General features: G+C 41.4%; 1 protein-coding gene across 2 annotated transcripts; it reads right to left on the reverse strand.

The window, feature by feature from the left end:
• Positions 1 to 23,009: 23,009 nt before the first annotated feature.
• TMEM212 (transmembrane protein 212) lies at positions 23,010 to 55,701 on the reverse strand. Of its 2 annotated transcripts, none has more exons than XM_070946185.1 (4): positions 55,537 to 55,701; positions 38,465 to 38,524; positions 35,361 to 35,684; positions 23,010 to 23,096 (listed from the first exon to the last, which is right to left on the reverse strand). In XM_070946185.1, exons 1-4 carry the CDS (start codon positions 55,699 to 55,701, stop codon positions 23,010 to 23,012), a joined length of 636 nt encoding a protein of 211 aa, XP_070802286.1. The 2 variants fall into 2 exon arrangements, with proteins under 2 accessions (XP_070802286.1, XP_070802287.1); XM_070946186.1 differs by lacking the exon at positions 23,010 to 23,096 and adding an exon at positions 25,566 to 25,615.
• Between the last annotated feature and the right edge of the window lie 16,388 nt (positions 55,702 to 72,089).

Raw genomic sequence — 72,089 nt, forward strand, 5'->3', positions numbered from 1 at the left:
AGTCGTGTCCAACCCATCGCGACCCTGTGGACAACTTTCATCAACTTGGGGTCTCCTAAATGAAAGACAATTCCAGGAATCAGGATCCAAAGAAGATATACCATAAATATTGGGTAATGTTTGGGTGGCAGCTATGAATTTTATCTAGCTTTCAATGTGGGGATTTATTTTGAGGTGGCCTCCCTGGAACCTTTTTTTTTTTTTAAATTTGATTTATATGCCACCCTTCTCCGGAGACTCAGGGCGGCTTACAATGCGTTAAGCAATAGCCTTCATACTTTTGTATATTTATATAAAGTCAGCTTATTGCCCTCACAAACTGGGTCCTCATTTAACCTATCTTAGAAAGGATGGAAGGCTGAGTCAACCTTGAGCCTTGGTGAAATTCGAACCTGCAGTAATTGCAGGCAGCTGAATGATAATAACAGGCTATTAGTCTGCTGCACCACCAGGAAAACTGTCCTTTGTTGACAATGAAATTTGCAAATACTGTGAGCTCATCTTCCCTTTTTTGCATCTTGCTAGCCTGTGTTCTTCATACGAGGCACTCTAAGAGGCAGCTGCTCTCTTGTTGGCTGGATGATGCATAGTTATTTGTGGCAGAAATTAATGAGTGGATGGTTTATAGAGCAATATCACAGCTCTTCACATAAGCCTCAAGGACAAGTCATGGACTATGTTAGCATGAGTCTCTGTAAAGGCAAAGGATAACAGTCTGGCTGTTGGGAAAACAAAAACTCATTATTATTTGAATTAAATCTCTCACACAGTTGGATAAAAAAGAAAACATCTAACTAACCAAATATCCATGTTTAAGTGACACACACCAGCAGCCAATTAAGGTCCTGTAATATACAATGCTTGCTGACAGAAAGCAGGACTGCTTCACCAAGACAAGAGGTCTTCCATATCTAAACTCAGTTAATCATAATCATAACCTTAATCATAGATTTATTTGTCAAGCATATATAAGATAACAGGTAAAAGTATAAACGTAATTTGAATACATGAAAAGAGTAAGTAAAAAGGAATCTTAGGACAGGGACGGTAGGCACGCTGGTGCACTTATACATGCCCCTTACAGACCTCTTAGGAATGGGGTGAGGTCAACAGTAAACAGTTTAAGGTTAACGTTTTGGGGGTTTGGGGAAAAAAAACTACAGAGTCAGGTAGTGCATTCTAGGCATTGACCACTCTGTTACTAAAGTCATATTTTCTGCAAATGAGTTTGGAGCGGTTTACCTTGAGTTTGTATGTATTGTTTGCTCGTGTGGTTGATGCTGAAGTACTCATTGACAGGAAGGACATTGTGGCAGATAATTTTATGTTCTATGCTTAGGTCAGACTAAAGTCAGCGTAGTTCTAAGTTGTCTAAGCCCAAAATCTGGAGTCTGGTGGCATAAAGTATTTTATTGCAGTTAGAGGAATGGAAGAAAGGTAAAGGTAAAAGATAAAAGGAAATATAAAATATATTTAATATATATTTTATAAATATATATTTTTTATTTTTTATAAATATAAAAAAGATAAAAGTAAAGATTTCCCCTGTGTCTGACTCTAGGGGGGGGGGCGATCCTCATCTTAGTTTCTTGGCTGAGGGAGACGGCGTTGTCTGAAGACATTTCTGTGGTCATGTGGCTAGCATGACTATATGCCAAGGAGCATGGAATACTGTTACCTTCCCACCAAACTGGTACCTATTTATCTACTTATATTTCCATGATTTCGAACTGCTAGGTAGGCAAGTGCTGGGACAAGGAAGAGGAGCTCAACCTGTCACATAGTGCTGGGTCTCGAACCTGGACTCTAGCTGACAAGTTCAGCACCTTTAACCACTAAGCCATCGCATCCCCTGCTGATGGCCTGAATGGGAGAATCCAGTGGTCCAGAAAATACTAAGATTGGGAACAATACTCTTTGCAAATCTTTCACTAAACACTCTGGCAAATAATGAGGTTAGATTATTGCACCACAGTTTTCCAGAAGAAGGAAAAATTCCAAAAGAAGAACTCTATCTGAGGGGAACCTTCTTGATGCTTTACTTTCCCTTGGGATTAAACAGAAGTCTGGGAAGCCAAGAAGGATAAAGATGGCTGGCAAGATCATGGTGGAATGAAAGACAGGATAGTCACCCAGATCTCTTGACTGCCTTTGTAACTAAGTAAGTTCAAAACCTCCACTTTCACTGCAATTCCCTTCTTCAAATGCATTTTCCCCCATGAAACCAAGTAAGAACTTGTAGGAAACAATGTTAGGGAATTTCTCTAGTGGTGATTTGCAGTTATTCCATCTCTGAAGCTAAGCAGGTCCAGATCCAGAAGATAATTTCATCAGGAGACTCTTTGGAAGTCCTATCAAGAATGATCTTAGTCAAGAAATCCAAGATGCATTTATGAAGGAAAGATACTATTTTCATTTTAAAGGAAGGAGTATTAGTTATGTTCACTACCTTGAGTCATTTATAAGAATAACAAAGGTGGGATTAAAAAAAAAATAAGTGTGAGCTGGTTGCCAAGCACTCAGATCACAAATAGGTTGCTATGAGGATGGTACAATGGCTGGAACTTTAAGGAATGGTCATAAGTCTCCTTTTCTAGCACTATCATAAGTTTGAATGCTTGCTGAATGGTCAGTAAGTAAGGACTACTTGTCCTTACTTACCCTAGAAGCTCATGCTCCATTCTGTCCTTCCATCTTCTAGTAGGTACTCTTTCCATATTTGACCAGGCTGCATGAGCTCCAATACTGCATTCAGTTTTGGTCGCCACGATATAGAAAAGATGTGGAGACTAGAAAGAGTGCAGAGAAGAGCAACAAAGTTGATTAGGGGCCTGGAAGCTAAAACGTATGAAGAATGGTTGCTGGAACTGGGTATGTGTAGTTTAATGAAAAGAAGGACTAGGGGTGACCATGATAGTAGTGTTCCTATATCTCAGGGGCTGCCACAAAGAAAAGGGAGTCAAGCTATTCTCCAAAGCACGTGAGGGTAGAACAAGAAGCAATGGGTGGAAACTAATCAAGGAAAGAAGCATCTTAGAACTAAGGAGAAATTTCCTGATAGTTAGAACAATTAATCAGTGGAACAATTTGCCTCCAGAAGTTGTGAATGCTCCAACACTGGAAGTTTTTAAGAAGATGTTGGATAGCCATTTGCCTGAAGTGGTGTGAGGTTTCCTGCCTAAGCAGGAGGTTGGACTAGAAGACCTCCAAGGTCCCTTCCAAGTCTGTTATTCTATTCTAAGCATGTTCCCCTCTGCCCACAGTTCTGCAAAGATTCCATTTCACTGTCTTTACTTTTTTATGATGCTTGATAGAAATATTGCTATTGCCTAGAGAGTATCAATTCTTTCATTATACGAAGTTACCGAAGACCTACAAAGGAAGGCAAGGATGAAAGAACCACCTGTTTCCTATAGCTTTGATGATTGTAGCATCAGAGTTATGATGGTATCATCAGAAGGAAGAAAGGGAAGATGGCATGGTAGTGTCAAAGGAGGTAATGAGAGAAGGCTGGGAATGAATCAGAAGTGGGTTTCAGCAGGATCTGACCAGTTCTGAGAACCGGTTGTGGAAATTTTGAGTAGTTTGGAGAACTGGTAAATACCACCTCTGACTGGCCCTGCCACCATCTATTCTCTGCCTCCCAAGTCCCAGCTGATCGGGAGGAAATGGGGATTTTGCAGTAACCTTCCCCTGGATTGGGGAGGGAATGGAGATTTTACAGTATCCTTCCCCTGGAGTGGGGTGAATCTGGAGATTTTGCAGTATCCTTCCCCTGCCATGCCCACCAAGCCTGCCACACCCACAAGCCATGCCACGCCCACTAAGCCACACCCACAGAACCAGTAGTAAAAAAATTTGAAACTCACCACTGGAATGAATAATCCTTTAAAAAAAAAAAGTCAGGTGCTGCTAGATCAGTCCACCCCGAAGTCACCCACTGAGACTTGCTTTCTCAGCATGGCTGAGTAAGGCAAGGGGTAGAGGGATGACCAGTCAGGTCTTATGGTGGCTGTAATCCAGATTTAGCATCAGCCTTTCCAGATTGTTAATGTACTTCAATCTGGAATGGAATTTCTGAAGTTGGTTTAAGAAACAGCTGATAGCAGCATGAAAGACCAGTGGTTTAGAGTGCAATGTAGAATTCTCATTACTTTTACAACAGAGAAAGCTGCATCAAGAACCTGGAGGAACTATTTTTAGAATGTCAAGTACAAATCCCAGAATCTGGGGAGAAGCTGAGTCAGTAATAAGGAAAGAGCCAACAGTCAATAAAAATACTTCTTCCACCCAGAATTAGCTCTGGAACTGATTAACCCAAAGATGTCATTTCTTTAGGAGAGCTGGGTCAACTTACTTCTCATTCTGTTCCAGGTTACAATGAAATTACTCTTCAGTTGTCTGTAGTTGATTTTTTTTTTTTTTCGTTAGAACCAATTCCCAATAACTTCCGGGTCTATAGTCTGATGCTTCCCTGACGAAGATTTTGCAAGTAAAATTGTGTTTGTTTCCAAACTGTTGTGTTATTTTAAGTAATGGGCTAATCTTAAAGCAAAAACATTGGCTTGGCTGCCATCTGTATTCTAAAGCAGAACATTGTGTTTGTTTATATGTGTTAACTTTTGAAATAGGCTCTCCGATTTCATGTTGCAAATTGGCAAATAAGAAGTTTTAAAGACTTCCTTTTCCCCATAAAGGCAGATTGATGTCGAAAGGCACCGTGCCAGCTTTTATATTGCTCCGGTGCCACCGTCGTGAGTCACAGGAAGCAATCCAACAGGATGCTAAACCAATATTAGTTGGGAAATTATCCCTTGGTCAATCATACTGCTTGACTTCAAACAACCCCCACAGGGCAAAGTCTCTTAATTAATTTTCCATAATTAAGACATTTAAAAGTGTTCTAATTCCATATCTGTTTATGTAACTTATAGCAAGCAAAGCCTTGGGGCGGAAGGAAGAAGATTAATTCTAACTGGGGTCCAATTAATTTGCAGCTTCAAAAACAAAAATGTTAAGCGAAGGGTCACACACAGGGTAAAATTGCACAGCATACACAAGGACCTTTCCTACCATTTAGTCTTTTTTTTCCCCCTGAGCGCCCACCAGCATGTTTTGTTTTCTTACTGTATATTGATCCTGACATTAGCAGGGACAAAATGGCGCTACTTTGTGGTCTTTGGCTTATTAAAGCATGCTTTCAACTAAGTATACAGGTCACCAAAAAGATCTTTTAGCAGCTCACAAGAATGCATAAAATCAACATTAACAAACTGTTTAAAAGGCATTTATTTTTAGGGTCTTTAAGGCCAAAAAACAGAGGTTAGGTTCTTTAACTTACCAAGAACTGAGTAGCTACACGAATCCTTCAAACCACAGCTTGCGTATTTGTGTTTTAAGATGACTGGTAAAGTGACCGGTAATTCTTTAGGATTTTTCATTTTAATAGAATAGAATTCTTTATTGGCCAAGTGTGATTGGACACACAAGGAATTTGTCTTCGGTGCATAAGCGCTCAGTGTGCATAAAAGATATAAATGATAGATCATAATCATAGTCATCATAAATACATTCATCCTGAATCATAAGATACAACACTTAGTGATAGTCATAGGATACTAAATAAGCAATCAAAATCATACTAGGAAACTATAAATCGTAAAGATACAAGCAACAAGGTTATAGTCATAAGTAGAAAAGGAGATAGGTAATAGGAAGGATGAGAAGAAGAATAGTAATACAGTCTTAGTAAATAGTTTGACAGTGTTGTGGGAATTAGTTGTTTAGCAGAGTGATGGCATGTGGGAAAAAACTGTCCTTGTGTCTAGTTGTTCTGGTATGCAATGCTCTAAAACAGGGGTGTCAAACTCAAGGCATGGGGGCCGGATCCAGCCCGTGGGGTGCTTAGATCTGGGTGGAACCACCCTGGAAACAGCAAAGGACCAGCCCATGGTGCCTCTGCCAGTGAGAACAGAGCTTGAGAGGGCCACCTGCAACCCTCCCGAGCTCTGTTTTCACTGGTAGAGGGATGCAGGAGGCTATCGGGAGCTCGGGAGCCTGTTTTCACTGGCAAAGCGCTCTGGCCACCACAGGTGCCCCTGACATGACTGACATTGAGCTGGCCACACGGACCCTGGCCATGCCCACCCCAGCTCACCAAGGTCAAACACAACTCTAATGCAGCCCTGAATGAAATCGAGTTTGACACCCTTGTTCTATAACATCGTTTTGAGGGTAGAGGTTGAAATAATTTAAGTCTTGCTTTCAGAGTGAGGTAGGAAGTTATCAAAACCAGAAAGCTCAAAACTAGGAATGAAATCTGGACTCAGGATCGGGAGTGGAATTCTAACTCCATTCTGCCTCTAAGCAAAATTGCAGATAAAAAGTTACACTTAAAGAGATAACCTGAGGGCTTAGCATGACCCCGATATGCTGCTTTAAAGACAGTTGAAAGTACATTCGCTTTTCTTTTTCAAGGGCCTAATTTGGCATTAGATAATGGCAGGTCTCTGAATGATTTGCAATATAATTGCAAGAGTATTTGTTTCCCCTTTAATCTTTGCAACAACAACAAAAAAGGAATTCTCTCAATCAGCAAGTTTTGGATCAGCTTCCTTTGCCCTGAGAAAGTTTACCATTACTGATTAAGGAAAGAAGCTAAATTTCTCCTGAATTCTACTTTTTTGGATCCTTTCACTTCCCCTCATCTGTATAACTCAAGTGATTTTTAAACTTCACCTGTTTTCTTGTAATCCTTTCTGCTTACCTACAAATGTTCAAAGTACCCAATGTAAACCTTGCTGTCAAACTCAGAATGCATGTAGTTTGTCCTCAGAGCTTTTTTTAAAAAAAGTTTAAACCAAGGGCCTCGCGAATGTTGTCCTTCATTATTCAAAACCACTTATCAGGAAGTCCTTTTTATCCACTGTAGATAAAACATTTTCAGTCAATGTTGTGACTGGGTAATAGGTTCGTATGTGCTCTTTTACCCAATTTTGGGTACTTTACGTAGATTTGGGAAGCACTAGTTTAAACTGATCCCAAAATGCAGAGGGAAATTTTGAAGGAAATAAAAATAATGTTTTGGAAATATGTGAAAAGGGATACATATGGATATTTCAGCAAAATGCAAAACAAATATATGAAATAATTTGTGATGGAACTAAGATGAGGGGATTTTTAGAGTTTTAGAGAATTGTATAGGAATGATAGTGATGTGTCAAAAGGGTGGGTTGAAACAAATGATGTTATGTTCTCTTGGAAATTCACCATTTATGTGCAGACCTGAGAACCCTCTGAATGATACTTTCTCAGGGGTGGGCAAATGTGGCTCAGCTGGCTCAGGAATTCTGGGAGTTGAAGTCCACAGGTTGTAAAAGAGCCACATTTGCTCATCCCTGTATTATATGGAACTGTCTTCTAAATCACTAATATTTTGACAGAATAACAGAATTGGGAGGGACCTTGGAGGTCTTGTAGTCCAACCCTCTGCTCAAACAGGAAACCTTATATACCATTTCAGTCAAATGATTGTCCAATCTCTTCTTTAAAACCTCCAGTGTTGAAGCATCCACAACTTCTGGAGGCAAACTGTTCAGGTGATTTTCTTGATTATAATTGTCAATTATCCTGCTTTTTCTCTGCCAGATCTCATTCAGTTTGATTGAGCATTTACTTTCAAAGTTGAAAAACAGAATTTTGGTGAGCTTCATCAGACAAAGGTTGCATTGTCTCATTTTTTCAGTTCCAAAGGGCCAAACGTAGCCTTTCAGAATTTTTTATCAGAGACAAAACATGCTTTCTGACCTCATAATGGAAACTCCAGCCCCCTTCATTCTTGCACATGGCATCAGTGGTGGGATTCAAGATTTTTTACTACCGGTTCTATGGGCATGGCTTGGTGGGTGTGGCAGGAGAAGGATACTGTAAAATCTCCATTCCCTCCCCACTCCAGGAGAAGGTTACTGCAAAATCCCCAGTTCCTCCTGATCAGCTGGGACTCAGGAGGCAGAGAATAGATGGGGGTGGGGCCAGTCAGAGGTGATATTCACGGTTCTCCGAACTATTCAAAATTTCCACTACCAGTTTTCCAGAACTGGTCAGAACCTGCCGAATACTACCTCGGCGTGGCATCATAACTAGAGTAGAAGCATGGCAGGGTTCAGGGGTGAAATCTTTTTTTTTTTTTAACTTGTCTCAGAGAGTGCATTTTATTAAGCTGTTTTTCAGCCAAAAGAAAAAAGTCATTTGAATCTTTTCATCGCTTGGGGAGTCGTGCACACCGGGCCATCGTGCAAGGATGAACATCTGCTGGACGAACAACTGGCTGCAAACCAAAGGGCTGTTGGGTGAAGATACACTACTGCAATGCTCTCTACATGGGGCTGCCCTTGAGGAGCACTCGGAAGCTCCAGCTGGTCCAGAATGCGGCTGCGCAGGTAATTATGGGGGCGACATGGCGCTCCCATGTGACACCTTGCCTGCGCGAGCTGCACTGGCTTCCGGTGGTCTTCCGGGTGCGCTTCAAGGTATTGGTTCTCACCTTTAAAGCGGTCCATGGCTTAGGGCCCGGTTATTTACGAGACCACCTTCTGCCACTGATAACCTCCCACTGGCCAACTCGGTCCCACAGAGAGGGCCTCCTTAGGGTGCCGTCGGTCAAGCAATGTCGACTGACAACCCCCAGAGGAAGAGCCTTCTCTGTGGGGGCACCCACCCTCTGGAATGAGCTACCCCCAGGAATACGACTAATCCCGGACCTCCGGACCTTCCGTCGAGCTTTGAAGACCTTCTTATTTCAGCAAGCTGGGCTGGCTTAAAATTTTAATGGGTTATTTTAAGGGTAATGGGTTTTAATTTTTGGGAAGCCAATTCAATTTAATTCTGCTTTTAAATTATTTTAAATTTTATATTGTATGTATTTTAATTTTGGCTGTTCACCGCCCTGAGTCCTTCGGGAGAAGGGCGGTATACAAATTTAAATAATAAAATAAATAAATAAATAAATAAGATGGCGGAGGATCTAACCGGAATCCAGGGTTTTGCTGGCTATGCCTCAGTCCTGCTTGACTTCATATTTGTGCTTGATGTCTTTCCAGAGTCTCCCCTCGTTGAGGCAGCAGAAAATCGCCTCCTTGGCCTGGTCGAAGCTCCGCTGGAAAATCACGGCGCCCACCACGACCGTGAAAACCAGCGTGGACGTGCGATGGAAGACAAACCGGTACAGCTGCTGCACCAATGCCATCTTGGACGCTATTTACTTTCCCTACTGGTTCGGAAATGCATGCGCCGCGTGCATGCACATCATGTGCGCACAAAGACCCTCTGCGCATGCGCAAACTCTTCTGTGCATGCACAGAGGGTAAAACACAGTTTACTTCCTGGTTAAAACCAGGAAGTAACGACAACTGGGTGGGTGGGCAGAGTCTCTCACTGCCATCGCTACCAATTCTCTGAACTACCCGCCGCCATCTCTACCGGTTCGGTCGAAGCTGTCTGAACCGGTAGCATTTCACCCCTGGCAGGGTTTGAATTCTGATATTGCAATTCATTTTGCAGCATTTCACCAGGTCCATGCAGCCAAGAGGTATAGTATATATAAATTAGGGTTCAGCTCTTCTGAGATCTTGAATAATATTCTCTACAATTATGCTTTCAAAATAAACCCTATCAAGGTTCATCCTGCAAAACATGAAAGGTGCCTTTAAAAGAAATCCTTGTGCAAAACCCAAAGAAGGTATGAAGAGGGGGGGGGGAATTTATTTCAGAAAGGAAGAAAGATTCTTACACAGCATGACTTAAATGCATGAAATTCTTCTCTTCAGTTGCTTTTCACAATACAAATTTTGTAATGCAAATGGATATCAACAACCTGTCATGTTTGCTCCCATTAATGATGAATTTGCAGGAGAACATAATATCATTTGTTTCAATGCACCCTTTGACGCATCACTATCATTCCTATACAATTCTCTAAAACTCTAAAACTCCCCTCATCTTAGTTCCATCACAAATTATTTCATATATTTATTTTGCATTTTGCTGAAGTATCCATATTTATCCCTTTTCACATATTTCCAAAACATTATTTTTATTCCCCTCAAAATTGCTTTGCATTTATTTGCTAATTTTAACCTTAACAATTGCCTGCTTTCTCTAATTACATTCTCTACAGGTTTCTTTTTCTCTCCATACACACTATATAATTTACACAACATGCCCTAAACAGTTTGAGGGGTGGATAACTGCAGAGTTGTACCATTAGTTGGCTTCAAAACAAATTATATGTTAATGTAGTTGATTCAGATTCTCAAGCACTGATAGAAGGAAAGTCCAGCTGGTATATTTTTCACCTTTTGATACTCTCAAACCAGGGGTGAAATCCAGCAGATTCTGACAGGTTCTGGAGAACCAATTCGAAGAACCAGCAAATACCACCTCTGGCTGGTCCCAGAGTGGGGAGGGAATGGGGATTTTGCAATATCCTTCCCCTGGAGTGGGGTGGGAATGGAGATTTTGCAGAATCCTTCCCCTGCCATGCCCGCCAAGCCACACCCACCAAGCCACACCATGCCTACCAAGCCACACCCACAGAACCAGTAGAAAAATTTGGATTTCACCACTGTCTCAAACACTTTACAAGGAAGGCTTCATATACAGCTAATTACTTTTGATTGATTGATTGAATGAATGAATGAATGAGTGAATGAATGAATGCTTAATGCATCCAGCCAATGAGGTTCTCTGGGGAGCATTAATAAAATTAAAAATATAAAAAAGCAAGATAATCGTAAAACAAGAACTATAAAGCAGCCATGATAAAACCAGGATGAGTCAAACAGCAGGGTGGAAAGCAATGGAGCATGTAACAAAATTCAGAATCAGACCAATTGCAAGGATAAAAATGATGCAATGATCTGAAAGCATTGTCCTTATTTATGTGTTTTACACCATTTGGCGAAGAAGCGAGTATAAAGCAAAAGGTCAAGAGAAACAATGGATGAATAGACTCATGAGTTGAAGAAATGAAGCTGGATAGGAAGTTACCAACCACTTGAGCTGGTTGTCGCTTAGCCAGTACATATTACAATAAACAACCAGGGACAAACAAAGGATCAAATATTTTCATATTCAAATCTCTTCTGTCATATTTAGTCATGGTTTATTTTCAAAGCCCCAAACAAGACAGTGATTCTTGCAAACAAGCTGTGGAATAATGGCTGGTTTTTCCCTTCAAATGTCACTTGGTTACCCCCAAGTTTTTCTAGTTGGCCTTGACTTATAACACTGGAGGCCAATTAGAGACTTCAGTGAGGGAGAAAAACAAGCAGGGATAAGTCAGAATGTCACAAACCACACAACCTTGTTTACATCTGTTGATAAGGTACAGGCTTGGTTCTTGCATGCTGATAAGCTCTTCATTTATTGTTGATCAAATAACAGTTAGTGATCACGACCTTTTGAAATAATATGAGGGGTATCAGTAAATGAACTGATAACTATGGTTTAATATTCTAAAAGAAACCATGATCTATTCATTGCCCATTTGGCACACCACACAAGATCAATAGCAGACAAGTCACATTAAGTGATATTTAAGCCCTTACTTATTTTAAAAAAGCAAAGCTGAATTTGATTTTTGGTAGTTACCTGAACATACTCATATTACAGAAGATGTAATAACAGAAACAGAAGTGGTTTAATACTGCTTTCTTCTGGGATCGGAATCTGAACATTGGTCTTGAAATGAAGCTTCACCTCATGGTGCCAGAATTAAAAAAAAGGATACCTTAATAGACCTACCTAAAAAGATGTTATTTATTTATTTATTTATTTATTTATTTATTTATTTATTTATTTATTTATTTACTTACTTACTTACTTACTTACTTACTTACTTACTTACTTACTTACTTACTTACTTATTCAATTTATATGCCGCCCCTCTCCAAAGACCAGGGCGGCTCACAATACACGCAAACAATCATTATAAAAACACTTAAAAATTAAAAAAATGAAAAAAATGAAAAACATGAAAATCCATTCACACCATTCATGGCCAGATCTCGTCAGATCGCAAAGCGAGATCAACGGCCCCAGGCCTGCCGGAAAAGCCAGGTCTTCACCGCTTTTCGGAAGGCCAATAGGGTGGGGATGGTCCAGACCTCAGGAGGTAACTGGCTCCAGAGAGCTGGGGCAGCCACAGAGAAGGCCCTCCCCCGTGGGCCCGCCAGCCGGCATTGTTTAGCTGACGGGACCCGGAGTAGACCAACTCTGTGGGATCTTACCGGTCGCTGGGAGCTTTGGGGTAGAAGGCGGTCTCAAAGATAACTGCCAATCAGCACAGGCAAAGTCTTTCTTTTTAAAAAAAAAATCTGATTTTTTATGAAATGGATTGAGGCCTCAATACTTGCATTGCAAATCACCCTCGGTTGGTGGCAAGGTGTTACAACGGACTATTTCTGCCATCAAGCCGTTAATCACATTTTTGCAGCTATGACAAAAATAGCATTAAAATAAAATATCAAAAGCTATACCTTAGCTCACTGAAGGCTGATCATATAAAGCCCCACCCCCCATTTCATTCCCAGTAGTATCTATCTCAAGAGGTTAAGTTGTGATTTAACTGGGCTTTCCTTTGATCTGCAAAACAGTTGGCAATAGAAGCTGATGACTGGAGGCTATTTTTGGTGAAATGAAGTCACTATAGCTGCAAGCCTTTTTTTCCCTTGAATTGGAGCAGGGTTTACTCCAAATGCTAGGCAGAGCTTTGATATGTTGAAGAGTGTGTCCTAGCCAATGTCTCCTCCTTCTCTTTCTCCTTCTCTTCTTCTTCTTCTTCTTCTTCCATTCCTCTGATCACTATTACATGTTACAGCACCCACTTGAGCCTTCTTCCCTCAGCTGTCGTCTTCTTCAAAGGGATTTTTCTGTTTTGTTTTAGGAAAGTGTTGCCATTAACAGCAGTTTTAAAACCTTTGATGGTTGGAAAGGAATCTTTTTTCCCCCAGCGCTAATGACAGCTGTTGCTGCTGCTCACATCATCCTCCCACCCACCATTTTCTTTACTTTTGGTTCATTTAAAAAAAAATCAAACATATGAGAATGTATATGTGCACATGGCCAAGAAATGGAATGGAACATGATCAATTTTCAGTTGGTTCATGTGTGTGTGTGTGTGTGTGTGTGTGTGTGTGTGTGTGTGTGTGTGTATATATATATATATATATGTAGGTCTTTGGTTATTCGGGTCTTCTCCCACGTAAAATTGGAAGTGTCTTGGCGACGTTTCGACGAAGTCTCATTCGTCATCTTCAGGCTGGTGTTCTCGGCTTCGTGCTCCTGGAAGCACGAAGCCGAGAACACCAGCCTGAAGATGACGAATGAGACTTCGTCGAAACGTCGCCAAGACACTTCCAATTTTACGTGGGAGAAGACCTGAATAACCAAAGACATATATATATATATATATATATATATATATATATATATATATATATATATATATATCTTTTCTTATCGTAGGTTTTGTATGCATTTTTCTTCAAACCAGGTATTTTCCTACATAAACCAAGTTTCTCAAATTGCAGCCATAGCTCAGTGAAATCACATCTACTCTCCTAGGCTTCTTTAGAAAACTCCCGGTTTGAAGAAAAATACGTACAAAACCTACGATAAGAAAAGAAAGCAAATACTTAGCCTCTACGGGGAGGGAACATGTGGTAAGGGTGTGGCTAACTGATGAGGATCAATCAGTCTGAAATAGATCTATATTAGTCTCCCAATAGGCAGCCAAATGTATGCTTGTTGTCTGAAGAAGCCTAGGAGAGTGGATGTGATTTCACTGAGCTATGGCTGCAATTTGAGAAACTTGGTTTACGTAGGAAAATACCCAGTTTGAAGAAAATATACAAAAATTGCCCTGCAGGCAAAAGATGAGAGAAAGAATAAATTCTTAGGACCAACAAGAAGTTTTAGAGGGGGAAACTTTATGTCAAATCAAGACAGGAACTAAATTGTCTATAATAAATCATTAGCAGGTGTCCCGAAGAGAAAAGGGGTTGAATGAGAGTTTTTAATGCGGCAGTTTGCTTTGGTTTTGGTGCTTCAGATTGTGTTGAACATTTATGTGCAATGTTTGTTAACACAGGATAGTGGTGAATGCTGGCATATAGACAAAATGGTCTGAAAGAAAATAATTATTTAGGGAGTATTAAAAGAGAGGCAAATGAATGAGGGAAGGTATTTTAGAAATAATCATATATCAGTTATTTCTTATGAACATTCTGAACTGAGCCTTGAGTAATTCACCCAAGTTCAAATATAAGCATAAACAAGAAACAATGGATGGATGGAGAGAAAGAATCAAGGAGAGAAGCAACTGGAACTAAGGAGACATTTCCTAACAGTGAGAACAATCAACCAGTGGAATGGCTTGCCTTCAGAAGTTGTGGATGCCCCATCACAGGGGGCTTTCAAGAAGAGACTGGACAGCCATTTATCTGAAATGGTTTAGTATCTCCTGCTTGAGCACGGGGTTGGACTAAAAGACCTCCAAGGTCCTTTCCAATTCTGTTATTCTATGTTCTGTGTTCTACCTTATCAAGAGAGATGGAATGGTGGGTGGAACGAAAAGACTTGAGTGACTCAAATGGTAGCTGACCATAGATTTGAATTATCTTTACAAAAACATAGGCCTCGGGAAAGCTGAACTCATGAGTATGACTATTCCAGGAGAAAAAGAATCAAAGGCTGATTTATATAGGTGTTATAGCCCATCAGTGTGTTGATGGCAATCAGAATACACAATCAGTCTTCTGATAATACTTTCCCTCAAAAATCCATTTCTACTTCACTTATGACCCAGTCTTGTTGGGCAATTGTGTTTTCTCTATGAAACACTATTTCAAAGCTGAGGCTCTATCTAAACATGTGGGATATTACTCAGAGAGACATACAAAACTGATAACTGTAAGCACTGTAAACCAAGCTCAGGCATTGTGAAATTGGCCGGAATGGACTGAGATTGTATTTTCTGATTAATTAGAGAAATGTTTTTCAACCATGGTAACTTTAACTTGTGTGGATGGATGTCAATTCCCGGAATTCTCCAGCCCAGAAAAACATTGGCCTAGATCAGTGATGGCAAACCTCTTCGACACCAAATGCCCAAACTGGAACGCATGTGCGTGCATTCGCGTGCATGCACCAGAGCACCGGAAACCCAAAGACCAGCTGGCCAGTGCGCATGCGCACGCTTTGCCACCTGGTCTTCAGATTTCTGGTGCACACATGCGTACTCACCAGCTAGTCTTCGCACGTGCCGGAGCTGGCCAGTTAGTCTTTGGGTTTCTGGTGCTCCGACACACATGAAGACCAACTGGCTGAGCAGCTGATGATGGCTAGTGTGCCCATAGAGATGTTGTGGCTCCGTTACCTGAGCCTTTGTCATCGGCAGGAGAGGACTCCGAGAGTGAAGGAGAGGAGTTGGCAAGGCCTCCCTCTCCAGGACCCTCCTCTCTGGCAAAGCCTTCGGTGTCCGCCGAAGGACAAGAGATAGGGCCGAGGCCAAGCACATCCATGCAGCCACAGGTGGACAGTGATGACGGTAATGAGTCTTGGCTGGATCCTCGGCAGCGTCGCAGAGATAAGCGCGTGCAACAGAAGAAAAGGAGTGCCAGAGATTAAGCTGAGTCACTGGACCACACCCCACAGGGTATAAAAGGGGGTGAGGTGGCCATTCAGACTCTGTGATGGACAAAACTAACTACTATCGAGTCACATTGCATCTTTGGGAACAACATTATCGGCCTTGGATTTATTTTACGAACTGGACAATTCTTGACCGTGTGTATTTTGTTTATTGAGTAAAGTTCTTGGCAAGCAGCTACTGGGTTGCTGCCAAGCTTCTTATCGGAAGAATTGGTTGTCTGCCAGTTTATTTAACCCCCGGCTGTCTGTTTGTGTGCGTGTGTGAGACGGGGACAGAACAAGAGAGGGCTCTGCGTGCCACCTCTGGCACGCGTGCCATAGGTTCGCCATCACGGGCCTAGATTATTGATTGCACAAGAACCACAAAAGTGAAAGGAACAGACTGAAGTCTCTTTATCCTTGTAGATGGAAAGAAAGAATGGAAGAAAGATGAGTGGATGGTAGCAAGCAGAAATTAGACACACAAAAAGACTCATGGTCTTTGTAGTACCATATTTTTCGGAGTATAAGACACACCGAAGTTTAAGACGCAGCTTAGTTTTTGGGGAGGAAAATAGGTGGGGGGGGAAATCTGCCTACCAGGTATTCATCTTAGTCTGGTCAGTTTCAGAACATTAGTTTGCTGGTTTTTATCCCTTGCTTGGGGATAAAAAACAGCTTCTAAAGCACAACTGATCTTTGGAGAGGGAAGCAATGAGAAAAGCAGGCAAACCACGGAGATCGCTGCACTCCCTAGCGCCTCCTTAGGGCTGGAAAAAAACTTCACAGCTGGGATTCGAAGGGAGCAGGCAAAGTGCTTCACTCTTTAGCGCCTCGTTAGGGCTGAAAAAAAGCTTCGAAAAAGCTACATTCAGAATATAAAATGCACCCAAATTTTCAGCCTCTTTTAGGAGGGAAAAAGTGTGTCTTATACTCCGAAAAATATGGTATGTCCTTCTTTAGAGGATGGTAATGCATGGCCAATGATCCAATATACCCCAGCCCTATTTTGTGTTCCACCTTGCCTCATCACTGTTAAAATTTCATGAGAAAACTACCAAATTTTCATCATTTACCCCTTATTTTTCATCTAAAAAAGGACATGAAATAAATGTGAAACCATTGAAAGACTTATGCAAGTGCTTTCTCCTTAATATCCTTCCAATTTGACGGAATAGACTGTGAATGTCAGACGCCTTCCATGAGTTTATTGGTCACCAGCCTGCAGTTCTTGAATGTAAGAAGAAATAAGAACTTTCCATCCAGAAATGGTTCTTGATCCCATCCAACTCATCCTGTATCAAAAGGTGCGTGCCCTGTGATCACTTTATAAATAGAGCAAACAGTGGGGGTTACTCTGCATGGTTTTTCCAGTGCCTACCAAACAGCAATTGTGTTCTTGAAAAATACCTAAATGCCATTCCTTGCTGCCCCAATACGGACTGTAACAAAGTGAATGGGTCAATTCTTAAAAGCGAGATACTAAAGACAGGGTGGTAATCTATTCTAGGAAGCAAGGGAAAGTGGTGATATTTGAAAAGAGCAATGACAGCTACAGAAGAAGGAATTCCAATGAATACAAATAGAATGGGGACGGGTATAGAAAACAGAGAAGCAAATCACCAAATTTAAGTACAAGCACAGCGTCAGATTCTTAGGAAGAGAGCAATCTGAGCTGAAGTTTGCAAAAGATGTTAAGATTTAGGATGGGAGTATATTTAGAGAGAGAGAAAAATAGGGTGTTGATAAGTCCACAAGGATGAGAAAGATTGACAAATGTTAGTAGACCACAACAAAGGCAGAAACATTTAGCTGCTACAGGGAAAGTGGGCTTAACCTTCTGGTACGGTGATAGTAGATCAAATGGAAAAATGAAGTTTGAAGCCTACAGTAAGTAAAATAGGGATTGGAAATAATACTCACCCCTATGTCTGTTGACTATAGACATAATGCTAAACTAAACCATAGTGTTTCGTTTATGGTGTTAAACCATAGATAGTTGAATAAGCCATGGCTTATTCAAGTACTGGTGAGGCACAGTACTTCAAGTACATATGAATCAGCTTAAAGAAGGTCACATTTTCAAGACTTGGTAAAATGTACAATAATGAGCAATAATTATATATTGTTGGATACAATTCTGGGATCACAACTCTTATTCTTCTAAGCCATGATGGTGATCCTATGGCACACATGCCATAGGTGACACACGGAGCCATATCGGTGGGCACGTGAGCTTAGCTCCAGTGCACATGCGTGTACTGGCCAACTGACTTTCAGGCCTTCTGGGGCCACCAGAAGTAGGCAATCAGGCTGTTTCCTGCTTCTGGAATGCCTGGGGGGGGCTGGGGAAGGCTCATTTTTTGCTCTCCCCAGGCTCCAAAGCCTTTCTAGGAGCTTGGGGAGGGCGGAAATGGCCTCCCCCCTCCCCCGGAGGCCTCCAGAGGCCGGAAACGGCTCATTTGCCAACTTCCAGTGGGATTCCCCCTCCTGCTTTTGGCATGCTATGGCAAAAAGGTTAGCCATCACTGTTCTAAGCTAAGAAGCCATATTGGATACAAATTAGAGGAGGGGTATTCACAGTTTATCTAGAAAATCCTTGGTTGAAGAAGGCTGGCCTAAAGGTTTCTAATTATCCTGGCCTATGTTTGATGGTTCTTAAATACATTTTAGAAGGTCACACACTAAGGAGACTGATAATATTAAGGTTTGTGTAGCATTTAGGACTGCGTTCCAAAGAGGAGCTTTGGAACATAAAGTAGCATGAAATACTATCTATCAGCAGCTTGTCAAACCAGCTCGGGAACATCTGTAAAACAATCTCTACGCAATCCTAGGAAATAGCACAATCCCAGTGTAAAGAGTTGCAAGCCAATAAGTTCGTGTTCTCATGCACTCCAAAGCATTATTCTGGAATTGGCCAAAAGCACACCGCACGCAGCCACGATTAATATACATTTTCGGTAGCTGTACACACATTTTTTGCAGTAACACAAGAGAACTCCCCTGTGTGATTTTACAGAGGCGGCATCTCCCTGTGTACGTTGCTCAGTGGAAAACTTTATTCAGGCACATGGAATCTAACCTGCTGGTGTCAACCAATTCCAAAAGAAATGAGTCAGGTTGAGCAAACAGTAAAAAGAAGAATCTCTGCCCTTGCAAACATTTTGGACCTTTGATCTTTGTCTTTGTAGAGTAACAGCCTGTGATCTTGAAAAGGTCAGACTGTACATTTAAATTGAACTGTACTTGCAACATGGGGTTGATAGGTAAAAAAAAAAAACCCAAAAAAGGAGGAAGATTCTTTAGTCCCTACTGACTGGTTGGCTGAAGCTTTATCTCACTGTGTTCCTAACAGAGTGTATATTTGAACAGGAATCAAGCATTCTACATTAACAGGATTTACTGGAAATCTTTGAGATTAGAATTAACTATTCACTTGCTGTAACTGGGCTGAAGAAACAATGGAGGTTTTAGGTGCAGACCTTTTTGGGTGCTATACTCCGTGCAAATGAGTTTCTTAGCTATCCCTACCAACAAACTAACCATTGTATTAGCACAGGAAAGTTAAGTCTCAGTCTTAGGCGTTTTTTATCAAGGCAACCTGGTCTACCCAAATATGGGATGGAGCATACTGTTTCTGCTTTCGCCCCAATCCACGACCCTTCTCAGGCAGTCACTTTTGCGACAAACTATTTTTGTGTTAAATTTATATTTTACCGACAAAGAAATAAAGGGAGACTAGTATTATGAGCCGTGGTGGCGCAGTGGCTAGAGTGCAGTACTGCAGGCTACTTCTGCTGATTGCCGGCTGCCTGCAATTTGGCAGTTCAAATCTCACCAGGCTCAAGGTTGACTCAGCCTTCCATCCTTCCGAGGTCAGTAAAATGAGGACCCAGATTGTTGTGGGCAATATGCTGACTCTGTAAACCACTTAGAAAGGGCTGTAAAGCACTGAGAAGCGGTATATAAGTCGAAGTGCTGTTCAGAAGTGATATTCAGCCGGTTTGGACCAGTTCGCCTGAACCAGTAACGGAAAGTGCGGGTGGGCCTGCCCATTCGCCCCTGCTCTATGCCATCCTATTTAGGCATGTTTTGAGGACAGGCACATGCGCAGAAAGTGCATGCACAAGCAAAGTGGATGCTTGGAAAGCGGGCGCACACATGAACCAGGTGCACATGGGCATGAAGCGAGCATGTGTGCAGTGAACCGGTAGTAACATAATCTGAAACCCACCACTGGTGCTATTGCTATTGCTAGTATAGATCTATTTCAAGCTATTTAACCCTCGTCAGCTAACCATTTGCCCTTCTGGGATTCGAACCCAGGCTGCTTACATATTAGGTAGGTGTATTAACCTCTAAGCCATGGGCTCTCCTAGTTTTGTTGGTTATACCAGGGAAGAGATTGTTTTTTTATCAGGGCAACCTGGTTTACCAAATATGGGATGGAGCATACTGCTTCCACTTTTGCCTTTCAGACCCAATCCAGGAGCCTTCACAGACAGTCATTTTTGTGACTCAGTCTTGGGCTTTGTCTAAGAAGGACATATATGGTTATAAATAAATACATATATATGCTTCATTTTATAAATCATATTTTGGAAAGAAAGAAAAAACTTCCAGGGGAAGTATATTGTGGTGACACCACAGATGATGGCTCTTAATTCCAAGTCATAGAAAAATTAACTTTTTCCAATTAGTTCCTCCTATTAGTTTATGTCCAAAGCCATGCTGGATGAGTATGATTTGGATTGTAGTCCAGTGCATCCTGGACACCAGAAGACTGATGAGGAACAACCTAGACCAGCGGTCACTAACTGGTGGTCCATGGACCACTGGTGGTCCTTGAGAAAATTTTGGTGGTCCTCAGAAAAATTATTTGAATTTTTTATATTGCACTAAATCAGGAATCCTCAAACTCAGGCCCCTAGGACAAATACGTGCAATGAACATTTGTGTTGCTGCAGAGAGTCTCCCCCTTCAGGGTTTTTTTGTGTGGGTTGGAGAGGGACAGAAATTCTGACGTGGGGTCTGCTTCAGCCTCCTCCTAGGGCTTTCAGCGAAGGCTGGAGGGAAGTGGCGCTGGTGGTGAAGAGCCAGAGGGCCTTGTTCCAGTGGGACTGCATCATGGCCTGGAACTGGCTGATCATCTCAGCCCACTGAGCCTCCAGGCGCCGGTACCTGGCCTTGCACTCCCATAGGTCTTCCCTCTACTTGGAAAGCCTATGCTCCTAGTCCACAGTGAGGTGCTTCTGCTGAGCCTCCTTCTCGGCCAGATCCAATTTGAACTGAGCTGTTTTGCCAACTCTTTCTCGTGGTGGCTGCTTAGCTCCAACAACTGCTTCCTGTTGGGGCCCTAAGGAGCCCAGGCGGGTAGGGGAGAGTGGCTGGGAGGCGAGGGGTGAGTAGAGGCTGGTGAGGTGTCCCTTGACATGAGTGACATCAAGTTGGCCATGCCTACCCAGTCACATGACCATCTAGCCACACCCACCCAGCCGGTCATTAGGCAGATCATATTAGTGGTCCGCGGGATTTAAAATTATGAATTTAGTGGTCCCTGGGGTCCAAAAGGTTGGGGACCCCTGACCTAGACTTTGGGTTCTGTGCTGTGCAGTGTTTATTTAGCCATGGTTTCACTGAATTTAGCCATGCTTTCACTGGATTCAAGGTAGAAATAAAAAATGAACTACCTCTCACACAGCCTCTGAGGAATCATATGCTATAATGCAGACTCCTGCTCTTTCACAAATTTGCAGATGCCTGTCTGCCAACGCAATGACATCCCTGGAAAGGGACAGGCCTGACTTTTTGGTCTATTTTTCTTTTGGGAGGAGTGTCATGCCACACCATATAACTTTATATACTGTTGTTGCCCTCTAGCCCCATCTAGTGGCCGGAGAGACAAATATGACCCAAGTATATTGTTTTGAAGCTGACCCAACCCATTTTACCCATCAGCCCACGCTCTCGAACCAAGCGCCCACTGGGAAACCAGATCCCATTTCCTTTAGCAGAAGGCAGAAGCACATGGTCATCCAAGGACAAACCTACATCCCACACAGAGCATCGCTGGTGAGGTTTAAATTGCTTGTATTTATTAATTGTTATGTTCAGCAGTAACTTAATACTGTCTACCTTGTATTTGGTTCTCATTGTATGTATCCCTAATTTCCCCAGTTTCACCATATCCTGTTCTTTCAATAAAGCATTCAGATCTACGCACGGGGTCTGTTTTATTGGAGGATAGGTGAGTTTAGCTGCATGTCGAGCTGCACACAGACTAACATGTAGTGGGGACAGAACAAGGAGAGTTTTTGGGTTGGTTGTTTCTCAAAGTTCTCTAGTTACAATTTGCATCCTAATCACACCAAAAGGACACTGATCCCTTCCTCATCCTTAAAAAAATTTTAAGGGATCCTTAAAAATCCCTATTTACTCTCAAATATACAACATCATTTCGCAATTTCGCCAGTCAATTTTGACACTCAGATCTTGGTGGCTACAGTCGTGGTTGCCCAAACCTTCCCCAAAAAAAAAACAAAAAAAAAACCACTGTTAAAAATTGTGGGTGTATTTTGAGCTTGGTGGTTTTCTTGCAAATGTTTCATTACCAAACTCGATAACATTCTCAGTGTTAAGAAGGAGGGGTTCTTGTGTCTGCTAAGTCATATCTAAAGAAATCATGTTATATATTAATGAGTTTGTCAAATTGGGACATAAATATTCTCCGTATATAACAACAAGGCACAGACAAATGTAACATATATTTTAGGTCTGGTTTTTGGATTCTAGATTCATTATTACTCAAAAGAACTACCTCGGGCCACAGATCAAACACGCAATACACAACCACTTTAAAATCTTCATGGAGCTAGGTTATTATTTTGAATATGGCAACAGAGGGAAATACTAAATCTGTTAAGAATAAACTTTTGAACTGTGCTTCATGAAATTTAAAATTAAAATGAGATTTTGTTGTGATCCTGACTGCTTATTTAACCAAGCCCTGCCTGACCTCTTGGGTATTCAGACCTTAGGAGAACTTTGAAATGCCAGGTGCATCACTTCACCCAACAAAGTAGTTGAACATCATTGATTTATAACTTTCACTCACAATTTTTTTTCCTGCAAATTTAGTTTGCAGTGCTAAAACTGTTGATACCTGCGTGGAAAGCTAAAGAGAGTTGCAGGAGACGAATTCCTGTCGAAGTGCAGCAGCATCCACAAAAGGTGCTAGTAGGGCTTGTAAAGTAATCTCAAGATTATTTCATTATCCAGAGTCTTGAATCCTGTGCTCCCTGCACATGTGAAGCTTTTCAGATCTTTCCTGTCTCTGGTTCACTTCTCCTTGCATGCATAAGTCCATCAAACAGAGGCTCTTCAGAGGTGCAATCCATGAATGGCTGCGGTTGAAGAAAAAGTCAACATATTAACTCAGAAACACTCTTTGTGCAGGGAACTCTCTAAATCCTACTCCATACATATAAAGCTGAGCACAAATTGCCTTCTGGAATTCAAGTTCAACAGCAGAGAAATTGAATATGCATTTATTCTGAACTTTTCCAGAAAAAAGAGACTTTCTCAAGGACAGAACTTCCCTTAGTGATGGCAGTCAAGTCACCATTGTAAATTCCAAAATGAATTCTCTCATTATATCATTTCTTGGGATTTAATAGAAGTATAGAAGACTGCTGTGATAATACAGTGAAAGATAGGTCATTGATATGTACATCAAAGAGAAATAATTGTTCCTCGCCATTCTTCATTAGACTGCCTTCAGAACAATGTGTCCAGTTCTGGGCACACAGCTTAATAAAGATATTGACAAAGTAGAGCTTGGCCAGAGAAGAGCAATCAAGATGATAAGCTGAAAGGAAAACCATATGAAGAATGGTTGGAGGCATCAGACGAGTTTAAGTCTGGAGAACAAAAGTTTGCAGAAACTTGAATTGTCTTCAGAAGAATATAAGCAGTACTTTACTGGTTCAAATTCATTGCCCATGTAGTCCTGCAGTCTGTTCTTAGGGTGGCCAACAACTGCATAAGGAAGTTCACTAGTTTCTCAGCAGATGGCTTCAGAGGCAGTCACAAGTGGGTGTTATGGATGGGTGTGAAAGAGTGGTGTAAAGGTGTGGGCACCAGAGTTCGAAGTAACAGACCCAATTCAATCAAAATTCTGAGGCCTGGGGTTTCCTCAAAGCACGGGTTTATTAGGCATGTCATATTGGCACAGCTGGTGAAAACCTGATTTTGAAAGACCCGACGTTTTCCCCACCCAAATCAAAACCCAAAGTTCTTTCCCCCACACCCATCACATGGTCCAATCAGGTCACCGTCCCAACTCCAGTTGGCGTCAGTCCACGCCTCCCCAGCACCTGGTGGGAATGTCCTTGGTTCACAGGAGAAAGAATTTTATTTTGGCTACAAGGCCCCAGCTATCTCCCTTTCCCACAGCTCCAACAGGCTTCACTGTGGCAGCCTTGAAGATGCTCCATTATGGCTTCAGGGCTGACAGGTGGGTTCTATAGAGTATAGACAGGCGCTATGGGGTGCAGGATCCTCCTACCATCCAGAGAGTCTTTGGGAGAAAAAGTGGCTGGATCAACTTGCAGGAGCCACTTACTGTGTGGACCTCCCACAGACTTTCTCATTGACTTTGCTTATGGGAAGTAGGCGTGGAAGGTCCCAAATGGTGATCAACAGGACTGTGGGACACTGCAATGTTGCAATTGTGCAATTGTGGTTGCCAGACACCAAATCACAATCATGTGAAACTCTGCAACTGATGTAACTGATGTTTTGAATGGTCACTGAACAAAGGGATGTAATCAGTGGTGGGTTCCTCCCGGTTCGGTCCGGTTCGGCCGAGCCGGTAGCGGTGACGATATGACGTCACCGAACCGGTTCTCCCCCTCCCCGCCCTCCCACCCCCCCCCACCCACCCACATTATTCTTACCTTTTATTTGGTCCCACCCCCAATCTATTGCTGCCTCCTGAGTCCCAGCTGATGACTAGAGGGAAAAAAACTGTTTAAACTCTTGCCGCGGGGCTTCAAAGGGCCGTCCTACAGCTGATCAGTGTTAAAAGCAAACAAATGAGTCGGGTCGTAAGTGCGAGGACTGGCCGTAAGTGCGAGGACCTTCCAGAAATGACTCTGACCAGCTAGCCATGCCCACCTAGTCACATGACCTCCAAGCCACACCCACAAAATAAGCCACACCCACAGAACCGGTAGTCAAAAAATTTAGAACCCACCCCTGGATGTAATCTTATCTGAATGGCCGTCATGTAAAAGATGGATATAATTATTCATTATTATTCATAAAACAGGACAGGAAACAATGACTTATTTACAAGGAAGTACATTTCAGTAATTTGGCATCAGGAAAAATGTCTGAACGATAAGAAGTGTTCAACAATGGACAGACCTGCCTCAGGAGATCTTCTTTTGCTAGATGTCAACAATGGGACAGACCTGCCTCAGGAGATCTTCTTTTGCTAGATGTTGTAAAACAGGCCTGTCAAACTTGCGGCCCATGAGCCGGATGTGTCACGTGCTGGCCATGCCCACGCCCGGTTTAGCGAAGGGGGGAAAAGTTGTGATACATCACGTGACGCCACCATGACGCCGCGTGTTTGACAGCCCTGTTCTAAAGAGAATCTGGATGGCCATTTTGAAAACAAATTCTCCCGATAACAACTATGTGGGAAGCAAATTGTTTACAATGGTTTACAATGCTATTTGGATTTTTAAGAATCTATATTCTTATATGATTATGCCTTTAAATTAAAATGTTTGTTGCATCATTTAACTGGAGATTTGTGAGAAACTGTTGCTGTTGTAAAGATGACATTCAACCTCCTCCGTGAAGCTCAGTCCAGATGTATGGAGGTCCCAGATCACCATGAATTCCTTTCTCCCTACAAAGAAAAGGCTACTATGAAATATTTGTTCAGTCACACAATTAAGTACAGACTAGACTAGAAGTGGCAGCCTGTTTAGATAGATGGGTGTCTGCAGGGTATGATTTTAAAAAAAGTCAAGGCAATGGTAATCAAAATGCTACCATCTTGATTTTTTTTACTGTATCCTGTGGACACTCGTGTTGGGATAATTATTTTGAATTAAACACATAGTTCAAACAGCCCAAGCACTCTTTTTGTGCCTGCCTGAGTGTTTGTGCTGCCAATGCAAAATCCCATCCCTATGCAAGGAGCAATTTGGGGACAAAAGGTTATTGGCCTCACTCTAGATCAGGGATGTCCAATCTTGGACTTCAACTCCCAGAATTCCCCAACCACAAGTCTTAAAGTTGCCAGGATTGGACACCCCTGATTTAGATCATTACACACACACTCCACCTGACAACTGTTACTTACATTTTAAAAATCAAAACTGATATGACTGTTCACCACCCAGAGTCACTCGTTTGAGATGGGTGGCTACACAAATTGATTGAATGAATGAATGAATGATGCTGTTGAAATGACCTATAATTTCTGCCAAACTTTAGCAATGTGGTCTGGTGGCCCTTAAATGTTTGCAGGTGGTCAACTGTTTGCAAATCTCAAACAGGTCATAGGCTGCTACAAGCAGATTTTGGATCATGTGAACTAAGTGGGTAAATCATGATTTATAGTTTAGGATGAGCCATTTGTGGGTTATTCAAGCATATCAATGACAAGCATATGTGCAAATGGAAAGTAGAAGATCAGACAGAGAGAAACACTAAAGGAACTTTCCTATTTGTAGCAGACATGTTCTTTTCACCAAAAATAACAGCAACTACCTAATTTTGGCTGAGGTCAAAATATTAACCAGATTGGGATGGATGGGTGCTTAGATGGGAGACCACCAGACTTTTGGTTAGATCAGAGAGTTGTAAAAGCTTACTGGACAGCATTGTCTGCCATGGTTGGGTTGGGGAATAATGAAAAACAAGACAGTGTTGATGACAAATGCACCCCTTTATCAATGTGCATTGTCAATGTTTGTCAGAGTTTGCAGCACATCCGACCAGCACACAAGTAAATGAACTTCAGCAGGATTCAGCATATAATATCAGGAACACAGAAGCAATATTCATAGAAGCAAGTCATTACAGAGTAGAGAGATTCAGAGGCTAATATATTGTACAGAGGCTCACATTACAGAGGCCAAACCAACTCTTCTATACAGTTCAGCAAGTCTAAGCCACGACCAGACTCCAAACGGTCTCTTATGGCCCTATGCAAACAAATACTATGTTTCAGTTTCCAAACAGTCCCCAATGGCTGGGGACTGTTATTGCCATGTCTATTCCAGTCTATGAACATTCATACTCTGACAATGTCAGTGTAACTACAACAGGGGTGAGGCTTCCTTTTGCTGCTACATCTGCCATCTTGCTTTTTTTTTTTTTTACCTTTCCTGAAGATACTGAGCCTGGATATGGACAATGGCAAACTATTTGTATTTTATTACAAAAACTATCCAAATAAATCCTTGAAGCCATCAGAAGGTCAGCTTGACTTCAAGGAGATAGTTTTAAAAACATTTATTTGTACCTATCACATTTACCAGGGCCTTTAGCTTCCTGCTTTTTTGGGAATCGAAAAGCCCTGGGAGATAATCTTACTAAATCCTTATCATTATACCCTGATAACAACTCTGAGAGGGGGAAACATTCCAAATCACCCACTGAGATAGATATATCCCCTTTTTCTCTCTCTCCCCTTTGCTTGCTAATGAATCTATCCATGGTTTTACTAAAGTGATATTTTAATTGCATAGAAAACCATTCTCTTTCCATGGACCTATTTATCCCTCAAAGTGAGACTGATGTTTGTTTTAACAAGTGTTCTTGTCTTCTTTTATTTTAAAGAAACTTGCTGGGATCAAGTCTGAAAAGCTCCTCCAATATTGCTGTCTCTGTTCACAGCTGTTCTTCTCTTCCTCCCTTCCAATAATTAAATGAAAACAAGCTTGAACATCAACAAAAGTAAAAAAAAATAACAAAAAAAGCTTCTTCTAACATGTTAAAAACAAGAGAAAAGTCAAGGAAACAATTGGTCCATTGCTGGGAGAAAGTGGCAAGAAGGTGACAAGCAACAGGGAGAAAGCAGAACTACTTAACTCATTTTTTGCATCTGTCTTTACACAAAGGGAAAAAACAGTCCAACCTATCAAAAACAGCACCACAAAAAACAGACTAGGAACACAAGTTAAAATAGGGAAGAAAATGGTAAGTGAGCACCTGCCTACCCTAGATGAGTTCAAATCACCAGGACCAGATGGACTACAACCCAAGGTTCTGAAGGAACTGGCAGACAAGCTCTCAGAACCACTGAACTATATCTTTCAAAGATCCTGGAGCACCGGGGAACTGCCAAAGGACTGGAAAAGAGCTGATGTAAAAGGAAAAAAAATAGATCCAGGAAACTACAGGCCTGTCATCCTGACCTCAATACCAGGGAATATTCTGGAAAAGATAATCAAGCAACGAATCAGTGAATACCTACAAGCAAACAAAGTAATAACCAAAAGCCAACATGGGTTTGTCAAAAACAGATCATGCCAGACTAATCTTATTGCACTCTTTGATAAAGTGACAAAATTAGTGGACCAGAGGAATGGTGTCGATATAATTTACTTGGACTTCAGTAAGGCATTTGATAAAGTAGACCATAACCTACTACTAGATAAAATAGAAAAATGTGGGTTAGACAGCATCACCACCAGATGGATTCGTAACTGGCTGACCAACCACACTCAACGTGTAGTCCTCAATGGAATTGCATCTACATGGAGAGAAGTATGCAGTGAGGTACTCTAAGGCTCTGTTTTAGGCCCAGTACTCTTCAACATCATCATCAATGATTTGAACGAGGGGATGGATGGGGAATTCATCAAATTTTCAGAAGACACCAAGCTAGCAGGAATAGTCAACACTCCGGAAAATAGACTTAAGATACAGAAGGATCTTGACAAACTTGAACATTGGGCATTATCTAACAAAATGAAATTCTGAATGAAATGGTGAAAAAAGTAAGACTCTACATTTGGGCAAGAAAAACCAAATGCACAAGTACAGTATATGTGGCTGCCAGAAAAAGAAAAAAAAAAAGCCCAGAAACTAGTGAATTGTGATTTCACTGAACTAGGGCTGCATAATATCTTGGTTTACGTAGGTAGAACCTGGCTAAAGAGACATACACATAAAACCTACGAAAAAGAAAGAAAAACAAAGATTGTACCTTTACAGGGAGGATACATGAGATGAGGGTGTGGCTAACTGATGAGGCCTTATAAGGCTGAAATAGATCTATTTTAGTTTCCCAATGGGCAGCAAAGGGTCTGCTGGCTGCCAGAAAAAGAAAAGAAAAGAAAAAAAAAGCCCAGAAACTAGTGAATTGTGATTTCACTGAACTAGGGCTGCATAATATCTTTAACAAAAATGTGTCACTGATGGATTGACACAAGTCTGTGTAACTTCACCTTACTTTTACACTGCAGCTTCTCTTAAAGGAGCAAAGTACATCAATGATGGTGACCAAGCGAGTTTTCAAGAGTCTAAAATAGTCAACAAATAGAAAAGAAACCAGAAACATTTTTGTTAGGAATCTTCACAAGACTATACTCCAAAGAAATAAAATATTTGATGCTACACATCTTGACTGCAGCACGAATACTATATGCAAAAAATTGGAAACAGGAAAGAACTCCAAATGAGGAAGAACTGATAGATAAGATTTTAGAGTGTGCTGAAATGGACAGATTAACAAAAGAAATTAAAGAAAAAGAAGAGACAGACTATTATAGAATATGGAATAAATGGTATAAATGGCTTAAGACTAGAAACAAAGAATAAAGATTATTAGAAGAGAAGAGTATGACTATAATATATATATATAACAAATGTATGGAGTGAAATAAAAATGTATATAGCAAGAATGTAGAAATGTATAATACTAAAGATATAAGTAAAATATATAGATCTGTATAGAAGGGAAGGAAAAGGGGGGGAAAAGGATAAGGGGTGGGGAAGAGAGGAATGAAATGAAGTCACAGGGGGAAAAGACAAAATAACAGAAGGAAGACCATGATGAAACGATGCTTAAAAATGATAAGATATTTATATGTTGTATGTTATGTGAATGTCATATATGTGTTATAATAAAATTACAAATTTTATATCTAAAAAATGTGTCACTGATGGATTGACACAAGTCTGTGTAACTTCACCTTACTTTTACACTGCAGCTTCTCTTAAAGGAGCAAAGCACATCAATGATGGTGACCAGGCGAGTTTTCAAGAGTCTAAAATAGTACTACTAAATAGGTGAGTGTCCAGTTTGATCCAGTAGTCCAGAAAATGTTGACATTGAACTATCCAACATGGTGTTCATGGGCAGCAGTAAGCACAAGGTAAACTTGTTGGTCAATATTTTAGATTACATTTCATATTTTTAATACTTAAAAATGAAATAAATATCTGGAAAGCAAAAGATTTGCACCCAACATCACCTTGATTTCTTCAAAAATAAAAATGGTTGATGTCTACACCTTAATGTTTTGTTTTGTTTTTTTTTGGGGGGGGGCATCCAGTTGTTCCCACTGCATCCCAAACAAGACAAAGCATACATGTAGATTGATAGTCTACAAAAAAATCTCAATTTTTTTTAAAAGTTAAGATTCTTTCAATCTTCCAATCTATCCTTCACTCCCAAGATTTCCTGATGTTCTCTTGGGATGATATGGATCATTCAATGGCTAACAAAATCAGGTTCTGCTTAGTTGTTGTTGTTTTTTTCTGAGATAAGCCAGGATCAACTAGCAGCTACCATCTGTTGCATTGTCTTCTGGTAAGGGGCCATATCCACTTGTTGACTTTTTGTGAGTGCTCCACAAAACTTTCATGGCTGTGCTGCTTTTCTTCTTCATTTTGACACAACAGCTGGCTTGGTAAAGGGCTCTGTAAACGCATCCTGTCCTCTGCATTTTGGCTTCAGAGGGCAGAGATGAGTTAACTCAATTTAACACCCAACATTTAACTGTAGGGTCTGAATAACCAAAAGCAATGTTGCAAACTTGACTTTGGAAAGATGCAACTGGAAATTGGTTGAGCAAGGCAGACAAATTTGGAGCTGGATCCAAATGGCTTTTCCAAATTCTCCACCAGATGTGTGGGCAGAGGGACTGGGGAAGAGAGCATTTCTCTGAATTTATCCAGGGGAAAGAGAAATTCTCTGATTATTGCTCAAGGATAGGAATCTGACTTCATACTTACTGGTCATACCACTGCTTAAAAGCCCCCCAGAGGAGCTGTGTCATCATGCTGCCTTCCCTTGGGATTTAATGGAAGCATAAATCCCTTACCATTTAACCCTAAGAGGAGCTGCAGACTGCTAAGCTGATGATATAGTACAATGGAAGAAAGGACACTCAAAACACGTTTTTCAGTTGTCTTGTCCTTGAATAAGGGCAAGAACAGCCTGCTCTGCTCAAGAACGTTCCTTCAAAATTCACTTCCTTTCTTAAAAGCATATTTTCTTCCATTCAACTGAAAGAGGGGAAAAACCTGGGGAAGAATTTTCTGCCATTGCAACAGCTGCAATTACACAACCCCCCTAACCACACTCCCTGGGAGGTACCATATCTTGATGTATGCTCTAACCAAACAGGCTGGATTGCATTACACACTAGGCCAAGTAAAGCGAACCAGTGTTAACACTAAGGAAGCTTAGCATTTTATGTTAGGACTCAACGACCTCAGCCTCTTCCCCACAATCACATTAATGTATTTTCCAGCCATCCTTGAGTTGGGAAATAAGTTGCACTCCCCACATCCAATCTTATGATGTTTCAACAATGGGCAGTGTTGCTGTCCTCACACAATTTAATGTAGCATAGTTTCAGGCAGGGGTGGTATTCACTTACGTTCGCTACCGGTTTGCAAATGTGAGTGCATGCGCCTCCTCTGTGCATGCGCAGAGCAGAAAAAAGGGGCATGATGACGTCCAGGCAGGTGGGCGGAGCCTTCCGCAGCCACCGCTACTGATTTGTCCGAACCAGATAGAACAGGCTGAATACCACCACTGGTTTCAGGGCAAAGATTGGTGGCACTAGGTTGGCATGTGTGCCAAGCCTTGATTTTTTAAATATTCACTTATTTACCCTTAATTTTTCATGATTCATTGTGTGTTTTTTCTGGCATAGTGTTGATCTTCCAGTAGATTGATAGTCTTATTACAGAAGATCAATACACCCATATCAACCTCCTCCCAGTCTGAATGAACGGTGAGTTGAAATATAAAGCAGAAAAAGGCCTAATCAGAGAGCTCTCGGTGCTATTATGCCTCAGGATTTTTGTTTCCTTTCTCTCTCTCCCTCCAATTTCCTCAATTAATTATTTTTGATCAGCATTCCTTTTCTCCTCCATTCCATATTTTTGTGCATTTAGGTCCCATCTGTCAGCTGGAAAGCCAGCAGCCCAGGTTCGAGACCTGAGCTCCATGTGACAGGGTGAGCACCCATTCTTGCCCCAGCTCCTGCCAACCCAGTTTGAAAGCATGCAAATGTGAGTAGATAAATAGGTACCACTTCGGTGGGAAGGTAACAGCACTCTATGGAAACTGTGGAAATGTGTTCAGACAACACTGGTTCAATGGCCTTGAAACAGAGATGAGCACCGCCCTAGTGGAGCAAAATCTGCAGGGAGTCCTTTATTTTTATATATCCCATGCAGTTATGCTGTCAGACAAATATTCACATACATAACATGATGCACACAAACAGGAACAGAACTCATTCTGACAAATCTGTCGATTTTATGGAAGACTGATAATCCAATGATGAAGTGTTGCCGCTGATAGACCAATGTGAATCAGAAAACCTTGGTTATCTGTTGTAGATTCACATAACTTTCAGAGCCTACTTTGCTTTATGAAGTCCATAGTTTATCCTTCAGCGTGATATGGAACATACAATCTGCTTCTGAGAGAATTATCCTGCTCATTCGTCTCCAACTGATGAGCTTGAGATCTTACTCCATGGTGAGAACATAGCTAAAATCAAAATCCTATCAACAAACACATTAATGCATACTCTTCTCTCTGTTTTGTTGTCTCTGGTTTCTATTGAGAGAAAAGCAGCAAGAGACTGGAGAGGGGAAGAGAGGAGAGGAGAGGAGAGGAGAGGAGAGGAGAGGAGAGGAGAGGAGGACAGAAATGCCGAACATTTTCTTTTCACCTGCCCAGCCCTACCGTAATAAAAATTGTCCAGTTCCTGTGTGCTTGATTTAAATTTGGTAGAAACAGTATTAGATCATCCTATCTAAATCTAACATGCCATTAGAACTGTTGGCATTAAATAGTGCTATAACCCTGCAGCTGCCAGAACTATGTTCTCAAATTCATATTCATAGGCTGTTTAATGAATAAATACATACACATACTCAATGCATATTGCTTTTCAAGGCATTAAACTCCACTTTTGGCTCCAAGCCTATGAGTAATTCTTCTAGTATTTCTATTGCAGGCCCAAAAAGAAGGAAAGGAACTGGTTGATCTTACTGCTTCTGGTTCAAGAAGCAGAAAAGTGGGGTAGAAAATAATCGATTTCCCCAATAATAGCAAAGGGTCATTCCGGGTCTCCTGTGAAGAGTGCCAAAAATTCTGGAACTTTATAAATAAGGCCCTTGAGAGAGATAAACAACTGTCTAGTTTAGAGGATTGCAGATTTCTTGTTCTCATTTTCAACCCAGCTGTTTAATTCTGAATTTTTGACTTCTGGATTCATGGAAGTAACACTGTTTCCTTACTCAGTAAAGCCTCAGAAAAAGTCATAGGGAGCAAAGCAAATAACAGAACATCATACAACTTGCCTGGAACCCTCACTGTATTTCAGACATCAATACATTAGAGAGGGTCCAGAGATATTTTACTAGAAGAGTACTCAAATCTTCTGCTCGAAATAAAATTCCCTATACCACCAGGCTTGAAATTTTAGGTCTGGACAGCCTCGAATTACGCTGTCTACGTTCCAACCTAAGCTTAGTTCATAAGATTATTTACCAAAATGTCCTACCTATAAATGAGTACTTTAATTTCAACCGCAATAACACAAGGGAACTGACCTAAAGACTCTAATGTAGAAGAAAGCATGGACTTGTTCATTGTCTTGTTCCAAACATGGGATGGATTTAAGTTACAGGAAGAGAGATTCCAGTGAAAATAAATAAATATAAGAATTTAAATTTTATTTAAGAGAGGTTCAACTGTAGATGCAAAAGAGAAAAAAAAATACAAGAGTACAAAATATGAAAAAGAAGAGTCAGAAGAAACAACCCTAGCTAGACAGTGCACAAGGGAACCACCGCCTACTGTCAAGATAAAATTTGAGAACTTTGCTCCCAATGGATCCAAAAATCTAACATCTAATCGACTCCTCCTTTATGACATCATGAGGTTCAAAGAGGGTTGATAGCTTTCAGTTTGAAACAGCATCTTGCCACTTTAAGAAACACTGATGAGATAGCCTCCGCCTCGGGCTATTGGGAACAGGTGGATACTTTAAATAACAGAATAAATGAGTTGGGAGGGACCTTGGAGGTCTTCTAGTCCAACTCCCCGCTCAGATAGAAAACCATATACTATTTGAGACAAATGGTTGTCCAATCTCTTCTAAAAACTTCTAGTGTTTAAGCACCCACAACTTCTGGAGGCAAGTTGTTCCACTAATTAATTGTTCTAAGTGTCAGGAAATGCCTCCTTAGTTCTAGGTTCCTCGTTCCCTGATTAGTTTCCATCCATTGCTTCTTGCCCTCATTTCAGGTGCTTTGGAGAATAGTTGACCCCCTCTTCTTTGTGGCAGCCCCTCAAATATTGTAATTATCATGTCACTCCCTAGTCCTTCTTTTCTTTAAACTGGACAAAACCAATTCCTGCAACTGTTCTTCATGTGTTTTTGGCCGCCAGTCCCCTAATCATCTTTGTTGCTCTTCTCTCTGCACTCTTTCTGGAGTCTCAACATCTTTTTTAATATGGTGGCAACTAAAACTGGATGAAATATTCCAAGTCTGGTCTTATCAAGGCCTTATAAAGTGGTACTAACACTTCAACACTAACAAATATAAAAGGAAGAAAAGTAAACAGAAGAATACTTGAGCAATTAAGTAAGCAAATTTAACTCTTCTTTGCTGATCTTCTAGACCAGGGGTCAGCAACCTGCGGCTCTGGAGCCACATGTGGCTCTTCCATCCCTCTGCTACGGCTCCCTGTTGCTGGTCAGCTCCACAATTGATAGGACAGGTAGAGAAAAAAGGATGCTGCACTAGGAGAAGACTATGGTAGGGGAACCGACTTCCAGTTGGCAGAGGGAAAAGGACGCCATGTTAGGAGGAGACTATGATGGGGGAACCAGACTTCCGGTCAGCTCCAGAATTGGAACGGGGGCTTCCAATTAGGACCTTTGTGGCTCTTTGAGTGTTTAAGGTTGCCAAATCCTGTTCTAGACATCCTAGAACAAAAAGCCACGGGGAAAAGTACAAAAAGCCACCTTTCAAAAGGACATGTTAAAATGGACAAGATTTTAATTGATCCATGGGATCTGGGAGAAAGCCCTCGCTATATGAACAAATCCTAATGCACTTAGCAATAACCACCCCAGCTCTGGATTAATACTCACGTTTAAATGTCCAAACTGGAAGAGTCTTGCTGTGAGCTTGATCACAGTTGTCAAAGATGCACTTAGAATGACAAGGCCGGAGATGAAGTCTAGCATTTGCAACACCAGGTGATACCACTCATAATGTAATGGATCTTTGCATGAAGAAGCAAACTTGCCATAAGGAAAAAACAATGAAATGGCATAACTGAGATAGTTTGTACCTGAAACCCCAGCAAAAGAATAATAGCAATAGGGGCCCAGAAGAAGAGATGCCATGGCGATAGCACTTTGAACAGGAGAGCTGATGACATTGAAGATGCTAAAGGCAAAAGCAGCTTCCCACTGCAATGGAAACAAAAGTGTATTATCCCATTCGGCCATTACATAATAGACAAAATACTCATGATACTTTAGAGATTCCTAAGCAATTTTTTTGCCTATCAACAGCTACTGATGGTCTTGTGTATTCCTTGAAAAAAAAGAGTTTTTGTTCTTTGATGCCTTTGGAATCACAAACGCTACCAAAACCCAAAAGAAACACATTCAACTTAGAAAGTTAAATTGCCATTTTAAAAACACCAATTGCCAAGAAGCACGATCCGCAGTTGTGTAAATTTGCAAAAACACAGGCTATGAACTTCAAAACTAAATCATCTTTTGGTTTCACATTTCATATCTTCACAACATAATGTTCTATTGGACAATTTTCATGTATGTCAGGAATCAAGCCATGAACATTTTCACAACTCTCACATGGTTTTCCTATTATGCTGGCTGAAGATTTTGGAGGATGGTTCCAAAAAGTCTCTATTCCAAGTCCTTTTTACCAGTATTATTACTGTCCATTCATATATAACATTTTCCTTTGCAGTACTGTTCAGAGGAACAGGGGTGTCCCCAGGTTTGGGATGAAAAAATGAAGCTGGTAGCAGTAACATTCTGACTGAAACTATGCACTACACACACACACACACACACACACACACACACACACACACACAAACACACTGTACAGCTTCAATCAGACTGGTGCAGCCATCAGCTTCACTTTTTCAACCATACCTGGGGACACAGAGAAAGGTGATAACAATTTTAGGAAGCACCTCCAAAATGAGGGACGGAATTCATCACTTAAAAATGAGGGAATGCTGAACTGTATAGAATTTGTACATACTAATTTCTAAGTATGGTTTTAATAGAAATACTCATGTTGGTATGAGTTGATGATCAATGTCATTTCAGTATACTGTCTAGAGTAAGGTGACCAACTTTTTTACAATGAGAAGGAGGACACGTGTGTGTGTGCTGTGTCGTGTTTCGGTAAGAAGTAAACAAAGCCACTTGCACGCGGTGCACTCTCTCAAAACAATTCTTCTGTGTGGAGCGCATACATCTCATAATCATGTCTCGCCGCACTTTACTGAGCCTTGATAAATTGTCATGTCAAATACAAATATAGACCTGAGGTGGCACAGTGGTTAGAGTGCAGTACTGCATCTACTTCAGCTGACTGCTAGTTCAGCAGATCAGCAGATCAAATCTCACCGGCTCAAGGTTGACTCAGCCTTCCATCCTTCCGAGGTGGGTAAAATGAGGACCCAGATTGTTGGGGGCAATATGCTATTTAGTATACTGTCTTTGGTGTAAGCCGCCCAGAGTCCTCGGAGAGTGGGCGGCATAGAAATATGAATAATAAAAATTAAAAAAATATATGTCACATCACACGCAACGGATCGGCTCAGCATCGATCGAATATGGAGATTTACAGATTAGTCTTCAAATATCGAAAAGGCGGACATGTAGGAGGACACTTTTTGAGAGAGGACAGAACTTACAAAAGAAGGACTGTCCTCCCTAAAGGAGGACGATCAGTGACCTTAGTCTAGAGCAGTGATGGTGAACCTTTTCGGCACTGAGTGCCCAAACCAGAACGTGCATGCATCCATGTGCCGGAGCACCAGAAACCCAAAGACCAGCTGGGCGATGTGCATGCCTATTTTTTGGCCATTTTTCAGGCCATCTTCAGGCCATTTTCAGGGCATTTTCAGTCTGTTCACCCCAAAAAGGCCTGTTTTTTGGCTTTTTTCAGGCACTCCACCGCCTGCAAAGTCCAGCTGACCAGCGTGTATATGCGCACCAGAAACCAGAAGAGCATTTAGCGATGGCATGGCACGTCTGCCCCAGGGAGAGCTCTGCATGCCACCTCTGGCACGCGTGCTGTAGGTTCGCCATCACGGGTCTAGAGCCTACTTGTTTGATGCAAGAAACCAGCAATATCTCCTTTTCTTCAAGTTCTTTAAATTGGACTTGGAATGGACCAGGGAGTGGGTTCAAATAGTGGTCCGTCTTCTCCTTTTTTAACTTATAGCTTCTTTGTCTTGCTTTTTCATTATTAAGTCAGAAAAGGCAGATGAATAGCCAAGAGCACAAAGGAGGAGGAATAATAGTAGGTTATGTGACTCCAAAATTGGCAATAGGACTTCAGTGGTTTTTATGGGCTTTGGTAGACAGTTTATGATGCTGACAGTCCCATATTCTAACTATGACTTTTTCTTGCAAAAAAAACCCTGAATGGATAATTTTTTCAGCACTGTTTTTGAATCTTATGGAGCAGTCTCTGTTTCTCTGTGAATATACATACACACATACATATATTTATAGATATTAAAAATGGATGTGGAGAGAACATATACACATAAAATTTAAAAAACCTTAAATTTCTTTGGGCAGACAAAAAAATGCCCTCAAACCCATATTCTAAGGAACTTATAAGGATGAATTTTTATGTTTACTTGATATTCCCCAAATGCGTATCTCGTTTATTCATTTCCTACGCATCAAAAAAGCAGCAAAACTTTTATTTTGTTTATTTTGTTTAAAATAAATTGATTTGTTTGATGTGGCTTTTATTGGTTCTTTCAAGTCAGGAAATAAATATCTCTAGCTCTTGCCCAGTTTTTTAAACCTGGTGGAATAATTTAAATTGTGCATACTCAAAATCTTACATTATTTCTATGATCTATAGCCTAAGGCAGGAAAAAAAAAACCATACTTTTCCAGTTTGTATCTAGTTTAATTCAGTCTAGAATGTGACATCGCATGGAATAGCCACATAAATTTACCAGGTATCTTGAGGTCCACTGTTTCTCAGCCAGAGTAATAAGGACACCTGCAATAACAGCCTGTAGACAGAGGGGAAAACATATGGATTTATATCATAAAGTGAACAACATTAACAGTCCCTATGTTCTTTCTGAAGTATTTTGCAGAACAGTCTTTAAACAAAACAAAAAAAAAAAGCACAAGGAAGCAAATTTACTAATATCAGAAAAACTTTCTACATCATGTACAGGAATGATTTGCTATAGATGTCTATGAAGATTCTCGGTCATCCAGGTCATGGTTGTCCCAAAGGTGCTTTTTCAAAAGGCAACTGGACTTCTTTTGTTTTTCCTTGAAGACTTTCGGGTCTCGTCCAAGCAGCTTCTTCAGATCTGACTTTTGAAAAAAATACCGTATGTTCGGAGTATAAGACGCACCTTAGTTTTTTGGGAAGAAAATAAGAAAAAAGCTGATTGGTGGGTAGATCGGCCTCCCAGGTGAATTTTAGCAACAGGTTCGTTGGTTGTGAGCTCTGTGCCTTGCTTGTTTTTCTGCCTCTGAAACTTCTGAAACTCTGTTTCAGAAAAAAAACTTTTTTTTCTGCCTCTGAAAGCCTCAGAAACAGAGCTTCAGAAAAAAAGCCTTTTTTTCGGAAGCTCTGTTTGGAGGCTTTTTTTCTGAAGCTTCTTTCAGAGGCTTTTATTCTGAAGGAATTCTGTACTCCGTTCAATCTCCTTTCTTTGGTATATAGATTAACTTCCTCCGATTTGTTGGTTATTGTGTCATTCTCCAGATTTATTAGCATAGTTTGGTTAGAACCTTTACTGATTCTTCTTTTGTTGCTTGCCATATTATTTTAGATAAAAGCCTTTTTTCTAAAGCTTCTTTCAGCCTCTCAAATCTCCATTTGCGAGGCTGAGCAGGGCTACATTCGGAGTATAAGACACACAGCCTTGGTGGTACAGGGGTTTAAGGCACCCTGTTATTAAGCTTATTAAGACCAGCTGCCTGCAATTACTGCAGGGTTCGAATCTCACCAAGGCTCAAGGTTGACTCAGCCTTCCATCCTTTCTAAGGTAGGTGAAATGAGGACCCAGTTTGTGGGGGCAATAAGCTGACTTTGTATAAATATACAAAAGGATGAAGGCTATTGCTGAGCACATTGTAAGCCGCCCTGAGTCTTCAGAGAAGGGCGGCATATAAATCAAATTAAAAAAAAAAAAACACAGCCAGATTTTCACCTTCTTTTTTGGGGGGAGAAGTGCATCTTATACTCCGAAAAATATGGTACCTTTGCGATTTGGTATGAAATTTTTCTCCTTTTTTTGTGTTTTTGTTTTTTAAAGAAAAAGTCTTACATATTTTTTCTGGTACTCAGATTTAGTTAGGTCCCTGTTAAACCATAATTAAATAGAGACGATATTTGAAGTCTATAATGACTCCCAGTGATTATTCCAATGGGATATCATGTGGTAAGGAACTATGTGATAGCTTATTCATACATTTTTTCCCCCTTTACCACATACCTCCTGCAGATCTGACCCATAAATTCTATTAGTTTAAGTTCTAAATTCCTGCATCAGGAATAGTAAAATAGTGAGAGCAAATGAATTTTCAGTATGTTCAATGTTCATTAAGTTTGGGATTCTACTAATCCCAAAATGGAAAAATAAACAGAGAATGAAATAAGAAATCAGGAGCAGCAGCCACTCAGTTTTATAAAATTTTGCTCTAGGGATGTAACAACAAAATTATAGCCCTTCTAGATATACATAAATTTGAAAATGACTGGCCAATGTTTGGGTGTATCTCCAAAGACAGCACTCCATCTTTGTGTCATGGGTTTAATAAGAATGAAGGAATGGGATTCTCTGAAATTTGCATCCATCTGAAGGTGGTTAAGCTGGAAACAATGGTTATGGAAAGGTATAGTAATAATTAACCAACTAATTTGCCAAGAGGATGAATGTGATTGCAAAGCATATGCCTGGAGACTAAAACATATGAAGAATGGTTGCAAGATTTGGGAATGCTAGTCCCGTGATGGCGAACCTATGGCACGCGTGCCAGAGGTGGCATGCCAAGCCCTCTCTGCTGGCACATGCGCTCTCACCCCAGGTTTGAACTCTGTGGCGTTTCTTTCATGAGTTTCTGTTTCCCTGCAAACAACAAAACAGAAGCTCATGAAAGAAAAAGATCTTAACTCTTGTTGCGCTGCCAGTGTTGGGATGCCCCGCCTCCTGCCGGCCAGGTAATCTTTGGGACTCTGCTGTGCATTTCAGTTTGGGCATGTGAGCATGCACAGTTTGGGCACTCAGTGTCTTAAAGGTTCGCCATCACTGGGCTAGTCTAGAGAAAAGAAGGACTAGGGGGAACAGGATAGCAGTATTCCAGTGTTTGAGGGGCTGCCCACAAAGAAGAGGGGGTCAAAGCACCAGCAGGCAAGACAAGAAACAGTGGATGGAAACTAATCAAGGAGAGAAGCTACCTGGAATTAAGGAGAAACTTTCTAACCATGAGAACAATTTAACAGAGGCATGGCTTGCCTTCAGAAGTTTTGGGTGCTTCATCACTGGAGGTTTTAAGAGGAGACTGGACAGCCATTTGTCTGAAATGGTATAGGGTCTCCTGGTTGAACAGGGCGTTGACTGGAAGACCTCCAAGGTCCCTTCCAGCCCTATTCTATTCTATCCCCCATAGTATGGTTCAAAACAATTGATGATACAAGAGAGATTATAACTTAATTTGATCCTATATGTTAAATTTCCTTTTTTTGTGCTCCAGACAGGAAAGAGTTAATTCAGTGAACAAGAATGCGAAAGTGCTAATTACCATTATTTATTAGAAAGAAGGTTAGGGATACAACATAATAATTTCTCTACTTTTAATGAGTGCTCTACTTTTAATGAAAATCTATATGGGCTATCTATAATAGTAAGGTATTTGTCCATTTTCTCCATGCATTGAGAGAAAGCTCATGGATATACAGTATGTATTTGCTCATTGTTTTGATAAATGATGCTCTTTTTATATAATTCTCAAAGTAAGAGCAGCCTTACTAAAGTAAGTACCGGTCAGATTGTTGAATTCTGGGAGTGCAATTTCAGTTCATTAGCCAGGCTGCAAAAAGGGAGTACACAACATTTTCATCTCCATACTTAAAAATATGGAGCTTAGTGCTTATAATATATACAGTATATATTATAAGATAAATGGATCATGTCATCCATTTTTCTTACAATATTTCATAGAATAAAGCGGGGGAAGATATGTGTTTGCTATTCTGGGCAATCTTAATGTCATATTTATTTCTACTTTGATAAAGTAGCTATGCAACGGCACATCAGTTTGGCACAATAACCACTTGGCGTTGTCCAACTTATGAAATGTCAAAAATGACCAAGAATGATTGTCTCTGTAGGCAACAGGGAAATAAGCAGAGAATTATCATTATTTGTATTTAGGCTGTTAAGGATATTGTTGTGTTAACCAACCAGCAGAGCGTAAAGGACAAGGAAACGGTGCTGAGAGCAATGAATAAAATACATACAAACTGGTTTATCAAAGTTTTTACTTTATAGTGAAAAACAATCTCATAGCCTTTAATCAATCCAAGTCTTTGCCAGTCAAATCAGTCCAGTGATACAAAAGTCTTCTTACCATACAAAACAGCAGTAGGTAATAAATAGCAGCACATACACACTGGTAACAGATCACGATGGTAGCATATCCATCTACGAAGATAGCATCTCCACACACAATGGTAGCATATCATCAATGACTACATTTCAGCTCCCTTCTTAAATACAGTTACAACAGAGCTTATCCAATCAGGATACAATGACTCAGCATTACTATGACTCAGCAGTACTTCTTAAAGTCATAGAATACATATTCATGTTAAAGTCATAGAACACATATATTGCCTGGACAACCTGTTAGACATACACCATATCCTAACATTCTCCCCTTTGGACAGGCCAATATATAACAGTTCATATTCTCAAGCCATAGCTTTCGCAACACATCTTATGTTTGACTGCACCCTGTGCTTTGGTGAAATTATCGGCAATATTATTTTCGGACATACAATATTCCAGCTGGACCATATCGCTTTGAATACTCTGACGAACATTTAAATAACGAATATCAGTATACTTAGACCTTATCTTAACCGCTAAATTGAACTCTATTTTAATGCCAGTGATATTATTTCTGTGATCAGGGATGACAGATATTGCTTATTAAATTGCCCTTTCATTACAAAAGGATGAAGTCTTGCTTGTTTTGAATATCTCCCTCTCCCTGAAGTCGTGCTCACCTACTTGAAATATTTGCTTACATCTTCTCTGGAATAAAGAATTCACCATGTATAATTGAAGACAAAATAATTGAATAGGTTCAGCAAGAGCTGTTTTTGTTTTTTTTTTAATGATAGCTGAACTCAGGAAAGCTGGTGTGGAGTTGTTGCACTGTTGCTATGAGTGACAGCCTGAAAGCACTCGGTATAAATCTCATCCCTTTCATGAATTTACTAAGAGGGTTAAGCTTTAAGCTGCCATCCATCTCTTGGCTTCAAAGATGTTTTCATACATTATTTTGGATCAGGATTCAGGAGGGCACCTGTTGTTGTAGCTTCTGATGGATTCAGCTGAAAGTAGAAATATAATCCAAATATCTTTGTATGCATACATGTTCTCTCCCCAAGATATAATATATGCAAAGGAAATTAGACAGATAGATAGATAGTTAGATAGATAGATAGATAGATAGATAGATAGATAGATAGCTAGATAGATAGATACCCTGTTTCCCTGAAAATAAGTTGAGATATGTAGGTTGCCCCCCTTTTCTTTGCAGCAGCCTCTTAGATATTGGAACACTGCTATCATGTCGTCTTCAGTCCTTCTTTTCATTAAACTAGACATACCCAATTCCTGCACCTGTTCTTTATGTATTTTAGCCTCCAATCCCCTAATCATCTTTGTTGCTCTTTTCTGCACTCTTTCTAAAACAGGGGTGTCAAACTCAAGGCCTGCAGGCCCATGGGGTGTTTAGATCTGGCCCGCAGGGCCTGCCTGGAAACAGAGAAGGACCGGCCCTTAGTGCCTCTGCCAGCAAAAACAGAGCTCAGGAGGGCCATACACAAGGTCCATTTTGGGGTACGACAGCCTCCTGCAGCCCTCCAACGAAATGGAGTTCGTTTTTGCTGGCAGAGGGCTTCAGGACATCAAGCTGGTCACACCAACTCTGGCCATGCCCCCCCCCCAGCCCCCCCAAGGTCAAACACAATCCTAATGCATCTCTTAATGAAATCGAGTTTGACACCCCTGTTCTAGATATCTTTTTATAAGGTGGCAACCAAAACTGGAAGCATTATTCCAAGTGTAGTCCTACCTAGGCATTATAAATAGGTACTAACTCTGTGCAGCCTAGGACTCCAGACTGTGGGCAGAGTTAGCCTGCAATACTGCATACTAACCACCAGGGGTTTTGCAGTGACTAGAAAGCAGTATCCCAGTTCATGGTTCCCTGCACCTGACGAAATGTTTTATAGTAACAGCAACAGCTGGAGAGCCTTTCCTAACTCAACTCTCTTTCTAATGGCCACTTCCTTGATTATGTCCGTAATCAATTCCCTGAGCATAGGTAACTCCTTCCAAACACACATAGGTGACTCCTTCCATCCAAGCCCCCTAAGCCACTGTGAGGGGTGGGATTCAGTGGTGGGATTCAAAAATTTTTACTACCGGTTCAGTGGGTGTGCTTGGTGGGAATGGCATGGCTTGGTGGGCGTGGCAGGGAAAGGATTCTGCAAAATCCCCATTTCCTCCCGATCAGCTGGGACTCAGGAGGCAGAGAATACATGGGGGCGGGACCAGTCAGAGGTGGTATTTACCAGTTCTCCAAACTACTCCAAATTTCTGCTACTGGTTCTCCAGAACTGGTCAGAGCCTGCTGAATACCACCTCTGGTGTGATTAGTAAATTTATTAACATTCCTTCTGTAACATTCCCTTATATATAATATTCATTGGTTCCAACTTCAATTCATTTACCCAATAATATTTTTGAACTCAGATAAATATAGATTTGGCTTTTAGTGTTTGATTAGGTTTCCTCCCCGTCCCATCCCCTGGCCCGGTCCCCCCTCCTTCTCACCCCCTCCCACGCTTCATTCCAATAGTCTAAAAATCTAGATGTTCACATTTGTGGTCTTTACGGCAACATTAAAATAAGAGTTTGAGTAGATAATTTATAAAAGCCTGAAATTATAATCTTGGCATTACCACACCATGAAAAAGTTCCCATGAACAAAAGCAGAAACATCTGGAGTCATGAGTGACTGTTGGCAAAATATATCAGGTAAAAAAAAAAATGCTTGCAGAGTTTCTAGCCAGAACAAATAACACAACAGAATAAGAACATTTGGGAAGCTTTTTTGTTCGCCGTCTGCCTTTCCAACCCAGACTCCCTCATTTACACATGTGGTGGAGGGAACAAAGAGAAACAGAACAGAGATTATTTCATGGCTGCTGGGCCAACTCCAGGAGGAGAGTTTAAGCTATTAGATTATCAGTTTCCACATTGCGTTTAGTGTCATGGCAAGAAGTCGCTCTTGCTTTTCCGCCCAAATATTGTGAAACTATAGTTCTGCAGAAATTTTATTTTTGTTCTTTTTTTTTGGTTGTCCTTTTTTCCAGGTTCTGCCATTTTACTTTTCATCTTTTGCAAAACACTCTATTTATTTTATTTATTATTTATTTATTTATTATTTAAATTTTTATACCGCCCTTCTCCCGAAGGACTCAGGGCGGTGCACAGTCACAATAAAACACGTATATCCATAAAATTTAAAAAAACAGTTTAAAACATATTAAATAATTTGGCCCTATATTAAAAAACTAAAACACCCATTAAAATTTGTTCTTAAGCCAGCCCAGCCTGTTGAAACAGTAAAGTCTTAAGGGCACGGCGAAAGGTACGTAGATCAGGGATCATACGAATCTCCGGGGGCAGTTCATTCCAGAGGGCAGGTGCCCCCAAAGAGAAGGCTCTCCCCCTGGGGGTCGCCAGTCAACATTGTTTGATCGACGGCACCCTGAAGAGTCCCTCTCTGTGGGAGCGTATTGGCCGGTGGGAGGCTATCAGTGGCAGAAGGCAATCTCGTAAGTACCCAGGTCCTAAACCACTCTAAGCTACAGGTCAGCAGCCAACAGTAGGGCTGAAGATTTCAAAACAATACAGAAACAATGACGGCTGTGGCCAGGGGGGCTTTTTGTCAGGTTCGCCTGATACGCCAGTTGCGCCCCTTTCTGGACCGGGACTTCCTACGCACGGTCACTCAAGCACTCGTCACCTCTCATCTGGACTATTGTAATGCTCTCTACATGGGGCTCCCCTTGGGGTACACCCGGAGGCTCCAACTGGTGCAGAATGCGGCCACGCGGGGGATTATGGGAGCGACGGGGCGCTCCCATGTGACTCCTCTCCTGCACGAGCTGCATTGGCTTCCAGTGGACTTCCGGGTGCGCTTCAAGGTGTTGGTGATCACCTTTAAAGCACTCCATGGCTTAGGGCCGGGGTACTTACGGGACCGCCTTCTGCCACCAATAGCCTCTCACCGGCCGGTTCGTTCCCACAGAGAGGGCCTCCTCAGGGTGCCGTTGGCCAGACAATGCCGGCTGGCGACCCCCAGGAGGAGAGCCTTCTCTGTAGTGACACCTACCCTTTGGAACAATCTACCCCCAGAGATACGAGTGATCTCCGACCTCCGGACTTTTCGTCGGGCCCTAAAAACTTACTTTTTTCAGTTAGCCGGTCTGTCTTGATTTTAGGGTTAGTTTTAAAATTTAGATATTGATTTTAAATTGACAAGTTTTAAATTACGGGCCAAATTTATTAATTATTTTAACTCTATTTTTAACTGTAATGTTATGTATAGATGTTTTTATTTTGGCTGTTCACCGCCCTGAGTCCGAAAGGAGAAGGGTGGTTTAGAAGTTTGAATAATAATAATAATAATAATAATAATAATAATAATAATAATAATAATAATAATAATAATAATAATAATAATAATAATAAAATTCAGACTTGTTAAAACGATGGATTACTTGCTTATATGCCTCTTCCCGTTTTACCTGTTTTGTTTTTCCTTCTCAAGTTCTTCTCATCTTTTTGTTAGACATCCACCCCCTCCCTTCCTTCCTGTCCCACTCCTGTCTAAATATTGTGCCTCCCTTCCCATTGCGGCCTAATTATTCTGCCATGTTTTTATTTCATAGATTTCTGCCTCAAGTATTCTGGATCATTCCATTATACCAGGGATGGGGAACGATGCCCCTTTTATGACTTGTGGACTTCAACTCCTAGAATTCCTGACCCAGTCATGTTATCAAGAGGTCATTGTTCCCCACCTCTGTATATGGTCTGTGGGCCAACTCCCCCCATTCTTCAAATGTTCCTTGAAAGGGATCAGGTCATACTTCTGGATAAAAAGATGGTCTTCCAGCAAAACACTTTGGAAAGAGGTGGAGTCAAAATAAGAAATAGAGAAGGATGTAGTCAAGAGCCACGGTTGCGCAGTGGTTAGAGTGCAGTACTGCAAGATATTTCTGCTGCTTGCCAGCTGCCTGCAAATCTCACCAGGCTCAAGGTTGACTCAGCCTTCCATCCTTCTGAGGTGGGTAAAATGAGGACCCAGATTGGTTGGGGAATATGCTAACTCTGTAAACCACTTAGAGAGGGCTGTAAAGCACTGTAAAGCGGTATATAAGTCTAAGTGCTATTGCTATTGTGTTGTTCTTGGTTCCTTAGGCCTGACAGCAGGTGTCAATATCAGTGGTGAAATGCAGCCAGTTCTATCCGGCTTGGGTGAACCGGTAGCACTGATGGCGAGAGGCTCTGCCCACACACCTTGATGTCATCACATCCCGTTTTTGACCTTCTGCGTATGCGCAGAAAGTTTGTGTATGCATGGAGGAGGTGTGCGCAAGCATAGCAAGCACATGTGTGAGCGCGCTCACATTTGCGAACCAGTAGCTAAAATAAGTGGTCAATATGCTTTGGCTATTTTCCTTAAGTTTTCCTGTATATTGGAAGACAGTCTGTCCTGTTCCCCTAAGCCCGTGATGGCGAACCTATGGAGCCATATCTGTGGGCACGCGAGCGTTGCCCTAGCTCAACTCCAGCACGCATGCGCGTGTCAGTCAACTGATTTTTGGGCCTTCCGGGGGCCATTTCTGGCCTCCAGAGGGCCTCCGGAGGGCCTCTGGGGGGGGGGAAGCCATTTTTGCTCTCCCCAGTCTCCTAGAAAGGCTGGAGCCTGGGAAGAGTGAAAATGGGGCCTTCCGGTCCCACCGGAAGTCGGGAAATGGGCTGTTTCTGGCCTCCAGAGGGCCTCCGGGGTGGTGGGGAAGACTGTTTTTGCCCTCTCCAGACTCCAAGAAAGCCTCTGGAGCCTGGGGAAGGCAAAAAATGGGCCTACCTGGCCCACCGTGCCATTGCGTGCCAAAAGCGGGGAGAGTACGGGGAGGGTTGGCGCGCATGCGTGGGGGTGGGGTGCATTGAATTATGGGTGTGGGCACACGCATGCGTGATCCTGCTTTTGGCATGTGACAGCAAAAAGGTTAGCCATCACTGCCCTAAGCAGTCTGATTCCTCAAGCACAATGGAGATACTGCCCAACGCATTAGAACTACTGAACTAAATTTCAATTGGCTATTATAAAATATGGGATGAGGTAGCATATTCTTCTTTGCCTGAGGGAGTGAAATTTCTTAGGAAACATGTGCAATAGGTGTGTCTTTGTAGCAAAAACAAAACAGCAGTTAAAAACCCATTCACTAGGAAAGATCTGCTTTGAATTTTTTCTTCTCGTCTTTCCCCAAGGGCTCTCAATGGTAGGACTTTTCCTTGAAAATTGTAGTAGCACTTCTCCAGAAAAGCTGACTTGGAAGAGTTTTCTCAAGATATCTTCTTTTTCCTTGAAATTTAATGGAAATATGGGTGACGGCAGACTATTGGGAGAGACTGTCCACCTTGTCATTAAATAAATCTAAGAGTTCATAAATTACAATGTTCTCCAAAATTCTATTCTTGAAGGAATTTTCTCAGGAAACTAGTAGAGAAAATACGGACGAATGTACTTTTTATGCCATTACTAATTCCAGCAATATTTTGGCTAACACTTTCGCTTATCTAGAAGCTGCTCGCAATGATATTCTTGAACTTTGACCTATACAGAACATCAGAAAGGTTCAAGAACTCTTTGGAAGCCCAAACTGTGCTTCCCTCACCATCTTAGGTCAAACTAGATATGATACTGGAGTTCCATTTTAATATTTCCCAGAGTGCTTTTTTCTGTTAAAAAATAGCCATAACTTCTAAAGTACTTACATCCTCATTTCTGAAAAAAAATGCCACATCTTCATCACCTCCCCTAAAAAAAAAAGATCCTCATCCTCACATAAACTTGTTAATAATATAGGCATAATTATCAGTAATTCATGATCTACTCAGGGAGCTGTCATAGCAGGTCAATTTAATTCGGTTCCAAGCAATTACAGTTCCCAATTGCTAGAAATTAAGGAAAACGCTTCAGAAATGAGCCTATAGACATAAGAGCCCTACCATCTTTTTTCAATGAATTCAAATGTTGGTATGGGCAGCCCTTGACCCTTAAATGGTCCTTCTGAGAGTACTCAGAAAAAGGTAAAGGTAAAGGTAAAGGTTCCCCTCGCATATATGTGTTAGTCGTTCCCGACTCTAGGGGCAGTGCTCATCTCCATTTCAAAGCCGAAGAGCCAGCGCTGTCCGAAGATGTCTCCATGGTCATGTGGCCAGCATGACTAAACGCCAAAGGCGCATGGAAAAATAGGTGGTCCCTATTTTTCTACTTGCATTTTTTACATGCTTTCGTACTGCTAGGTTGGCAGAAGCTGAGACAAGTAACGGGAGCTCACCCCATTACGCGGCATTAGGGATTCGAACCGCTGAACTGCCGATCTTTCAATCAACAAGCTCAGCGTCTTAGCCACTGAGCCACCGCAAAACTGAGCTTCTGACCTCCAATTTATCGAGTACTTTAAAAGGATATTGTGGTCAGTGTATCCAAAGCTATACAAAGATATTTTATTTCTCCTGCTAAATATCATCCATTAGGGTTACCAAATCTATTTTAATGCCAAAACAGAGTCTGAACAAACCGGGGGGAGGGGGGGAATCTATATAATATGTTTCCTCTATGGTGCTTCCTTGTGTGTTTAATGCTTTCCTGTTCAGTCAACTTGAAAGTACATTTTGGCAGGAACTTCTATAGAAATAAAGAGAGACAAACTCAAGACCGTGGGGAGCAGGATGTACTTGGCCCTAAGATCACAGGTTGGAATCCCCTATTATAGATGCTAGATTTTATAAGACTACACAAGGCAAAGTCAAAATGTTTTTCCTGAGCATACATGATTTACTACTCTTGGTCTGCGCAGATACAGTATAAAGGATACTGAATATTTATCAAAGTATTGACTCTAACTTAGTTTCTTCTGTTGCATTCTCAGTTGTCAGTATCTCTGCTGTCAATAATCAATACAGGTAGGCCTCAGCTTACAACAGTTCAAAGTTACAATGGCACTGAAAAAAGCGACATGGCCATTTTTCACACGTACATTTTCACCTATGATCATGTGATCAAAATTCAGATGCCTGGCAACTGGTTCATACTTATAACTGTTGCTGTGTCCCAAGGTCATGTGACTTTGCAAAACTTTTGACATGGAAAGTCAATGAGTCACTTAACAACCAAGTTGTTAACTTATCTTTTTTTTAATTATTTTTTTTAATACAAATAATACAAACATAGTACATATACATCTAAATACAAAAAGAGAAAGGAAAAAGGAAAAGAAAAAAACATTACAGTGCACTCCCACCCCCAGGAGACCATTTTTTTTCTTTTATATTTCTTCGTCTATAACAACAAAAAGATATACAATATATTTCCTTATCCCCTCCAAAACAACATATATTCTTGAGTAGGTTTATTCCCTTTGCCTTCAACCAATACTGATTTTATAAAATCCCCCCGTATTTCATTATTGTTTGCTTTGATCATCCCTTTTTAAAATTTAATTTCTGTTGTTAATTTATTATCGCTGCATGGCACTCCCACATAACACCTCTCCTGCATGAGTTGAACTGGCTCCCAGTGGTCTTCCGGGTGTGCTTCAAGATGTTGGTTATCACCTTTAAAGTGCTCCATGGCATAGGACCTGGATATCTTCGAGACTGCCTGCTGCTACCAATGGCCTCCCACCGACCTGTGTGCTCCTCAGGGTGTCATCGGCCAAGCAATGTAGACTGGTGGCCCCCCAGGGGGAGGTCCTTTTCTGTCGGGGCACCTGCCCTCTGGAATCAACTGCCCCCAGAGATACGAAGAATTCAAGACCTCGGTACCTTCCGCCATGCCCTGAGGACCTATCTTTTTCAGCAAGCCGGGCTGGCTTAACACATTTTTAAATGTTTTTAATAGGTTTGTTATTGTTCTTTTAATTTTGGGGCCAAACGCATATATATCTTTTTAACTGTATTTTAATGTTTGTATCTATGTTTTTTACTTTGGCTGTGCACCTTCGGGAGAAGGGCGGTATATAAATTTGATAATAAATAAATAAATAAATGAATTTATTTATTTACGGGACCGCCTACTACCACCAATAGCCTCCCACCGGCCAGTACACTCTCATAGAGAGGGACTCCTCCGGGTGCCGTCAGCCAAACAGTGTCAACTGGCGGCCCCTAGGGGGAGAGCCTTCTCTGAGGGGGCACCTACCATCTGGAATGAGCTCCCCCCGGAGATACGGAGGATCCCGGATCTGCGCTCCTTCCGCCGGGCTGTGAAGACCTTTTTATTCCATCAAGCGGGCTTGGCCTGATCTCTTCTCTTTTTAAATATGTAAATTTTAATCTGTTTTTTAATTATTGGGGTATTTTAATTTATCTGGGCCAAAAAGTTTAATTTGATTTTATCGGGTTTTTAAATTTTGTGTATTTATGTATTTTATTGTTGGCTGTTCACCGCCCTGAGTCCTTCGGGAGTAGGGCGGTATACAAATCAAATAAAACTAAAACTAAACTAAAACTAAAATAAATAAATAAATAAATAAATAAATAAATAAATAAATAAATAAATAAATAAATAAATAAATCATTTGTTGCCATACTCCAAATTTCATTATACCACTCATTTCTTTGAATATCCCAATTTCGTCCCCAATATTTAGCCATCGCTGATCTAGCTGCCATTATCAAATTTACAATCAATTGCGTTTTTGTTTCATTTATATCCAGTTTTTCCACCAGCAACAGTAATGCAATTTTCAGTAACATGTCTAAATTTACATTCGAAAGTGCTCTAATTTCTCTAAACACCGTGTCCCATATTTTTTGTGCACTATCACAATCCCACCACATATGTTTATATGTTCCAACCTCTTTCTTGCATCTCCAACAAATATTTGCATATTTACCATCTATTTGATTTAATTTACATGGTGTTAGGTACCACCTCCATATCACTTTATACCCATTTTCCTTAACTCTAACTGACATATTCTTATATACTCTTCTATTCCAAATATTTTTCCAATCATAATCATTTATTTCTCCTAAATTTTAAAACTTTTGCCTGCTCTTCTAATTCTATATATTTTCCCAATTCTTCCTTTACCTATATATTCTTCATTCACCTCACATTCGTTTATAATCATTTCAAATTTTGTTAACTGTCTATCTTTCTCCTTGAATCTTTCTTCCACTTTTATCCATTTCTCTAATTGTATTAAATTCAACCAATTTAATTTAATATCTGCTAAAATAACATTTTAGAAAGAACATGAAATAAAGAAAGAGAGAGTTGCTAACTTATCAACAGTGGTGATTCATTTAAAAACTGTGACAAGAAAGTTCGTAAAATGGGACAAATCTCATTTGACAAATATCTCACTTAACAACAGAAATGTTGGGCTCAATTGTGGCCGTACATCGAGGACTGGCACATGGTTTTCACAGCATGTAAGAGTTCTTAGTAGGACTATATCCTGATATCTAGAAAAATAACAGGCCAATAAGGTAAGGTTCCTCTTCTAGATAACCGTGAACATCAGAAGAATTAAACTGATAGCTTTACACACAGCACATTGTTTTGCACTTTTGGAAGCTCGTATCTTTGCTAGGTTTTAGGATGAAGTTCTAAGAAAAAGAAATCTGAAAACTCTGGTTCTTGGTTTTTTAGAGTTATTTCAACTTCAGTTCTCCTAGGCCAACAGCAAGGCTGTCAAACTCAATTTCATTGAAGGTCACCTTAGAGTTGAGCTTGACCACGCGTGTGTGGGGTGTGTGTGTGTGTGTGTGGCCAGTGTGGGCATGGCCAGCTCAACATCACTCATGTTAGGCATGCCTGTGGTGGCCCGAGTGCTCTGCCAGCGAAAATGGAGCTCCTGAGCTCCATTTTTGCTGGCAGAGGCACTGCAAGCTGGTCCTTCACTGTTTGAAGGGCAGGCCCACAGGCCAGATCTAAGCATCCCGTGGGCCGGATCCAGCCCACGGGCCTTGAGTTTGATACCCTTGACCTAGAGATGTAATGGCGAACCTATGGCACATATGCCACAGGTGGCACGCAGAGCCGTATCTGTGGGCACACGAGCATTACTCTAGCTCAGCTCCAGCATGCATGTGCGCACTGGCCAGCTAATTTTCGGGCCTTCTGGGCCCACCGGAAGTTGGGAAATGGGCTGTTTCCAGTCTCCGTAGGGCCTCCGGGGGGGGGGGGAGGCCATCTTCGCTTTCCCCAGGCTCCTAGAAAGCCTCTGGAGCTAGGGGAGAGTGAAAAACGGGCCTTCCGGTCCCACCAGAAGTTGGGAAATGGCTATTTCTGGCCTCTGGAGGGCCTCTGGGGGGATGAGGAGGGCTGTTTTCACCCTCCCCAGGGTCCAAGAAAGCCTCTGGAGCCTGGGGAGGGCGAAAAATGGGCCTACCTGGCCCACCATTCCATCGCATGCCAAAAGTGTGTGGGGGGTCACACACACATGCACAGGGGTGGGACGCATTGAATTATGGGTATGGGCACACGCACATGTGACCCCTGCGCTCCCCCTGCTTTTGGCATGCGATGGCAAAAAGGTTAGCCATCGCTGGCCTAGAGCCTTTCATCTACTATGCAAAGGATGAAACACACTGAGCCTGGTACCCCAGCCCTGAAATACTGGCACCACATTATACTATTCACCCTGTGCCCTTTGTGAATCCACTTATCTGCCTGCTTGTGAGCCGCCTGGGACTCACTTAACCAACCACGATCCTTGCTTAACAACACAATAGCAAGCACTGGGATTGTGGTCATGAAGTGATCCGGTCCACATGAAGTTACACTTTACGACTATTTTGTTTACCGATGATATTTTGGTAGTTAACTGAGGACTACCTGTAAACAAACTTGAAAGCAATCTCAAGTTCAATGACATAAACACTAAAGTTTCTGGATCAGAAATTATGTGTTTGAAAGTTACAGATTGTTTAGATTTGTCCGACAAGTTGAGCAATTTCAAATTCTCGTAGTTCTCTTTCTATCATATTCTATTTGTTCTGACCCGGCACCCAAACATGACAAGCAAGCTGTTTTTAACTAAATGTTCCCTTTATTAGGAGTGCCAGCAACCCTGGCAAAGAGCCTTTCTCTCTCACACACACAGCAAGCTAACACAGTTTCAAAGTGCCTGTGGAAAGCAATACTTGCTCACTTTTCCCATGAAATGGCCCCAACACACCAGGAATCTCTCTCTCCCCACACTCGTAAAGGAAGTCCTGGAAGGTGTGCTCGCTCGTTTCCAGCATCAGACACACACATACACACACATGCTCAGAAGGCAAGCTGACTCTCAGCACTGCAGATTCCACGAAAGAAAGACAGGATTCACAAGTTCGGACTATCAGCGGCTGACCAACAGGGAGACTAATAGTTGTCTGCCACACCTATTCGTCTCTGCTCCCTGCCTTTTAGCACCAGAGCTAAGGTGGGGCTTAGCTAGCAGCGGTGGCTCTTCCGTCCCGATGACTGGCCCATAGTGTCCGGCTGCTCTCCTCTCCTCTGTCTTCTGCATCAGGCACAGGACCCAGCTGTTCCTCCTCTTCCTCATCAGCCACTCTGGACCTGGGGGCTATTGCCTCTCGATCTGGGGGCTGATGGACTGCCCAGGGTCCACCCCTGTCTCTATTTCTGACAGCTCCATTCCCTCTTCCCCCTCGGAGCTCTCTGATTGCCTTGATTCTAGCCCCGACTTCCACTCTGCCGCCTCTTCTGATTCAGCTGCCGGAGGGGCTGCCAGCTGATAGGCCACAACACTATTCATCCTTTTAAAGAAGTTTACACTGATTCAGCCACTAATCATCCGCATGAGAAACACGTATTCATCTAATGAGTTTTGTTTCAAATATTTCAAATATTTGCACAGTCTCCCACAGAAGAAGTGCCTGCCTTTTTCTTGACCTTGAGCTGCAATTGATCTGAGCTATATTTTTTTAAAAGCATTTGTTTGATAAAGCCAAGGCAAAAATGGAAATTGATTTCATGTGATGTGTATAATTATGAAAAATAAACATGATTAATGAAGTTACTCTCCAGTTTACATTTCATAATTTTTCTCCACTATCACATTACAAATTACATTTCGGAACAGCTTTTTGAAGTCCCTGAAATCCGCAACCAAGCCTATCAAGAATTTGCACATCTCTAATTTAGAAAGGATGGGGGGGGAGCTTTCACAGCCCTTTTTATTCCTAGGGTAACTTTTTCACTAGAAATTAATCACCCCCTTTGCATATTTTCACTAGAAATTAATCATTCCAGTTGCATATTAGTATTGTAGAAAAACGGCCTTCTAGAACCATGATGCTGAAGCTTCAAATATTTGGCAGGTATTTCCAAATGCATTGATATAATAAACTTTTAATAACTTAGATATTAAGTTATCCTCTAAACCAGTCACTTAAATCAATACCTTAACATCTTTTCTGAGACATCTATCAATTCTGCCTACCAAAGATCCGCTCCAGATGGGGGAAGCAATGCGAACGCTCCATCCAACAAACCCTGGTTTATAAGAAAAAACAGGAAAAAAGGCAATAGTTCCTGAAATGAGGTTTAGGATTCCAAAGGAAATGAGCATTTTTCCAGTAACTAAAAACAATTTCCTTGTGTTCATTTTGAACCTCTCTTCTTTCCTTCTGTAAATTGCACAAGATTTACAGCAATAGGTTGATGCATACCATTGTACACCAAAGCATCTTGGAGACTGTTGCTATGGGTGTTCTCTTATTGTTTGCTTGCTCAGGTGGATCACAACTCATGTTATAATTGAAATACAAGGCACCGATGTGGAATTAGGAACAATTACAGGTAGTCTTTGACAATCGAGACCACAATTTCGGTTGCAAACCGTGATGGCTATAAAGCAGATCACCACATGACTGGGCCTTAATTTACATCCTTTTTACAACAGTCGTTAAGCAAAAATGGAGGTTATTAAGCAAAGAAAGCTATCATTAAGTCTGTTTGGTCTTAAGTGAACCCAAACTAGTTTCCAGCAACCAAAAATAAAATATATAAAATAAAATAAAATAATAAAATAAAATATAAAATAAAATCAATGAAATAATAAAATAAAGTTGTAAAGTAAATAATAAAATAAAATATAAAATAAAATAAATAAAATAAAATAAATAAAATAATAAAATAAAATAAAATAAAATAAAATAAAATAAAATAAAATAAAATAAAATAAAATAAAATAATAAAATAAAATAAAATAAAATAAAATAAAATAAAATAAAATAAAATAAAATAAAATAAAATAAAATAAAATAAAATAAAATAATAATGAAATGAAATAATGAAATGAAATGAAATGGCTGGTCAAACCAGGGGTGAAATCCAGCAGGTTCTGACAGGTTCTGGAGAACCAGTAGCGGAAATTTTGAGTAGTTTGGAGAACCTACAAATACCATCTCTGGTTAGCCCCAGAGTGGGGAGGGAATGGGGATTTCATCGTATCCTTCCCCTGGAATGGGGCGGGAATGGGGATTTTGCAGTATCCTTCCCCTGCCACTCCCACCAAGTCACGCCCACAAAACCAGTAGTAAAAAAATTTGGATTTCACCAATGGGTCAAACAGTTCCATGATGAGTATCCCCAGAAACCTAAAGGGCCTATTGGGGGTGGGGGAGAGGTTTGCTTGCTATGGATGTATTACTTGGGACCTTGACCATAAATGCAGGTTGGTTGCTGAGCGGCCAAAATGCAGTCACATAATCACAGGGTGAGGCAAACATCAAATTTAGGTCATAAGTCCCTTTTTTAAGGATATGTCATAACTTCAACTTGTCACTAAGTGACTGGTCATAATTTGAAGACTACCTGTAGCATATGCAAGAAACATTGTCGTTTACTATGTCCCTGGTATATAGCTCTAGTCTTCAGGAGGAAATATTCAGGATCATTCAGGATAACATCCCCCATTTTGTTGTCTTCTTAAGTGTGTTAGGATTTCCAGAATTCCAAGTTAGTATGGCTGAAATTCAATGCTATACTCAAAGAGAGTAGGCTGGTGTAGAGCAGAGGTGATAGGAATTCTGGGAGTTGAAGTCCACAAGGGCCATCGTTTTTCACCTTTCGTGTAGAGGCTACAAAGAGCGGCCTTGAAGGACAGGAGGAAGACCTGCTAAAAAGCAATGGTAGTCAGAGAACGGGGGCTTGAACCTGGGCCAAGAAACTAACCTGAGAAAACATCTTTAACAAAGCCCCTCCCTAGTTCACACAAAGATAATTTGAGAGAGGGAGGACGCACATCCAGACTTGTAAGATCCTGTTACTATAGCTGTATACTAGTTCTGACCTAGTTGCATTGGTTTCTCAACCTGGTCTACATTGTATCCATTGTATCCATCCATCCTTCTATCTATCTATCTATCTATCTATCTATCTATCTATCTATCTATCTATCTATCTATCTATCTATCCATTTATCTATCTATCAAATCTCCCCCCCACTCTCTCTTTCTCATCTATTCATTTTATTGGCCACCCATCTTACCACAGGGTACTTCTGGGTGGCTTGCAGTCATAAAAATGTATCTAGATGTATAAATTAAAAATATAAATAAATTAAAACCAACCAACTTTAAAATCTAATGACACATGGAGAGGGAGGGGGAGGAGTGGATGGAGATGGGGTTACTTGATCAACCACTTTGACTGTGCTGTTACCCTGTTGGGGCCCTAGACTAATTGGCAAAACTAAGTCTTCAAGTCCTTACAAAAGGATAGGAGGGTTGGGACCAACCCCACATTGGGGGGCAAGATGTTAAAGTGAACCGCTCTAAACTCAATTGCAGAAAATATGACTTCAGTAACAGAGTGGTCAATGCCTGGAATGCACTATCTGACTCTGTGGTCTCATCCCCAAGCCCCCAAAACTTTAACTGTAGATTGTCTACTGTTGACCTCACTCCATTCCTAAGAGATCTGGAGAGGCGTGCATAAGAGCACCAGCGTGCCTACCATCCCTGTCCTAATCTTCCCTTTATTTGTATTCATTTCATGTTCTAGGAGGCAGGAGTAACAGCACAGAAAGCTGTCCTCCTGGATCTAGCCAGCCAGAATAATCAGACTGATGGAACCTGCAGCATGCCTCCTCTGTCAGCAAGAGTGGGACCGGCCAATCCCAGTGGGGTGAGACAGCCCCTCAAATAGACTGCACCCATGTTGCTGAGCCAAAGGACACATTTCTTTATTGTTTCTTTATACTTCACAGAACTATTCCATGGCTGTTTCCTTTTCAGGAGAAAGATTATAGGGCTGTTCCAAGCAATTTCAATCTTAGGACAAGCACCACCTACACATAAAGAAGTCAACTCACCAGTTTATTTTTATTGGATTCCCATCTCCCTGTTACTGCAGGGTAATAGCATGCAATTGGGGTGCAGGATAAGCACACAGAGTTTTCAAAGAGAGAAGGGTGTCTGAGAAATTCAGGAGGAATAACACTTCTCGGTTTCTGTTGCCTAATGTGATCAGATCACTCTGCTTAATGCTAAAGCCAGCAGCGAAAGACTCCATCCAATGGGAATACAGCCACTGGCATCTCAGGAATGTGGAAGAAACACACCAGACATGTGGCAGGAAAACAAATGAAAACCTCTCCGTGTGAACTGCACAGTTTACCGTCATGGCTGGTAATACAACAACGGACCAGGAATCGCGTGCTTCTACCTTGACATTATTGAGCTAGAGACAAAGGAAAGGATTCAGTACATATCCAGTAACAAAGATGGGAGAAAGGTGGCTTTTCAGAAGCTATTTAATTATCATTCCCAGCATCCCTCGCTCCTGGCTATTGCGGTGAAGAGTTTCGTAGCTCAGCAACATCTGGAGATCTGTAACCTCTGCATCCACATGTTAGAATCTCTCCTGGGCTTTCCTCTGTTTTGCTATCCCAGCAGATGTTTTGCAAAAGTTAAGCCATTTGTTTTTAGTGCAACAGTTTAGCACAAATTATTTATTAGCAGGGTCAAAGCAGTTCCTCGCATAGCTGGCTGCCATTAAGAATTTAATCATTCCAATGGTATTCCAATAGCCCACGGATTAAACAAATCCTGAGAAGTCAGGGAGAAAATATTAATGCAAAGAAAGATTGGGATGTTTGGACCATATGTTCAATCTTAAATTATAAACAATGAAGATTCCTGGTATGAAGCAAGACAGTTCTCTTTAAGTGCCCTGATTTATTGTTTAAATAGCTCTTTTGCCCAATTCCCCAGGAGAATGAACCACTTCCTTGTGTACACAGAGTTATTGACCTTCTGGCTGAGTCAGAGTCATTGTTTTGGGTTATGTTCAGCAGAGCTCAAATGAAAACCCAACTTCCTGTGTGTCCAAAAAAATCCCCCCCCAAAAAACCCTTTGACAACTGCAAAGAAGGAGGAACTAAGCATGGCCCTGGCTAGCAATCACAGTCCCCTTTCAGGATTAAATATAAAGGGTTTATCAAAGGGGGGGGGTGTCCTCAGGGGGGATTCTGGCTGTTTTGGATTAAGATTTGCTATCATCTGTTTTCCTCATCTGAGGGACGTTTTTATTCTTGGTTATTGCAACCAGAAATGAACTGGGGATTAGAGAAATTAGATTACTCAATGGAGGGGACTGCATCATCGCTGTGAATGCTAATTTCTAAGAATAACATCTGCATATGCTAATCTGTGACACTATAATAATCAGGGGTGCTAAACTCGTGGCCTGTGGGCCGGATGCATCACACCCAGCCCCAGTCACATAACGACAACATGACATCGCGAATTTGACACCCGTGCACTATATGGAAGCAAAAGGTGGACTTTAAAGTAGCAGGATAGAAAGAGTGCTGACACTTATAAACTTTGATAGTGGGGAAGATTCCTGAGATACCTTGGGTACTGGGAATGTCTAGCTTAATTAAAAAAGGACTTGGGGTGACATGCTGCAGTGTTCCAATATCTAAAGGGCTGCCACAGAAAAGAGGGAGTCACCCTATTCTCCAAAGCACCTGAGGGCAGGACAAGAAGCAATGGATGGAAACTAATCAAGGAGAGAACCAACCTAGAACTAAGGAGAAATTTCCTGACAGTGAAAACAATTAATCAATGGAACGACTTGCCTGCAGAGGTTGTGGATACCAACTCTGGAGATTTTTAAGAAAAGATTGGACAACCATTTGTCAGAAATGATATAAGATCTCCTGCTTGAATAGGGAGTTGGATCAGAAGACCTCCAAGGTCTCTTCTAACTTGTTATTCTATTATAAATGGATCATCAAACAAATCAACCCAGAATTATCACTGGAGGCATAAATAACCGGCCTCAAATTATTCTATTTTGGACAAATTTTGCAAAGACCTGGCTTTCTGGAGAAGGTTCTAATGTTGGGAAAGGTGGAAGGAGAAAGAAGGGGACAACATCCACTAGCAAGGTGGATTGATTTGGTTACAATCATTAGAAGATCTGAAAGACCAGTGAAGGATAGTTCATCATGGAGAATATCTTTGTCAGGGGCAGGGGTGGGTTCCACTTACCTTTACTACCGGTTCGCAGCAGGAGCGCACGTGCACAGATCAGCCATGATGACATCATGGCAGGCGGGCGGAGCCTCGCGCTGGTTTTACTACCAGTTCTATAGAACTGGACCGAACCGGGAGCAACCCACCACTGGTCAGAGGTATCAAACTCAATTTCATTGAGCCACATCAGGGTTGTGTTTGACCTGGACGGGATGGGGGGCATGGCCAGGGTGGGCCTGGCCAGTTCCACATCACTCATGTGATCAAATGCCACTTTTGCTAGTAGTTTGTTTTGCTAGCACTCTGCCAGTGAAAACGGAGCTCTTGAGCTCTGTTTTCGCTGGCAGAGGCACCACAGGCTGGTCCTTCCAGGGCAGCCCCATGGGCCAGATCTAAGCACCCTGCAGGCAGGATCTGGGCCACGGCCCTTGAGTTTGACACTCCTAATCTATGTGATCATTAGGATATGAAAATGACTTGTTTTTCATATCATCAATCAAGATTGAATACTCATTTTTAATCATTTTTTTTTAATCATAAAAATGTAATTGTATCTTAACACAGGGCAGAAAATTGTCACCTTCATACAGATCCATTTCTTGTCCTGGTGAAAATGGCTAATTCTTTTTGAGATCCTTTATCTTCAAACTGGATGGGATTCAATACCCCTCAAAATGAATAAACACCTACAGAAAATCAAATATCATTTTTAATTGACTTTATCCCCCCCCCCCTTTTTTCCCCTTGGATCTGACTCCTTTTGGGGAATATGATCCCTAACAAATCACCCCAAAACAACAAACTTTTTTTTTTTTTTTTGCTTAGAAAAAAGTTATACATTCCTGAAGTGATGGGTAGTTTCTGATACCCCTTTCACTACAAAACTGCCTTTTGTGTAGCAAAACACATGGTTAGTGGAATGAAACACTTTTTAAAAAATAATCATATCGTGATACTGAAAACAAAATCCAAATAATTGGGCAGAGTTAGAATGGACTTACAGGGTCTCTCAAGCCCTCATCTCAATTAAAAGGAATAATTAATACTTTACTATGTTGGATGGCACAAGGTGAATTAATTGACTTAGGGGAGAAAGATTGGCCCTCAACAGTGTAATGGAACTAGAAAGAACATCTTGAGGAGCATCAAGAGAAGTTTAGACTACAGATAAAGGGAAGTAATGATCCCCTTCAACTTTGCCTTGATCAGGCCGCATTTGAAGTACTGCATTCACTTCTCCACACTCTGTTTAAAAGAGCCAGAGAAGGGCAACCAAGATGGCGAAAGGACTGGAAAGGAGATCCTACAAGGAACCGTTCAAAGATCTAATATGTTTAAGTTGCAAAAGAAAGGTTTCAGAATGGACATGTTATCTACATATATTGGGAGATCTGCCAATATATTTTGGACTTTTTCTCACGTGCTCAGAGGGTAAGACTAGAACAAATGAGATGTAACTTCAAGGATGTAGATGGAGATTAGCTATTGGGACTTCAATTCCCAGAATTGCCCAGCCAGCTTTATGGAGAAAAAACTGCAGTAGTGGATTCAGCTAGAATTGGAAACCTATAATCAAACATTTAAAAGAACGAAACAAAACCATATTGGTGTGATTTTCCTCTGATATGCTCTATATATCTGGTTCACGTTCCTTATTTTTTTGCTAATTATTAATAATTAATTAATTATAATTAATTAACTGTAACAATTAATATTATAAATGTAATAATTAACTGTAACAACATTGCCAAAAAGGCATTAAGAGTTGTTAACCTAATCTTGCGTAGCTTCTTCTCTGGTAACGTTGTACTACTAACTAGAGCATACAAAACATTTGCTAGACCAATTCTTGAATACAGCTCATCTGTCTGGAACCCGTACTGCATATCGGACATAAATATAATCGAGAGAATCCAGAGATATTTTATGAGAAGAGTCCTCCATTCCTCTAACTGCAATAAAATACCTTATGCCACCAGACTTCAAATTTTGGACTTAGACAACTTAGAACTATGCCAACTTCAGTCTGACTTAAGCGTAGTACATAAAATTATCTGCCACCATGTCCTTCCTGTCAATGACTACTTCAGCTTCAACCACAACAATACACAAGCAAATAATAGATACAAACTCAAGGTAAACCGTTCCAAACTCAATTGCAGAAAATATGACTTCAGTAACAGAGTGGTCAATGCCTGGAATGCACTACTTGACTCTGTAGTTTCTTCCCCAAACCCCCAAAACTTTAACCTTAAACTGTCTACTGTTGACCTCACCCCATTCCTAAGAGGTCTCTTAGGGGCATGCATAAGTGCACCAGCATGTCTACTGTCCCTGTCCTAATATTCCTTTTTTACTTACTCTTTTCATGTATTCAAATTATGTTTATACTTTTACCTGTTATCTTATGACTTAATTTCTCACGATGAGATTTGTTATGAGAAAGAACACTAGGTGTCGCTAGGCAGCAACATTTGGAGCAATGTTCTCTCTTTCCGCTTTCCTTAATCTGCTGTTCTTCTTGTCCCAGCCTCAAACTCAGTCTTTCTGATTTTCCTATCATAACCTATTTCAGGTTTAAAAAAACATAATTTTCTCTGTAGTTTTGTTCGAAGGATTGCCGAACAGTTCTGGAAAAGTGTTTTCTCCTCACCAATTCCCTCAGAAATATAAATAATAATATTAAGACAAGTTTTTTACGCTTCTGTCTAATGCAAATATTTAGGTCAACTGATTCTGCTTGATAGTTTTGATTTGACTTGATGGGTTTTTTTTTTTTTTTTTTTTTTTTTGCAAACAAGGGGAAGGACCCATTGAATTGATAGAATCAGCAATTGTCTGGATAGACTACAAAGCCAAAAAGAGAACTGGAAGGACTGCAAAGTTATTTTTTTATAAGTTTTCGTTTTATTTTTCCATATATTTGATGAGGGGGAGGGAGGACAGTTCTTTTAAAACACTCAGTGCTGCTTGATGCATTTTTCCCTCCTTCCTCAGCTAAATGAATCCCAAATCCCAAGTTTCTGACAGGTTTAACACACTTGTTTTTAATAAAGACAGCCTGCCCCAAAGGCCTCCACTCCATGCATTTAACAGCTCTATAACCATGGCTTCAAATTAACATGGCTTTTGATTCTGAACCATTAAGTCAAGCAACCACTAAAACATAAAGCAGTTCAAAGTGTCAACCAGCCTATAAACTGAGGTTGGCTAGGAAGGCTCTCATCACCATGTATTGCCACCTATCCTATAACCCAGGAGGCAACCAATGTCTGTCTATCTGTCCATCGATCCATCCATCAATCCATTTTTATTTTTTTATTTTATTTATTTTGTCGAGTACATATTAGAAAATATATGTAAGTATTAGCATGAATTGAATACATAAAATGAATACAATTAACGGAAACATTAGGACAGGCACAGTAGGCATGCTGGTGCTCTTATGCACGCACCTTACAGACCTCTTAGGAATGGGGTGAGGTCAACAGTAGGCAGTCTTAGGTTAAAATTATGGGGGTTTGGGGAAGAGACCATAGAGTCAGGTAGTGCGTTCCAGGCATGGACCACTCTGTTGCTGAAGTCGTATTTTCTGCAATTGAGTTTGGAGCGGTTCACTTTAAGTTTGTATCTATTGTGTGCTCATGTATTGTTGTGGTTGAAGCTGAAGTAGTCATTGACAGGTAGGACATTGTAGCTTCCGGTGGTACCGCAGGCGCTGACAGACGCGCCTTTTAGACCGCCAGCCCCGCGATTTTGTAGCAGATGATTTTATGAGCTATGCTTAGGTCATACCGAAGGCGACATAGTTCTAAATTTTCTAAACCCAGAATTTCAAGTCTGGCAGCATAAGGTATTTTGTTGCGAGCAGAGGAGTGGAGGACTCTTCTTGCGAAATATTTCTGTATGCGCTCAATTGTATTAATGTCCGATATGATATCAATCTATTGATCGATTGATCCATCCATCCATCCATTGATCCATCCCCCATGCTAAAATGAGGAATTAAACTGGGAAATTATCATTTTTTTAAAAAAAATATTCCCAGTATCAATAAGATTGTGGCTTTTTGGAACAGTTTATGCATCCAATCACTGATAGCCCCATTACCTTTGACTAGCTCTTAAGAAGGCTGACAGCAAAGAATGCTCTTTAGACATTTCTTTGAAGATAACACTAATTGCTAACTCTACCTGCTGTCGTTGAGCTTTCTAGTGTAGTGATTGTTATCAATTTGAGATTGATTTTGGTGACCCGTGATTTTAGTGTATTGTTTCTCTCTCTTTCTCTTGCTTTTATGGGAACTGTCCAGCATTAATGGAATGGGGAATGTTTTTGCAATTCATCTTTATCATCCTCAACAGGAGGTGTGATGGTTTAGAGATTAAAGAGGCTGAGCTTGTTAGCTGGAAAGCTGACAGCCCAGGTTCGAGACCCAAGTGCTGCGCGAGAGATGAGCTCCTGTTTTTTTTTGTTTGTTTGTTTTTATTTTGTTTTGTTTTTTAAATTTAATGTATATGCCGCCCTTCTCTGGAGACTTAGGGCGGCTAACAGTGCGTTAAGCAATAGCCTTCATATTTTTGTATATTTTATACAAAGTCAGCTTATTGTCCCCACAAACTGGGTCCTCAATTTACCTACCTTAGAAAGGATGGAAGGCTGAGTCAACCTTGAGCCTGGCATGATTCGAACTTACTTTAATTGCAGACAGCTGGTATTAAATTACAGTGCCTTGTCCGCAGAGCTATCCAGGCTCCTGTTACTTGCTCCAGCTCCTGCCTACCTAGCGTTTTGAAAGCATGCAAATGCAAGTAGATAAATAGGTACCCCATTGATAGGAAGGTAACAGTGTTCTGTATAACATAGCATATAGTCATGCTCAGGGATGGATTCTACTTACCTTTACTACCGGTTCGCAACGGGGCCGCGCAGAAGCATTTTGATGATGTCAGGATCAGTGGCGGAGCCTCCCACCGGTTTTACTACCGGTTCTATAGAACCGGTGTGAACCAGGGGCAACCCACCAGTGGTCATGCTAGCCACATGACCACAAAAGTGTTTTCGGACAACGTTGGCTCCCTCAGCTAAGAAACAGAGATAAGCACCTCCCCTAAAATCAGTCACGATTGGAAATGGGAAACCTTTACTTTTACTTTACCAGTATCATCAGAGGTGGGTTTCACATATTTTTACCACTGGTTCATCGCACACTCACTTTGCGTGCACGCCTCCCATGCATGCGCTCGGCTTTCTGTGCATGCGCTTTGCTTGCACACACACCTTCCGCGCATGCACCCGGCCTCCAAAATGTGGCTAAATAGGACGGCATAGCACCAGGGTGGGTAGGCGGGTGGGCAGGCCCAGCCGCAATCGCCACTACCAGTTCGCCCAAACTGGTCCAAACCGGTTGAAGACCACCACTTGATTATCATCATTATCAAGTGGGATTTAATGGAGATCTTCTTTCCAAAATCAGCCCTTGTTCTATTGCCTTTCGTATTTCATAACAGATGCGGGACCATAATGATTACAGAAGCAGTCTGCCAGCTGCACTGTGTCAGATCCTTGGCAACTCTTCTCCAGCATTGTCTACATGATTGTCAACAACTTTCCAGGGTTGCAGGCGGCATTTTTTTTCACTCTTGGTCTGAGACACCCAAGGAATCAAATTGAGACAATGGTGAAATGTAAAATTTGTTACTACCAGTTCTGTGGGCGTGGCTTGGTGGTGGTGGGGTAATGTGACTGGGTGGGCATGGCCAATTTTTTTGTTTTATAACTTTTAAAACCATTTTTTCTAAAACCTCTTCGGCCAAAGAGGTTGTAAAAAAATGCTTTTTAAAAGCTCTGCCATCAGACAACTCAGCTGGATCATCAGAGCCTTTTAAAAGCATTTTTTCTACAACCTCTGGAAGAGGTTGTAAAAAAAATGCTTTTAAAAGCCTCTGACAATCCCAGCTGAGCCGCATGATCATCAGAAGCTCTTTTTTTTACTTTTTAAAGCATTTTTTGGCTGAAGAGGTTGTAGAAAAAATGCTTTAAAAAAAAAAAGCCGCTGATGATTGCGTGGCTCAGCTGGGCATGGGGGTGAGGCAGGGATTTTTGCTACTGGTTCTCCGAACCACCCGCCTCCATTGCTACCGGATCAGGCGATCTGGTCCATACTGGGAGCATTTCACCTTTGAATTGAGACCTCATAGCTACAAAGCAGCTGGGCTGCACCTGGCTTTAATCAGATGCCAGGGACTGAAGAGGAATGGAGGAGAGAGAAAGGCATGGACATTTTTAAGTGAGTTTGCTGCATTTTATGACCTTTCTTGCCACAGGTGTTAAATGAATCACCGCAGTTGATGAGTTAGTAATCCAGCTGGTAAGTGAATCTGGCCTCCCCTTTGATGTTGCTTGCAGAAGGTCGCAAAAGGTGATCACTTGTCCTTGGGATACAGCAACGGTCATAAATATGAACCAGTTGCCAAGCGTCTGAATTTTGATCACATGGTCATGGGGATGCTGCAAAGGTCGTTACTGTGAAAAGTGGCCATAAGTCACTTTTTTTAGTGCCGTTGTAACTTTGAACGGTCACTAAACGAATTGCTGTATGTCAAGGATTACCTGTACAGGTTATCTGCAAGCTCCAACACTTTACAGGTAGTCCTCAGATTATGACGGCATTTCAGAATTCAGAATTTCCATGGGTAAGTGATGACCACATTGCTGAGTGATGGTTATCCCTGACAATCCTGGCATTTCCTTTTGTCATCATTGAATCAGAATTCTGGGTTGTTAAGTGAGGACCTTGTCGCTACTTCCTGCTGCGTTCAACAAGCAAAGTCAATGGGGAAGTCGATAGATAGTCACAAGTCCCAGGTGGCGTCCAGAAGGTTTGGGAGGGGCAGGTAAGAGGCTGCTGCTGGGAGGGGCAGGTGTGCGGAAGTGGCCACGGGGCATGAGTGCTGTGGGGCTGACAGTGGCTGCTGCCAGGTGAAGGAAGGTGTGTGAGGGTGTGTGTGTGAGGCCATCAAGGTGCAGCACAAGTGAGGTGGAGCAGGGATGTCTGCTGCTGGGTGGGAGAGAATGTGCAGGTGGCTGCCATAAGCAGGGAACTGGGCTCATTGGGGGAAAACATTGCTGGAGTACAACTGATTTGCAACCTTCCCTGCTGGCTTATCCATTGACTTTATTTGTTGGAACTTAGCAGGGCAGGTTGCAAATGGTCATCCCACAACCCCCGGATGCTGCAATTATCACAAGTGTGAGCTGGTTGCCAAGCAGCCAGATTACAATCATCTGATTGTGACTGTTGGGGTGCTGGGACAGCTGGAACGTTGAGGATTGGTTGTTAAGTACCACTTGTTACTTTATTTATTGTAATTTTGAACGGCTGCTGAATGAGTGGTCCTTCAATGAGGACTTACTTGTACAGTCGTCTTCCCCAGCATCCTCTATCTGGCACCTTCATCTCGGTGCTCTTCCTAACCAAGCATTTGCAGTTGGATCTGAAGATTAAGCATGATCCAGGGCTTCTCAAAGAAGAATCTGAGCCAATTTTGTCTAGGGGTTAAGGCACCAGGCTAGAAAGCAGGAAACCATGAGTTCAAGTCTTGCCATAGCCATGAAAGCCAGCTGGGCCAGCCACTCTCTCTTTCAGCCAACCCATCAATCACAGGGTTGTTGTTGTTGTGAAGAAAATAGAAGGAGGAAGATGTGTTGGATATGTTCGCCGCGTTGAGTTATTGGTAAAAAATAATAAAGTTAGTTCATTTTAACCGTTCAGTCATGTCCGACTCATGACAACTTTATAGGCAAGTGCTCTCACTGTCACCCTTCAAGCACAGCTTCTTTCAGTTGTTGGATGTTCATCTGAACTAATAAAAGCGGGATATAAATAAATACATAAATCTATAAAATCTGATCAATCTTTACATAATCTAGGAGGGTTTTTTTTCCTATGTGGATGTGTGCACAGGCTGATAATTGTATAAGCCTTCCTTTTCACTTCCCCAATAACAATAGCACTTAGACTTATATACCGCTTCACAGTGCTTTACAGCCCTCTCTAAGCGGTTTACAGAGTCGGCATATTTGCCCCCCAACAATCTGGGTCCTCATTTTACCGACCTCGGAAGGATGGAAGGCTGAGTCAACCTTGAGCCTGGTGAGATTTGAACTGCCAAATTGCAGGCAGCCGGCAGGCAGCAGAAGTAGCCTGCAGTACTGCATTTTAACCACTGCGCCACCACGGCTCCAATACTGGAGAAGTTATTCCAGATTACATATTTTATGCTGAAGAAAAAAGCTTGCTTTTTTTACTTCATCATAAGGGAACTTCCTCAGTGATCATGAGATCCGTGTGTTATATAAATGTCTCCCCAAAATAGCCAACCGTTGGGGCTCAGCCTGCCTTGCGTGTTAGTTTCTTGCTCAGCCACAAGATCCTCTAACTTCTTTCCTAAAGTTACATTTTTTTGTCTGCCGGGATTCAACAACTTCCTCTCTTCTTAACTTTTTTTAAGCGCTGAAAAGTCAGCAGTTCTCCTTGGCTTCAGTGTCTGCGTGACAAATGAGCTGTAATTGCAAAAAGGCAAGGCTGATTTAGTGGTAACCCACAAGGCCAAATTCAGCTCACATTGGTTATACAATATATTGAGACTTTTCTGGATAGACTGATAAATCCTGTTTGATAAATAACTTTTTTAAAAAAAAGATACTCCAAACCAACTAGCATGCATGTAGGACTTAATTACCGTCGGTTGGCCGAGAGGAACGGGCAGGTTCCTCGGGGCTGGAGGATTACCCTCTGCATCAGCGGTGGCTGAGCGGCAGCCATGGCGGCTGCCTCAAGGCTGTGACAACCAGGAAAGCAATGTGCTCGGACAACCTAGAACTACGCTGACTACGGTCTGACCTAAGCGTAGTACACAAAATTGTCTGCTACAATGTCCTACCTGTCAATGACTTCTTCAGCTTCAACCGCAATAATACACAGGCAAACAATAGATACAAACTCAAGGTCAACCGCTCCAAACTCAATTGCAGAAAATACGACTTCAGTAACAGAGTGGTCAATGCCTGGAATGCTCTACCCGACTCTGTTGTTACATCCTCAAACCCCCAAAACTTTAACCTTAAATTGTCTACTATGGACCTCACCCAATTCCTAAGAGGTCTGTAAGGTGCGTGCATAAGCACACCAGCGTGCCTACCATCCCTGTCCTACGGTCCCCATTTATTCATACTCATTTCCTGTGTTCATGTCCATGTTTATACTTATACCTGTTTTCTCATGCATGTTTGACAAACTAAATGAAATAAAAAATAAAAATAAAATAAAATACTAATCAAAATCTTGCTCAAACCTTACTAGGGAAGAATGGGTGATACCCAGGGCATAGCTCCTGTTCCTCTTATCTTCCCATGTTGAACAGTAAGAGCTGTAGAAATATTCACTGGAACTCAAACAGAAACCTCAGAATGTTGACAAATCAATGTGGTCAAAGAGCCTAAGTTTATTAAGGTTCCACAGAGATTTTCAGTTCACTTCAGTTCTGTAGAAATCGTTGTTCTTCAGTACAGATTTTAAGATAAATGTGAGAAAGTAAAGATCAGAAAGGACAGAATTAGCAGTTTGTGGACAACAGGAGTAGATTCACTACACATGGTCCCACAATGCTTCTTATCAAGCGCCTGGATTAGACTTTAGCTGATATTATTTTTTTTATTTTGATTTTGATTTATATGCCGCCCTTCTCCGGAGACTCAGGGCGGTTTACAGTGCGTTAAGCAATAGCTTCATACTTTTGTATATTTTTATACAAAGTCAGCTTATTGCCCCCACAAACTGGGTCCTCAATTTACCTACCTTAGAAAGGATGGAAGGCTGAGTCAACCTTGAGCCTGGCGAGAGTCAATCTTACTTTAATTGCAGACAGCTGGTGTTAAATTACAGTGCTTAGTCTGTTGAGCTATCCAGGCAACTATTAGGGAATTAGACAACTATAGAAGAACTTCTCTTTCAATAGTCACGACAGCTGAAACTAGACTCCAGAAGAAAATCAGCTGCTAGAGGAAAGCAGGGGAGATACCTGTTGACTCCAGATTCTGCAGATGGGCTTCCCAGAGGCATCTTGGTCATTGCTGCAAATAACGCAGAAGTGAACCAGCTGAATATCTGAGGTTATCTAACAGGGTTAGTAACTGGAAGGTTGGGTCTGCTTAGAAAACGCTAAAGCGGAAATGCTCGCTATTCTTTGCTCCACTATCCTTCCTTGCCATATTGTTTTAGTCTCATTTTATTTTTTATTCCAACTATTTTTAGTGATATGAGTTCCAGAGGTGGGATTCACTTACCTTCCTTACCGGTTCGCAAATGTACCTACCTCTTCCGTGCATGCACATGCGCATGCGCAAGCAGGGGTGGGGTCTACTTACTTTTACTACCGGTTTGCAGTGGGGCCGCCCGCACGCTCTTCTGTGCAAACACAGAAGCTTCTGTGCATGCGCAGAAGCATTTTGATGATGGCGGAGTTGGTGGGCAGACCCTCCCGCCGGTTTTACTACCGGTTCTATAGAACCGGTGCAAACCGGGACAACCCACCACTGGCGCAAGGGCTCGAAAACGTAGCAAAATAGGAGGGCATTATGTCTGGGCAGATGGGTGGAGCCTCCCGCAATCATCACTACAGGTTCTCCCAAACCGGACAGAACTGGGTGAATCCCACCTCTGGATATGACTGCATTCATGTGTTAGCCCATACATGAATTAATATAAGAAATATCTTATCATACATTTGTGTAACAAATAGGCCCAAATTAAAGTATTCTTCCTTTACATATAAATTATGGGAGCCTGTGTGGTGTAGTCATTAAACCATTAAACTAAAACCTGGTTAGACAGTGAGCTCTAATTCTGCCTTAACCAAGAAGCCATCTGGGTGACCTCAGGCCAGTCACTCTCTCTCAGCCCAAGGAAGCAGGCAGTGGCAAACCACTTCTGAAAAACTTGTCAAGAAAATCAGTCATTTCCCAAAAGTTAAGAGTGACTCAAAGGCATGTGCATGCAAATATGAACACACCAGGGGTGAAATCCAGCAGGTTTTGACAGGTTCTGGAGAAACAGTAGTGGAAATTTTGAGTAGTTCGGAGAAACTGCTAATTCTGTCCTTTCTGATTTTTACTTTCTCACATTTATCTTAAAAGCTGTACTGAAGAGCAACGATTTCTACAGACTTGAAGTGAACTGAAAATCTCTGAGGAGCTTGATAAAGTTAGGCTCTTGACCACATTGGTTTTGTCAACATTCTGAGGTTTCTGTTTGAGTTCCAATGAATGATTGGCATTCATTGGCAATCATTGGCAAATGGCATTTTGACTGGGTTTTCAAAAGCTCTACAGGTAGTGCTCGAATTACAATCATAATGGAGACTGTCCATCAAAGTTGTAACTGGTGACAGTCGTAAAACTGATTTTACAATCTTTATATATATATATATATCGTTGTCAAGCA

This window comes from Pituophis catenifer, unplaced genomic scaffold, assembly GCF_029215685.1.
Source record: "Pituophis catenifer annectens isolate HBS135680 unplaced genomic scaffold, rPitCat1.0.hap2 SCAF_6, whole genome shotgun sequence".
In the NCBI taxonomy this organism is placed as follows: Eukaryota; Metazoa; Chordata; class Lepidosauria; order Squamata; family Colubridae; genus Pituophis; species Pituophis catenifer.

Bases quoted from the DNA above. Each gene is read 5' to 3' on its own strand.
- TMEM212 (XM_070946185.1), bottom strand. From the start codon at position 55,701: ATGAACACAAGGAAATTGTTTTTAGTTACTGGAAAAATGCTCATTTCC. The intron at 38,525-55,536 runs GTAGGCAGAATT...CTCTGTCTACAG, and splicing joins CCATCTGGAGCGGATCTTTG to GCTGTTATTGCAGGTGTCCT. The intron at 35,685-38,464 runs GTAAATTTATGT...TTTCCATTGCAG, and splicing joins AGTGGACCTCAAGATACCTG to TGGGAAGCTGCTTTTGCCTT.